Below are 50,929 nucleotides of genomic sequence, written 5' to 3' on the forward strand. Positions count from 1 at the left end.
ACATTTGAAGGATGTTGTGAGAAAAGAGAGGCATATTGATCATCTTTGCTTTCTTAAATACTTCCTCAGGTATGGATACAAAAAAGAGAAAACCTTTTGTTAATCCTTTGACCCAAGATGCACTGCTGAGAGTGAGAATGTAAAGTTAAGCAAGGCTCTATCACTTTCCCCAGCACTCAGGTCCCAAGACTACTACATTAATAAATCAAAAAATAAATAATAATAATAATAAAAATCACCATATGTAAGCTGCAGTGGGCCACTGCGTGAAAGGTTAACATTTCTAGCACTGGTGCCAAGCCTGCATGTCTTGGAAAACAAATTAAAGACAGACTCTGCGATGTCATATTCAGAAATGAAGTATAGTTACTCCAATGTTCAAAAGAGGGGCTGATGCAGTTTAAAGATGCACTATGCCAGTGGTTCTCAACGTGGGGTCCGGGGACCACCAGGGGTCCTTGAGGGGGTTCCAGGGGGTCCCCAGCATATTGATGAATTGTTAAACTTCACCATTATTTCATTTACAACAAGTTAACACAATTAGAGAATGTAGAAGAATGACTGTTTTGATCATAGTTTCTCTGTTATCTCTCTACCTACAATACAGATAGTCATGGAATTCTGGACAAAATCATCTAACAATACAAAAATTCTCAGATTTGGGTCAGAGAGACAAAATCTCATCAAATGGAGGTCCGTGGCCCTAATGTGTACTAAATTAGGGATCCTTGATATGAAAAAGGTTGAGAGTCACTGCACCATGCCACATCAATAATACTTCAAAAAGACTCTTAATTTGATATTCTATGTGAGAGCTATCTACCTTGTTTTTGAGAATGACATCAGAGTCTAGCTTTAGGCCTTATTAGGAACTCAGTACCCAGTACAAATTCCTACTCAAGTTGGCTTTTTTTATAGCTATTTTTATTTGTGTCAAGACTGTATAGTTTGTATATTTCTGGTGGTTCTGTGTTTTAACTTTTGCTGGATTTGGACTTTTGCTATTAGCACCTCACATGCACAAAGGGAGTGTCTACCCATGTTTGGCTTGGCTTCTCATGTGGCATGTTCACATTTGTTTACAATCAGCGAAGAAGATATTCTTGTATCCGGGCTTATACAAATCAATGAAGGAACTGTAGATTAAATTGTTGTTTCTGATTTTCAACACTGTTTTTTTGCAATCTGGTGCTGTAGATATTAACTTCTCAATAACGACTAATGGTTGTTAGATGTAGATATGCTTCAAGTACCTTCAGTATATATGTAAAAAGACATTTTTCTTTAGAATGTAAAGTGTAAACATTGTAGCAAAACAAAAAAATGTAAGGAATAAATAGGCCTATCACACAATTTCATATTACAGGAAAAACAATGAAATGTCCAGTTTTTTAATGTACTAAGGAAAAAACATCTAATCATTTGTTGACTGCATAGAAATATTGTTAAACAGAACTTAGGTCTTGGCTGCACATATTTCAGTTTTTACAATATCCAGGGCATTTCTTTGAATTATGAATTATAAACATGCAATAAAGTCTGCACTGTGTAATGGCTTCTGCAATATGTACCTTCTGCACAAATGCATTTCAGTTTCTTTAGCAAATTATTTCTGTACTGTTATTTTCAAAAATATAAGTTCTCTATATAAGACAGAAGGTATGCAAAAGCTATATAGGAAAGCTTTTTGTGTATAAACTACTCCTTTGGGTGGCATTTCCAAAATATTGAAACTATCTTTTTCTTTTCAGTGGAATTTGTCTTTCAATGCATCCCACATATCCCCTTAAAAATGGCACATGCCTTTAATTTTAGCCCTTTGTTCATGTATGAATGATGTAAGAAGATGTATTGTTTTATTTAATATATATGTCTTTTGGAATTTCAACTGAATTAAAGACAGATTTGCTATGCTTTTAATTGCAATTAATCAACCCAATTGGTTTATTCATATCCAGAACTTAATTAAGGTCAGATCATCTGTCTATTACACAGAAATGGTTTCTTCTTTTCTTCAAAATATCATTCTGTGTAGTAGATTCAAGCTAGATTTTGATGTTTTTGATACACCTTCACATCTAGGATATCTTTACCAGTCACAATAAAGTTCTTTGTGTGATCCAACATAACAGCTCCAAAAATAATAATATATACATATACTCTGTGATGTCATATTCAGAAATGAAGTATAGTTACTCCAATGTTCAAAAGAGGGGCTGATGCAGCTTAAAGATGCACTATGCCAGTGGTTCTCAACGTGGGTTCCGGGGACCACCGGGGGTCCTTGAAGGGCTTCCAGGGGGTCCCCAGCAAATTGATGAATTTCTAAATTTAACTTCTTGTGAATGAAATAATGGTTAACACAATTAGAGAATGTAGAAGAATGACTGTTTTGATCATAGTTTCACTGTTATCTCTCTACCTACAATACAGATAGTCATGGAATTCTGGACAAAATCATATCTGACAATACAAATATTCTCAGATTTGGGTCCGAGAGACAAAATCTCATCAAATGGGGGTCCATGGCTCTAATGCGGACTAAATTAGAGGTCCTTGATATGAAAAAGGTTGAGAATCACTGGTATAAGGAAGCAATAATACCTGATGAGGTGTACGTTAAACAATTTGAATCAATAATGTGGAGGCAGTGTCACAAGCACAAAGCAGTGCTTGTCCAGAGAGTCCATAAATAAATCCACAGACAGACAAAGCAACACAGCATCCTTCCACTTGGCGGAGAAGACACCTGTTGAAAGTGAATCGATGGAAACCAGTCAGTGATTGCATGTGATATTTAATTATGAGATATGCAAAAACGGGATAAAGAAAACGAAAACACGACAAAACAAAGCCAAAACAAAAACGTAAAAGTGCTCAATTGTATGAAAAAAGGATGATCACTTTTCTATAGGAAACATTCATGAGGGGTTAATAAGACAGAGAAGGATACCGGACGCCACTTGAATCAGTCAATGACACTCAAAGGACCTCAGCTGATATGTATCAATATATCCATGATGTCATAAATGCTCTGTTACAGTGCTATCATTGTAATCAAGTGTGTGCAACTTCAAAGAAATGCTAGCAAATGCCAATTTCCTACATCAATCATAGGAGAAGTCTAGTTTCTCTACAGGTGTGAATTCAATCTAAAAAGTCCTACAAGTATGAAGTAGTCCGTTTTTAAAGTGAGAGCAGTAGTGATTTATCATTTACATGAATACTCCCGGAAGACTAGATATAGATAATACTATACCAAGTTAATACTGACACGCTCTTATAATATCAATTCCTTGATATCAAATAAGTTCAGAAATGATTATCACAAATAAGTTAAAATGAACGATCATGACTTTATATTTCCGATCATCTTTGACAAAATATTTTTAATCTATGTTTAATCCTGGTCAAATGTGTTTCACTTTGTAAAAAAACAAAAAAACAAAAAGAAAACAACAGTGTACAACATACAATAAACTATAAAATTTGTGATTTCAGATTTTAGTTTTCATCATGGACGGAAATTTGTTCCAGAATTATCAAGCTTCTGTATTCATTATTTTTTAAACTCTTAGGCAGCGGCAACAGCATCAGGACAATTTTTGTTTGTTCCTGTGTACTCATAAAATGTTCATTTATGATCCAAAAAGTGAATTATCAGGCAAAAGCACAGACCAATTTTGATTCTGACAATATATTTGCTCATTTGTTAAAACATGTTACAGAAATGGTGATTCTTGTGGCAAGTAAATTTAATTCACCTAGGCTCACATACAACTTACATACAGTAAAATGACTGAGGGTCGGAATCCATCAACAGAAACAGACTCTTGAAACTTTTCCCTTGAAATGATTTGGCAGTCTCTTGCATTTAAAAGCGACTTAAGAGTCATCAATATATTCTATGCAGTTGAATAATAACAAATGTAAAAATTATTGAAATAAAAATGATATTGGCAAGGTAATTCATATTTCCTGCTTCGCTACACACAACACAGATTCAATTATGTGGATTCAATCAATGTCCTTAGGCATAGTCAACCTTTTGAATCAAGCTAACAGCTTATCTGTATTCCAAGCAGTAGCAGATGCAGTAGGCTACTAGTCACCATTCTTTAATCAGTCATACACCATACATAATGTCCTCTTTACACATAAAACAGCAACCAGACATGTGCTTGTCCTTAAAAGACACTTCAGCACTTTTCACAGCACTTTTAAGCAAATTAGGATTTTTTTTTTGGCATTCACCACACATTGGTCCCCCTAGATTGCCTACGAAGCAGTAAAGGCTAAATAGACCCGGTCGCCTTTTGCTTTAAAGTCATAGCAGCTGAAACAGAATCAAACCGGCAGCAATTGTGAAAACCATTATTTTCGCTCTCTATGCACACTGAAACACACACGGTGCAAGCGGCATGTAACTCAGTAGCTAATCACGGAAAATCACAGAAAAAAATACTTAAGGCAAAAATCAACAGGAGGCAATGGGTAGGGTGCGTTTCAACAGTAGAATTGGCAAAAAAAGGTAGGGATCCATGTTCCTCCCTCTAAAACAATGGAATATACAATCATAGGTTTTGAAGTCCCTGTATATTTAATGAGACAGAAATGTTTAAAAATTATTTCAGAGGGACACTGCAGTAACAACTATGACACTGCGGAGGAGAAGAGTCTGTTGTCGGATCACAAGCTTTCCTCAAGTCTTCCGTGTCAATGAATCCTGTAAAAACTTTTTTTTTTTTTTTGTTTTTTTTTTTAAACTGGAGGAGGCAACACATTTATCTGGCATCGATGAGACAAGTCGAAGATGAGATTTATCATTAGGGGCCAAACAAAACCAAAAAACACCACTCTGCATGAAGCTACCTAAGACATCGATAAGTGAACTAACTGCATGTTCGAGATGCACCACACTTCGTAGCTACCATTACGCCATTAAGCTGTTAATCAACGATAGCGGACGAGCTACTCTAATCATGAAGCCGGCATCGTTTTTACAGATGCTGCTGTGAGTTACTAGACTGTGACGTATCTCCTCTTACCCTTCGGGAAACGGTGCGTGGTATTTTGGAAGTCACGTACATCTACATTGAGCGCTAAGCTAATGACTACGTGGTGGCGTTAAAAGACAAGAGGTGACACGACAGGATACTGTGCAAATAATTGCGCTAGCGATTGGCGACGGGGCTGTGAACTGTTGGCGTTTGAACGTGCTGAAGAAGCAAGGCCAGGTATGCGTCCCATGTCCTGGTTTAAAACGAGAGAGAGAGAGAAAAAAAAGACACCAAAACTCAGACAATCCTTATATGGGGGAAACGGATGAGTTCGAGTGCCGTGGGGTGGGTGGGGGGAACTTAAGTCCAGACTCTCACTTTGTTCACCAGACACACACTCTTGTTCATCATTGGTCAGCAGCAAAGCTGGTGGTAGTAGAGGGAGGGAGGTGGGGTGGAGGGTGGGGTAGTGCACCCCAAGTGGATATTCACAGATTTTAGTCAAAAGTCTCCCACCTCCTCCGAAGGTCCTCCACCTTCTTTTTTGGGGGCGCAGCGGGCTTGGCCATAGTCAGCAGGTCCCCGAAGGGATCCTGAGTCTCCTGGGAGTCTCCCTCGGCATGAAGGGGCTTCTTCGCCGACGCGTTCGGGGCCGGGCTGGGGGCAGAGGGCGAGTCCACCAGGCTGGACAGAGCGTGATTGCTGGCGGAGGAGTGAGGCAGGGACGCGACGGAGGAGGGGAAGGACGACTGGAGCGGTCCGAAGCTCGGCGGCAGAGCGGAACCGCCTGGCGAATGCTGTCTGTAGAGCGGCGGTAGCGTGGATAGAGAATGCGGGTGGGGCGGAGTGTGGAAGTAGGAGCCCGCCGGAGGCCCGTAGACTGTACTGAAGGGATTCCCGGTTACAGTCGGTGAGTAGTGTGTTTGCGGGGAGGTGTAGTGGAGAGACTGCGTGAAGGGATTGAGCGATATGTGGGGATGGGGCGGGAACGGAGGCAAGCCCTGCGGATAGGGCCTGGGCGGTAGCGTGGGTTTGCAGGAAGAAGAGGGTCCACTGGTATCTGCTCCTTCGCTTACTGAAGCGGAACCGGTCTGTACTGAGCTGTTAAGGGGGTCGAGAAGACTTAGCAGATCTATATTGTCCTCGGAGACCTTGGTGGGTTTCAGCAGGTCCCCTTCTGTGCTCATCCCTAGCGCTTGCCTGAACTCCTGTCCCCCCGCTGTAGTCCTTCCGTCCCCGGACCCCGCCGGTTTAGAGCGGGGCTGGGCCGCGGGCGGCGCCAGGACCTTACCGGGTTCGGGCGTCTTCCTTCCGTGGGGACGCGGAATGGTGATGTTTCCCTGACCGGGGGTGGAAGGGTCCGGCGGGTCGGGGCCCGGGCCAAAGTTTTCGCGGCTCGGGGGCCGGGCTTCCTGGTGCACGGGAGGGTGGGCAGACAGAGGTCTATCCCAGATTGGAGGCACACAAACAGGCATGGCCATGTCATCCTGCCCTAGACTCCACAGCTTATTGTAAGGGTTGGAGAGCTTGAGGCCTGGAAGGGTGCGAGTGCGTTCGGCGATGCTCAGGTCCATACGCTGCAAACAGAGGAAACTATTTCAACTTCAAAACTTCAAAGCATGAAGAATTAAAGCCCATTCCATCCTAAACTAAATTATAGCATGCATAAAAACTGAAGTCATCACAAGTCTTAAAATTATTTCAGAGCCAAAATTAAAACTGATTTTTGTCGATAATAGACAAATCATGGAGACTTAGTATTTCACCAGTGTTGTTAAGAGTAATAGGATAGCCAGGTGTAAATAGAGATTCAGGCAGGCAATAAAGCCTCTTTGCACCCACCATGGTCATGCATATGTAAATTATATGTAAATTTACATATGCATGTAACATTTTTTCTAATCGAATACGCGTTCCAATTCCTTAGTGAATAATCGTGTAATCGTTTTCTAGGTGTTATTTTTGTATTTATTTATTTTTAATAATACAGTCCTTATGATCCATGAGGCTTACAAACTTCAGCACTGGACAGCGACTCGACCTGGAACAGATTCAGAGTCCCTCCCCTGATACAGTGTAAATCCTATATATTGGCCCCTAAATAAAAATCATAACCAATATCTTCATCTATCTGCTTCTGATTCTATTGTGTCAGATCCACAGAACTTGAATGGACAGAATAGTCTTTCACCTGTTTGCTATGGTAAATTGGCTGGTATACCATAAAATGGCGACTATGGCATTTTAAGGGTTAGTTGCTATGATGACAACACAAGTCTGGGCATTCAGGCCGTGAAGTGGAAAGCTGACGTTAGAGGTTAACGTCTCATTATCAAAGATTGTGCTTCTTTTGCTAGCTCTTCTCGTCAAAATCAGCATATTAGCATATTGTAAGCATCATCAACTTTAGCCCCTTAAATGCTATAAACTAACATAGCTTAAGCTACCTAAGGAAAGTTAGCATTCGCTAACTTCAAACAGCTAACGGACATCAGCTGAAACAGATTAACTCAGCACTTCCTCATAAACACTTCCACTAACTGCACAGATGTCAAAACTTTTGACTGACTTAAAAAGACAGCAGCAGCTTGTAAAAGAGCTCCACCTAGTGGTGGCATGAGTGACAACCAGGTTACAACTTAATTCAGCTGCAATGCCAGTTTTCCACTGCTTTGGTTCTTGCTGCAAAATGCCTCAGCAACTTGCTATAAGTTGATTCATACGGAAGCTATCCCAACGATACACATAAAAATGGCCGCCACTCCGATGGTCCAGGAACGTTGATTTTTAATGGGAAAGACCGTTCTATCCATTCAAGTTCTGTGGTCAGATCAAAGTAGCACCATATGCAACAGTTTATGCTTTATGACTGTATCAACACTACCTCTTCCCAGGGCACGGGGCTATGATCATCAGCTTGTTAACGTGTTACAGTGCTGATTTTATTTTTGAAAAGACGTTAGGCAGGTTAGCTTCTGAATTATAGCCAACAGCTTAATAACAACTGCCTACATTATATAAGGACACATAGCCTATAGGCTGGCTACCCAACAAATCGCACATTATGTTGAATCTATCAGTCCATAAATACAGACATAGAATCACCCGCTCAATACAGGTCAAAGTAGCGTCATGTGATACTTCTTGTACCGCTGTCAGCCATGGCTTTTTTGAGTCAGCCGGATCACACTAGCTTAGAATTTTGGACTTCGGTGTTTTGCTCAAGGACACTTTGGCAGGAATGGACATTGGACATTTGAAGAATCAAACCTGAATTCAAGCAAAAACTCTGATCACTGAATGGCCTACTACTACAACATTAAAACACGAATCCAAACATTAAAGCCACTCACTGCTTGTTTTCACTGTCCCTACTACCAGCCATCTCACCACTTTTGACTCAAGAGCATTTGGACCTCTGACCTGGTAGGTGAACTTGGCCTGCAGTTCCTCTGAGTCTTTGGGCGTCCTCAGGTCCTCTAGACTTTTGGCCAGGCTGATGGGCTGGCTGTCGGGCTCGTCCTGGCAGGTGAAGATGTCGCCCAGCAGGTTGACGTTGGAGAACTTCTCAGTGACCGGGCTGGGCGGGGCGGTGTGACGCTCTGCCCCGAAGCCAGGATCCTCCCCTTCCGTCAACTCAGCCTCTTTAAGGGAGCGGTAAGGCTGCGGCCTGCTGGGCACAGTGCGTGGCTGCTGGTTACTTCCATAGGTGTGACACAAACACACACACATACACACACACACACACACACACACACACACACACACACACACACACACACACACACACACACTTGTCTCCCTGTGAGGATCTTCACGGACTACATTCAACCCTAACCTTACAGGATAATTCCAGCTATTTTCAGCCTGGGCCTTATTTTCCTGGTTTTTGCCATCATACTGATTGATTCTGATCAAAATTTCTTAACTTACTTCACCGAAAAGCTTTACATACCCTTTCATATCATTTACAATAAATCTGATATGACATGAACACGCCGTTAGAGTACTTTTGCCAACTAGCTCACACACAAGTTAAAATAACATATCTAGTACATTCAGTATACTCAAGTTCCATGGATAATCAGAAAATTGGACATAGGCAGGTCTCATTGCAGTGTGTATGTTACTGTGTTGAAAAAGGAGTGTTTTAATCGTTTTTTGGTTTCGCTTGGACCTTTTGGACTGTATTGGAGAGCAGTGCTCCCTGCAATCTGAGCGGTATGTAGGTCTACAGTGAAGTAACTGCTGAACACATTTCGATCAGAATTGATCAGCATGATGGCAAAAGCAAGGAAAATAAGTCCCAGGTTGAAAATAACCGGAATTAGCCTTTAACCCTCATCATTACATGCCTAACTCTTAAATCTAACCCAACCCTAATCCTAATTCTAATCTTAATCTTAAACCCAAATCTTAACCCTAAACTAACCTTAACTTTAACTTTACCCTAACCTAAAGATAATCCCAATCTTAATCCTAATCTTAACCCTAAACCCTAAAAAATGACAAGAGCACGAACACACAAACCATACATACAAACCATTCAGTTAAAAATAGAGAGGAGCTGAGAAGACTTATTAACTACACAATCATGAAGCATCAATAGTAAAGTGCAAAGCTGATCAGAGAGGTGCGTACAGGGGGGACCATTCAAAGGGGACTGAGAAGAGAAAGTTGTCAGGAAAGCCAGAGATGGAGTCGTCGTCGTGCTGGAGCTCGTCTCCGGACGAATCCTCGGATAGAAAGACGGTGTAGTGACGAGTAGGACGGATAGAGCTACGGTGAGAATAAGGACGAGAAAAAGGAAATCCAGACCAGATAAGATTAGTAAGTAAAATAAGATTAGAGACAATCAACAGATGGGAAGAGGGAGGGAGAGGAACATTGAGAAAGAGCGGGTAGATGATTAGTTATCTCTAATTTTACAGAATTTATATTAATGTGCTATGCAGAAGTTGTTCAGTTAGTTGAGAAAAGAAGAAAGTGGACTACATTGACAAAGAATGAACAAAAATGGTTTTACTGCTGAAAGAATTCCAGTAGCCTCAAGTCATTCTGTCATCAACACAAATTCCTGTGTACAACTGCATTTGGAAATGAAAGTGATTCTGATTTAGATTTTGTTAATCACACTGTAGTTAACAAGTTACTATTCCATTAATGGTCTTGAGCTTTCAACAGTAGTGAAGTGTCCTGATACCCAGATTGTATGCTATGCTGCTCCAATTTAGGTTACTGTATATACAACTCCACATTATGAGCATAGGAGCATATAACACTGAATATAACTGACTTGCAAAAATGTCTTAATTCCATATTTATATTTGTTCAACAGTCATCAAACTGACATGACTAACATGACTTTTTGGAGAAAAAATGTTTTCCCCTGATATTAGCAAAGTATTGCCTTTGCGTTATATATCTTTTAAGCATGCGCAGATGGTGCATGCAATTCATGCAATTCATGTATAAGACTGTGAATGAAATTTTGTATTTGCATCATGGACAGTGGGATATATATAATGGAGGTAGGCTTACTGGTCAGGGCTGCTTTCCAGACCCACATTGCTGCACGGTCTCTTCACCAACAACGGCGGCCGAGCCTACGCAAGGGAAAAATATAAGAATGGCAACACAATCAATTCAATAGACCTACATTCTCACCCCGTAGGAATATTTCCATGCAAATATACGGTATATTTAGTAACGTTTAGAAGTTTTATTCTATCTACAGCCTGCTTTCTTAAACTTTGTGTCGCTTTTGTTGTTCTTTGAGGTAGAACATAGAGGTATACAAATTGAATATAATTCTATACAACCAATTATTCATTCAAGATTCATTGCGTATAGATAAGAATGGGCGATGACGCGGCAAAAAGGCCACGTCTACAAAGTGCGGTACAAGTGCAAAACCCGATTCAATTTCTATGAGCAAAACAATAAATCTTAACTTTCTGTGGTTGCTTTTTCTCTGTTCTAATAATTTATGTGAAATGTATGGTGTACATAATTTTACGTTACATTTTCACGGTTGTCAAACAACAGCATGATCATTAAAATGTTTTTTCTTGAAGTCTCAAAATGCTAACATGACTCCTCTCTTCAACGGAGGTTTGCACGGAAGTTTGCTAGCTTGTTAGCATTTTGTGACTTCCAGAAAAAAAACATTTTAATGATAATGCAGTTATTTGCCCTCTATCCACCCCCCCATTCCCCACCATATAGGTTGTTTTGCAGCTTCATTGATTACATCTGGTGTGCCTCAAGGCTCACTTCTTGGGTCGATACCGTTTTCTTTTTATACATCACTTCCTGGCCGTAGTATTCATGGGCAGAACATCTAATTGCTATGCTGATGATACCATTTCTACGTTAATTTCTAAGATTTGATTGTTGTTGATTTAAGTTAAGCCAAATTATCACAGTAAGTTGGTGACAGTACATGGTATTGATATTGAACACATCTCTAGTCAAAGTCAGTTGAATCACTCCTTAAAACATATTTTTATACACAGACTAAGATTTTTTTTTAATATTTGTTTTATTTCATTTGCTTCTATGTCTGGCATTTTTTGTTTGTGGTATTGACTTTTATTTATTATTTACTGTAAAGAACTTCATAACCGTTTGAGAAAGTGCTATACAAATTTTTTTTTTTTTTACTGTTATTCTAATCTAATGATTGCCTCATAATTACAGTACATATCAACAAATACTACACATATCAATTTTTGCTGCCACACAGAGGAACAAAGAACATATTTGATCTTTTCTTCCTCTGAAATACAACCTCAACAATAACACCAAACTCATTGCCTGACCACTAGAGGAAAAAGCACCATCAAAAGGAACAAGCAGCTTGCTTACCAGCCAATTATAGTACCAAGCCTCAAAAAAGGACATTAAGAAGCTGAGATAGTTTAAAAAAAAATAAAAATAAAGGTTCTTTCAATTTGACAGGGTGCAGAAAATGAAAAGCAAAGACGAAGAAAGGTTCCAGCCCATCAGGCTATCATCAGCGCTCTGGTTAAAGCTGTATAGGGCTTCTTCAAATAGACTAGAGGATATTTGCCAAGAGATTAAGTCAGTACATCAGCCTGTTGCAACAGCTGAATGTATGTTCGATCGTATGTTACGGTGCAGGGTAAGTCTCCACTAAACATTGCACTGAAACTAGTATAACACTAAAGCTGTGTCTTTTGTTTAGTTGCAAGATGGAAATTGAAGGTACATCGTCTTAACTTCTAGAGCATAAAGGGACCAATGACCAAAATATTGTCGCAGATAGTGACATTTTCACCTTTTGTGGCCAGTAATGCCATTTAATAGCCTTTTAAGAAGTTAATATTAGCTATTCGATGGCGAGAGACAAATTGGATAGCCAATTTATCATCAGCAAACGTCAACAAATATGCACATTAGCTAGTAAAAAGTATGATGATTAATTTGCAGTTTGCAAATGCAGTGCAACAGGCTGACATACAGACATACAGACATGACATACAGATCAACACAAAGAATTCGCAACAAGAAACAAATACCAAACTTACTTGAATATCGAGGATCGCGATATTTTGTGAATGTCGCGATATACTCGATATTCAAGTAAGTTTGATATTTGTTCATATTTGATAATATCGAATATCGGCCCAAGCCTAACACCGTCACATGCTTCGACCAATACATTCAAACCTACTGTATGTTGCAGCCATGTGAAAATTCCCATAAAACCCTATCTCTCTAAAGCCAGTCCCTTGTCCTCCTCATCACTCTGCTATCCTCACTCGTTTCTGCCCACCTGTCCGAAGTGCACAGTGATGGGCCTGTGGTCGTCCCAGGTTCGCAGTGGCCCCTCTTTCCTGACCGTGCTGGTGGAAGCGGGAAACCCTGCTGTGTTGTTGTCGTCGTCGATGACCGCCGTCCCCGCCGTGGAGTAGCCGTTTTCCGCCTGCTCCTGGAGAGGGGGAACACAGGGAGGTGGAGGTTGACGTGGGCGGAGGGAGTAATGGCAGTGCAATGGGAGGGGGAGGGAGAAAGCTCGGCGTGGCTGGGGTGGTTTAGGGTAGTTAAGGGGGCCACATATGTTATAGAAAGGCCAAAAACAGCCAGAAAGGAAACGGGTCAAGGTCAGATTTATGTCAGGGACCAGTTTGGTTGGGGAATTGTTTGTGGGGGAGAAACCAAGAACCATCACCGCCTTTGACATTGGCTGTAAACATCGAGTGATTTACAGAACAGTTAAAAAAAATAGCAAGAATGGTTTCTAGGTAGTGTAGAGTTCTATACCTTCTGCTTTAGCCGGCTCTTGACTTCCTTGATACCCATTTTAGCATGGTCTTTTGCCTGTGATGGAAAAAAAGACGCTAAGGCATTAGCATTCTCATTTTCAGCTAAAGATTAACGTATGGTTTATTTGCTAGTTCCTAATAGAAGCCAGTCATGTGCTTACAAACTTGTAAACGGTCTTCATGGCTGGGTTGGCCTTGGTCTTCACTGTGTTGAAGATAGCCCCACCCCCTTTCTGTCAGACAACACACACATTTATACACAATCAGATAATTATGGACACATAATTGAAACTCACAAACCTAACTGACTATGATTTATGTTATGTACTACATTAAATTATGAGGAGAGGAGGAGATATTACAGTTAGCTAAACTAAAATAAGCTATCTTAAGCAAGAGACCAAAGTTATATGTAATGTACACTGTAGATTAGCAAGCTGTGTCTCTAGATGAAACCCTGTGAACTATGCCTCACCTTGACAGTGAACAGCCACTGGTGGTAGGTCTTGTCACTGCCTGTGGAGAGAGTAAAGGTAACGTCATAAAGGGAAAAGGTCAATAGCCTCAGCTAACGGGCATCCTGGGTACTGGCTGAGGACGTGTGTTTTCAGTTTTTTTTCCCCAGGTTTTTTTGGGGGGGGGGATTTTATTTTATTCCAAATTACATCAAATTTCAAGGCTATAATAATAATTATTGTTATTAACAACCCAGAAATTTGATCTTACTATTCAAACATTGGAGGAAACATTGGCTATTTGATATAATTTGCTAATTCCTGCTATTTCCAGAAAAAAACAGCTGATTGTAGAAAAGGAAACCCACTTAATCAAAAAGACACATTTTTCACTTCAAATATGACTATTTTTGTTTTTTTTACTATCCTACCATATATTATACACTATATTCAATATCACAGGAAATATCACGATATTTCTTGAATATCGCAATATTTCGTGATATTCGATAATAACGAATATCGGCCCAAGCCTAGAAGGGAGTCAGGTATCTGATGCAAAACCACTGTGGTATGTAACCAATGTTCCCTCAAAGCCAATGGTGTCCAGTCCTGTACCATGACATAGTCTGTAGGTTCCCAACCAAACACTTTAGCAGCTCAATTCACTGATTAGTTCCTCCCTCTCTGGCTGAAAGCGCTAATCTACTCAATGAGAGGTGCTACTCATTATTGGCCCTTGCCACTGTTTTACATCCTGGACATCGCAGCATTATATACAAACCGGCATGGCCTCCTCCTGCAGCTGGCTAAGGAACTGCACACCAACTATGCGTCAGCCAGGGAAGCCACATACCTAAGACACTTCCTCTTTCCTTCAGGCACACCTGAGATAAGAGACCTCTTACTTGCATGCAGTGTTTCATTTGGTTTCATTTGGTTTAATGTGTAAGGCCAGCAAGCCACAAATAGCTTGCTGTCAATTTTCACCTTTTCTAGTGTTGAAGCATATTTTGGCAGGCTTTAGCATCATTTACTTTTTACCAGTTTTATCCTTGTAATATTGTTTTTGCCACTTTTATTTTTATGTAACCATTTCAATTTTGGTAGGATTTTCTTTTTTTTATGTCACTGGTTTCAACTTATCAATGCTCTATAATTTCTAAAGCATGTTGTAACACTTTTGAAAAGTGCCATATAAATGAAGTTTATTATTACATCAATTTAAGATTATAGGGATTGGGAATGAATGTAAGTCGATGACAAAATACTGCTTGTACACTGTTACCAACCAGTGTGTGGTTTTATGAGTGTCTACTGCTGACTCGCCTGCATATTCCCCCATGTTGATCTCCTCCTCAAAGATGTCGCTGAAGCCTTCTCCTGAGTTCAACAGGTCCAAACGGCCATCTATGAACTTCAGGTACAAAGAAATCATGTATGAGAGAGAGTGAGAGAGGGTGAAACACAGTAACGTTTGTGTGTGTGTGTGTGTGTGTGTGTGTACCTGTTTAAAGAGCTGCAGCTGAATGGCGTTCTGCAGGAACTGTCTCATGGCACTGGTGCGGTGGTTCACAAAGGTTTCCTCATTGAATGTTATTGGCTCTCCCTAAAAGTGCAGGAAAAACACATACTGACGGTCAATGAGAGAGTGACAATGATAATGATTATGATAATTATCCTCTTGCTGATTCTCTCGTTCTTGCATCTATATTGTGCCCATGGAGGTTTGTCTTTAAAACAAATGGAAAATATTAAGTCCTGAGATGCTTGAATGGCAGGAAACCTTTCTCTCACACACACACACACACACACACACACACACACACAAACTTGATTCCCTCTCCTCCTGTCTGACTCATCATTCTTCTTCTTTGTTTCCTTCATCCCTGTACTTCCCCGTCTATCTAACAGACTGACCGGTTCGATCTGCAGGGCGTTTCTGTAGCTCCCGAACAGAGCGGCTTGACTCTTCAGGAAGGCTCGGGCCACGCCGTCCCCCGTCGTCGTCGAAACCTTCTTCAAACGGTTCTTCAAAGATGAAACCTGGGAGAAATGAACTCGTTAGAACGCAAGTTTATGGTCGTTCATTTGTGAGTGGGAACGTTTTTCACCAGTTAACACAATTAGAGAATGTAGAAGAATGACTATTTTGATCATAGTTTCACTGTTATCTCCCTACCTACAAGTACAGATAGTCATGGAATTCTGAACAAAATCATATCTGACTATAAAAATATTCTCAGATTTGGGTCTGAGAGACAAAATCTCATCAAATGGGGGTCCGTGGCCCTAATGTGGACTAAAAAAACTAAAGGGAGGACAGAGGAAAACATCTAACTTTGGTGAGTCCAGTTTTCTCTGGACGGATTTTGCTGTTTGCTCATTTCAATTGGATGCTCTTCTCTACTGCAACTCAACTTTATGATTTAGGATTTTTAGTTAAAAATCTTGCATGGCTTTAAATGAAAAGCTATGAAGCATGACAAATAGTATTGTATCTGTGTGTGTGTGTGTGTGTGTGTGTCCTTGTATGTTACGTACCACATCATTGGGCAGGCTTTGGAGGTCATCAAAGGGGGTTTCCAGAGTGTTGGTGTCCACATTCAGGACCACCACATCATCCAGAGCCATCCCTCTCACTTTCTACAGGGCACAAACATAATACAACACATATGCACAGTCAGTGAAAGCCACTGAGAGTCACTGTTCACTTCAATACAATATGTAAAAAACTGTCCATTAACTGTCATTTTTCCCTCTTTACTTAAACTTGGTCTCTTCATACCTTATACCAGAGGTGTGACCAAGTCAACTTTGTTCGAGTCCCAAGTCAGTCTCAAGTCTTGAGGCACAAGACTCAAGTCAAGTCTCAAGTCTAAATGTAGAACAGCAAGTCAAGTCAGAACAAATCAAGAGTCCAGTATCAATTTAATATCTTACAGAAAACTAAATATCTAGGACTTTTAGTTAGTTAGTTAGTTTGTTTTATTTCGGTCATATTCAGTTCCAATAAATCAACATATTTCATATTTCATTGTGTTTGAAACAAAGAAACAAATACACTGTTAACAGCAACAAAAAATAAAATGAGAAAAAAAGAATCAAATGTAACATCTCAAACACAATGCTTTTCAATGCAATATGGTTTTAATAGGATAAAAACTTGGTAAGCGCATCATGAGTTTGATTTCTATAATCAGTTTCAACTTCAATAAATTCAATCATTCCATACAAATTCAGAAAACAGAATTTAAATTCAGTCGTCTGCTGGAACAAATCTCATCACTTTCAATCTAAGTCATTTACACAAACACAAGATCTCAAGTCAAGACTTTAGAAACCTTTTCAAGTCATCAAAGTACAAGTTAAAGTCGAGACCCAAGTCACCAGAACCCAAGTCAAGTCAAGTCTCAAGTCTTCTCTTCAAGCATCAAGTCAAGTCTCAAGCAATTAAAATTGTGACTCAAGTCTGACTCCAGTCCAAGTCATGTGACTTGAGTCCCCACCTCTGCCTTATACCCTACACAATCTAATCAGTTGATTCATCCACCAGTTTAATTTGAATCCAATCCTTTCAATCTTCCATCAATATGTCCTGTTGCTTTGAGGACAGAAAAGGAGCAAAAGTGTGGCACAATTTGGTTTCATATGTGCCAGTTATAGACACCTACCTCCATCAGGCTGGAATGTACTCCGATGAGGTAGGGCATTGGGGCACTGCAAAAGACACAGCCGTTATGACAGATATCACTGGGTTATGGGTATTTACTCTGAACTTGAATACAACATGAATGCACAATTGTAGTGATGTGTACAGTCAATTATCCTTAGTAGGTCTTGCTCTGTTCCTTGCACTTTACCTAATATTCTGTTCTGTACTGTGAAACTCTTAGGTGTCAATAAACAGTATCTCTGCACCAATGTCACCAAGACTAATTCTTGAACTTGTACTTGGCAATTTAAATGATTCTGTGATTCTGCACATCAAGACTAGAGAGGCCTGTTGATTTTGGTGGTCTGAGAAAACTCCAATAAGCTGTTCATTGAAGGGGGTTATTATAGTTAGTAATACTACTAGTAATACTACTATTAGTTTGTGGGATTTAGAAAATCTAACATTGGTTTGTACAGAAAGTAGGTCTAGGAAAAGTCATGGTATGTTTAGCTATAAAATTACATGACATTACATTTTATAAATTCTTGAGTCTGGATGATAGGCAGCATACTCACCAGCAGTAGTCTATGAGGTGCTGAGGCAAGACAGGAATGTAAACATGTTGCCAATACATTGGATATAGCATGGCTGCAGACCCATGGACACAAGCTGTTAACTGTTTGGGGAAGGGCAAAGTATACAGGACAAACATCACATACACAACACATAATGGCACATCGCTGTTTTGTCTAGTTATAAGGAAAACTGATGTAGATACTTCAGCAGATACTTCAACAATTACTTCAATTAAATAAACTGAATAAAATTGCAAAATCATAAATTCTGATTTATCTGAAAGATAATTATGTTCAAATCTCGTTAAAATTTGAATGTGTGCTTTGAATTTCACATGAAGATCCTCATCAATCAAACTTCTAGGCTCTGTAGTTAAAGTGTGCATTGACCATGATGATAAACAAGGAGCTTTTATTCAGCATACAAGAACTGGGCGTATGATTATTTGTGAAATGCAATTTATGTGCAAAAGGATGCCATTTACAGTGGATAACTCTACACACCCTTTCATATTTTCCTGTTTTTATTACCTGAAATGAAAACCTATTAAATCAGACTATTTTCACTTTCATTTGGAACTAGTGAAATCAAGGTAAAAACAAAAGGCTACTCATTTCTGACAATGTGTTAAAAAGTTGTGGTAAACAAGTTGTTTATGCAGTAGTGCATGATGTTGGATGCTAATGATTTGTCTGTTTGACAAGGGATCTTAATAATAATTATAGATATAACTATAAATTAATTGAATGACTTCACAACAGCAAAGTTGATGTCATATTATACAGACTCTGCTAACAATGTGGGAAAACGTCTGAAAATCAATGATAGAACACAACAATATCAAAAGCTTTATGTGTGAGCCTATTATGTGTGGGAAATTAACTATCTGCAGTAGGTTACAGAATGTGCTTTTATTCTCTGCAATGGTGAAGGGATACAGAGAAGACAGGAAAACCTGCAATTTTGCATAATTTTCCGCACTGACTATGAAAATAGAAAACATTGTAGACAATAGACAGAATGCTCATACTGTATCTTTGGGACACAATATAAGCATTCCATGTGAGCTCTTTGGTTAAAAGAATGATCATAAATCGTGATGGAAACGTATTCGTCAAATACATATTGATGTAGACTTTGCATGATCAGTCGAACAAATGGTTCATTCTCATTGCACTGCAGATCAAAAGTGGCCTTGGACTTTCTGAAATGTCTGTAAAATATCTGTCCACCAGGACTTCCCAGAAATGTCAAACATTGTTATAACTATTTTTTCTAAAAGGAACATGGGGAAAACAACTTGTGAGAGAAGCTATAAATGATACATCCTTACAATAGAGGAAAAACAGAGCAGAGAACTCCACAATCCCCAATTGCTGCAAATCAAATTGTGGATTTTAAAAGACCTTATCGTTATTGAAAGGGTGGAAAGAGAGAGGAAGATGGACAGAGTTGTAGGAGAGGAGAAACAGGAAGTGGATTCTACTTACAGTGCTTAGTTTGCTACAGCAGATGAGGATTCGACGTTCATAAAGCATACTAGCGTACAGATGGAGCATGTTATTGACATCTACTGCTACAAAGTACTCTGTTAGGTTTCTCTGCAAGGGCAAAACACAATAAGAAAAAAAATACAAAGAGGAGAGTTAGTTGTGAAGGCAAAGGCCGGTAGACCATGATTAAGTATGAATGGTACAAGATGTCATAAAACTCAATATACTGCACATATAGTATAGCTATTTCAAGTGACAAGTGTAACATAGCAATATATCTTTCTAGACTCGAGTTTGTGAGATAATAGGGGCAACAATCTGTTACACAGTTTTGCAGGTTACAAACAAACAAATCGCAGATTTATGTGAAAATCGTGTCAAGGTTCGTCATGCAGGTTTTTCATCGATCTATCTCTTCGTGGTACATCCTTTAGCATCATTTCTAAACCTCTCCTGCAAAGTGAAGGATTAAATACCCCATGGACCGCATTCACATCTCCATCATATGAATCATAGGTGACTGATTTGATATATTGGTGGTATTACATATTGGTGGTGTTTTGATCACCCTTTCTTTCTAATGAGTGCTATAACTGATTTCTATTTTCATTTGAGTAATAACATTACACTAAAAAATCATGACTCATTACTCCTGTAATCATTCCTCATACTGTAAATATCAGATCCCTATCCGTTCAGACACGACCCATCTCTAAAGGTTTTCAAGCACTTTGTACATGAGGACCAGCCCAATCCATTTGTCTTGGGTTCACCCATATTTAACAAGCTGCAGCTGATGCATTGGCCTGCATCCATTGTGCCACAATAGGGGAGACACTGTGGAAGAAACAACTTGTTTTCTGCAAGTGGAACCCACCATCACCAGGCTTCATGTCTATGTGCCTAGAATGGTTATTGGATCCAACACCTCCTGGGCAGAGCAGGTAGAAGAGTCCTCCTATTTGATCACTGAACCTTCTGGGTTAAGAGAGCCAGCATACTGTAGCAGTCCTGCTTTACCACAACAGTCCCATATATATTTGGCTAAGGAAGAAAGACTGCTTGCTTCAGACTCCAAGGCTTTCAGCGTTAAAGGAGATTGTGCTTCAGATGTTTTTGACACTTACTTAATTTTACTTGTTGTCTGGATGTAGTATAGCCTGCTGCCCCACTGGCAAAAAAGCAAACAAGACCAGTTAGGGCCTTCTTCAAACTGTCCCCCCTTATTCAGTGACTTTCCTGAGTAATTGAGGTACTCAATGGCAGGTGTTACTGTACAGCCATGACTTACTTTTCCTTTGCTGCAGCAGGGGTTGTCTTCTACCACTCTAGGAAGCAACTCCTCTGCCATCTGCTTCAAATTATCTTTTTTTAATTTAACGGTCTATTTCTATAGCAACTGTCCAATTTTGCCAGGACAGTGCTTCCCCCCCAACATTGCTATTAAACATCAGGTTTCTTGTTGGCTCCATGGACGATAATTGTCCATTTCTAATATTAAATTAAAGCAGAGGCCATGGTGATGATGTTTCTAACCACAGCAATGATATTTCTGCCACTGGTGATGACGTTTCTACCATTGGTTACGATGTTTCTACCATTGGTGATGACGTTTCTACCCTTGGTGATGACGTTTCTACCATTGGTGATGACATGGTGATAACGTTTCTACCATTGGTGATGACATTTCTACCATTGGTGATTACATTTCTACCCTTGATGATGGCGTTTCTGCCATTGGTGATGACGTTTCTACCATTGATGATTACGTTTCTACCCTTGGTCATGACATTTCTATCCTTGGTGATGACATTTTTGCCATTGGTGATGACGTTTCTACCATTTGTGATGATGTTTCTACCCTTGGTGATGACGTTTCTACCATTGGTGATGACGTTTCTACCATTGGTGATGACGTTTCTACCCTTGGTGATAATGTTTCTACCATTGGTGATGACGTTTCTACCATTGGTGATGACGTTTCTACCATTTGTGATGATGTTTCTACCCTTGGTGATGACGTTTCTACCATTGGTGATAATGTTTCTACCACTGGTGATGATATTGCTACCCTTGATGATGACGTTTCTACCATTGGTGATGGTATACATTTCTCCCGTTTTAAAAAGAATAAATCTTTTGACACATTCTCAAGTTCAACGACCTCATTTTAAGTGAATCGTTTCAATTTATTCACATAATTTTTATAGAAACTGAGATAGCATTATGAATTACTAAACTACTGTAGTCAATGTGGATACTGCTATTTAGCTTAGCAACTAAGCTGCAACCCTCTTAGGCAAGTAAAGTTAAAGCTTTTAGCCTGTTTTTCAAATCACTGGCCAAAACACTAGCCATGACTAAACCAAATGTCATCCCACTCACATGTGCATTGGTGTTGTTGTACAGGGCAGGTTTCTTACCTGTACTATTCCAGTCTTACAGACTATAATGCTGCCGCATATAATAGATACATTTCTACAATATTTGCTGAGACAGGTTGAGACGTGAGAAAGAAACAATCAAAGGTACAACCAAATTTTGTTTTAAATATCTACTGTGGCTTTATAAGTTTCAAATGATAAATGGTTGGATGACCTAGCTGACAGAAAAGAGCTCTGACAGACAAATGGCCTGCCGTGAAAATCTACTACTGATAATCTACTGTAATTCTTTAAAGATACAGATCATTTTTTATTAAAGTGAAATTCTCTCCGGGCAAATTTTATGGGTGTTTTAATTTAGATTTAGAGATGATATAAAATGACTGGTGTCAGTGGGTCAGAAAGTGATAAAGCAGGAAGTACAAAAAAAATAGTATCTATCAAAGCACACAGCAAAGGGCAGCACTCACATTTTCAGGTATGCTGGGGAGTTCCCTTGTGTCAGGCACAGTGAAGTAGGAATGCTGGAGATGACAAAATATAGGGAGGGTCAATGTTCATTAAAAAAAAAAGACATTTTAAGGCATCACCTGTGAGGTAGGAGGGACATGAAAGGCAATACAAAATAGGATACATTCATAAACATGAATGGTAATGCAATAACAGCCATATTAACATAATCATCTGTGGCTGATAGTGTAATAATATTGTTAACGTAATAAATTTCCCATTAATGTAATAAAGGTTTACATAATAATTACTATATTACTGGGTACATGAAATGGGTATATAAAATACTTAAAAAGCACTCTGATTGGCAATGTAAGATATTTTTTTAAAGATGGCCAAAAACCCCTTCAAAACATATTTAGTCCCTGTGAATGGATGACAGATGTGCATTACATTTTGTCTGATATCAGTTCAGTTATTATATTTTGAAAACTAAAGATTTTAACCTTTCCATTAATGCAATGAAAACTAAATTTAATTTAATTTAATTTAATTACATGTATTATGCTGACAGCAAAACCAGCTAACTATTATTACATTGATGTGAAATTTATTACATCAACAGGATTACTACACTATTAGCTGCAAATTAGCTGCAGACTTACCACGCTGAGATGAACAGGAACTCCAGGATCAGGGATCGGGAGGGTATGCAGTGAAACCAGGAGCTCTTGCCATTGGCTGTCCTGAAACATTTATACAATCCAAAACCCATGCAATGGCCATGTAAGAAACGTCTCATCGCACAAGCAATATAAACATAACTCTAATTAAATAATGCAAAACACTCCAAATAAATTAGGCTTCATAAGGTGACAGAATGGCTAAAAATGAACCAAAAAGCTCTTTGATGTGTACTCCTCAGACAATAGTCTGACTGATTATGCCGCTATGCTCAGTTTATCTCTCAGGCGTAAAACTTTGTGTGATTGGTAAGAACAAGAGTAAACAAGAGACTTTCAGGGGATTGGGGGATAAAACAGCTGTTCCAGTCCAAAATGGTCTGAACGTGGGACATCAAATACCTCATTGCCTGTTGATTATTACCAAATGATTGCTGGCATTACACTTTAACTCACAATGGAAATACTATAGTCAGTTTTTATAGTGAGTTTACTACTATAAAATTACTTTTATAGTTTAGCTTACTACAAAATAGCATTTTCTTTTACAGAATGTAGTGATCTTCATGTTAAAATATTAAGCAATAAACATCAGGTAACATTTTCTCAATTGATAGAAAGCATGATGGGATGAATCTCAGTGTATTTTGTGCAAAATTAGTCATCAGTACTGAACAACATCATGCTTTATCAGTATTATAATGTAATTGATTAGTCAGTAGAGAAGTTCTGGTAGCCATTTCTGTGGTTCTCCAGCGTTAGAACCAAGGTCATGACAAATCAGGGCAAAAACTGGAGACTGGAGACTTTGAAAGTGAGCTCTGTGGCAATGTACTGTTAACACACAATGTACGACTACCACACAAGGTACAACAGATCAAGGCAAGTCACTGAGACAGCCAACACTTACCTGGCCTTTGATTGTGTAATCTGCAAGAATGTTGAGCAGCTTGTAGAAGACTTCGAACCAGGGCAGGTAGCTGGGAGAACAAAAACAGTTTTTTGAATGTTTTTTTGGTCTTCGAAAGCTGAGCATGACACTGTATAGTTTGGGGCTAACAATTTTGAATATCTTAAGCATAGTGCTGTTCTAACATTTCAAAATTATTCACTGCTTTTGCCCCATGGTGCACAACAACAAATACCACAGCACCCTTAACAATTCAAAGTTACATGCTAACTGTATTTACACAGAACATTCACTGAAATTCCTCCCATTACCATTTAGGACATTTATCTGTCATACATTGTACATCTGTTTTTCTAAGTTGAGGTACATACTGCTTCAAACACAGAATTACAATGCAGTGCTCCCGCCGACTTGGACGTGTGTAAAGCTCCACAGTGAAGTAAGTGGAGAAATTTTGGACACAATCATCATGATTGCAAAAAATAGGAAAATAAGGCCCAGGTTGAAAATAACCAGATTGTTTCATAACTGACCGACAGACTTGAATTTGGCTCCTGAGGCCCACGTCAGACATGGATATCTTTTGTTAGCTGCTCAGTAAGTGGGGCATGTATTTCATTGATACTGACACCTATTGATCATTGAGATTTGAAAGGGACAACAAACATGAACAGGCCAAGACCATAGATAATCAACTTGTGTGCTCCCATGGTCAGAGAAAGTATCTCAATTTGTCGCTAGTCACTTTTGAGAAATAACGTTGCTGTCAGAAAAGCCACTAAATATAGCGACAAAGTCACCTTGTTGGCAGCAGTTTTTGCCACAGTGGGAAGTCCTGCCTACAAAACCAAATGAGACGTCTGCTGCTGTTTCTCCTGCTTTTGCGAAATACCGCGTTGTGTTATTAGCAGACGCCACCTGCTGGTCAGATGCATTGCACCAAAAGTTAAATGATTTGAAGTGGTGTTACTTCCCAGTTTGTGTTTTCAGTTCATCATTTTCAGGGCTTTGGTGGCTTTGTTGGCCATTTTGTATTTTTCCACCTGTCTAGATGCCTGATACTGGGCTAGGGTTAGGGTTGCAGAGGCAAAAACTCCACAAACACACACACACACACACACACACACTCACACAGACACACACACACACACTCCTCACCTGAGGATGCAGTAGCAGCTATGGGCGCCTGAGGAGAGGCGACAGAAGCCAAACCTCTGTTTGCTCTCGATATCGGTCAAAACAAATGTGAAGTTCTGCCCGACCTGATTCACTGTCAGGCTGGAGGGAGATGGGGGGAGAGCGAGAGAGGCAGACAGACACAGGGAGAGAGAGAGAAAGGATAGCGAGTTGAGGGGGGGGAGGCAGAAAACAAATCATTAATAACGACCATACAGATGTACCTACAGATGACAGGCGGGAGTCTTTGTGGGACACCAACATTTTTTTACCTTTTTACTCCCATCTGCTTATATGTACATGACGGTAATAATACTGTACATTAAGTCTTAACCTTCTTCCCCACTCTCTAATCTCTCTAATTGATTATACTGCTTACCGTCATGTGTGTGCACGTGTGTACATTAGCGTATGTGGGTTGGTATCTACCTATGTGTATATCTAAATGAGTGTATATATTTGAGTGTTAATGTGTATATAAGGCAGTTAGTCAGGGATTTTAACCTGATATGTTTTGCATATTGGAAGAGAGACAGCTTAGAGGACATTTCAAATGACATCTGAATGTGCAATGACGGAAGAATATATATATGTCCAAATAGCAATTTCATTAACTCTCACACTATGCAGTACTTCATTGGGTCTGTGGAAACACCTTTACAGTCCAATGCCCCCGGCGTCCAAAGTGCATATTGCATCAAAATCTACATTAAAATTGAGGTTATGATAGAATCATTATTTTGTACCATGATGGAATTGTACACAATAACTATATACTATCATGCTTAAATTGTGAAAGATAAAAGAGTGCACCAATATGCCCGCATGTGACCCACATGTCCCTGAAGATATATATATTATATATATATGTACATATATGTATATATATATATATATATATATATATATATACAAATATATATTTGAATATGTTCTGTATCTATAGTTGCATCAATATCTTGGTGATTATGAGTTCTATATGTTCAAATCTGATATTTAATTGCTTTATTGCTTCAAATACACTCAGAGTTTTGCCCCCAAAAATGGTGTTCATTTTGGAGCCCATTTGGACTCCTTTATCTTTAAAACTATGCAGGATATTATCACCAGAGTTCATCTTTATTCAACTGAATACACAAGGATTGTGTGGAAACAATATAAGGAAATGAGACTGTAAAACGCCCAATTTATGTCTGATTTCAGATGGAATGACTCAGTAATTATTATGCTCCCTTCTTTCCCTTTCCATTTAAAGCTATATTCCTAATTACTTAATCCCTTTATTAAGAAAGGTAGAAAATGCAATAGCTACTGTGCCAGAATGAGCTCTAACAGTTGTGGAAATACTAAATTGCGTTAATTATGAAATATTATGTCTGTGTGTACTGGTGCACAGTGGCTGCTTTTAACATTTAACATCTTATCAAGACTTTTTTTTTTTTACTGAGAGATTAAACAGGTCAAACAGTCCTATGTGAAGGTGTGTGTGTGTGCGCGTGTGTGTGTGTGTAAAACAGGCTTTTAGTGTGTATGTCAGTGTTAGAGTGGACTGTATATGGGTGGGCTGTACCTGTCCATGCTGAAGGGGAAACAGAACCTGGGCACAGTATGAAGAGTTTCCTGTGGGAGAGATATGAAGGACAATATAAATGATGAAGTATTAACTATATACTTTATACAATATAATTCATTATGAAGTATTAGAAGAAGGGCAGAGGGGCTGATTGGACGGTATTTGATGTGAAGGTATTGATGTATGAGGGAGAGAGAGAAAGAGCAAGGTAGAAATGGGCAAAATATCCAAAGAGAAGCACTAGATGGAAGGCAGAGCATGGAAAATGGAAATGGAAATAAATGACAGTGGGTGAGCTGTGAGGGTGTACAGAGTGTTAATGGTATACTGTGTATAACTTTAATATCAATACATAACTACGTGATACAGGTTCACATGAAAAATTGTTGCATCAGTAAATACAAACATATATGCAAGTCCAAATCTACACATACAATCAAATACCTACATGTATAGAAACTGACATACATGCTGTTATACCTAAAATTACACACACACACACACACACACACACACACACAGATATGTAAACTGTAAAACTGAAAACACAAATTAACAAGAAAGGAATCATTAAGTGACACTGAAGACAATGACCTCATTGGAAGTTTTGTAAGAATTACTGGAGACTGGATTATCGATTATCGAATATCGCGATATTTCGTGAATATCTCAATAATTCCCGCAATATCAAATATCACAATTGTACAAGCTTTTAAACTTATAAACCTATAATCTACTAGTGGTAGGAGAGTTAAAAAAAACAAAAATGTTCATACTTGAAGTGAAAGATTTGTCTTTTTAATTCAATTTTGATTCTACAACTTACAGTTCAAAAGTTATAGGTCAAAACATAACGTTGTTATAGCGCCACCATGAGGCCAATTGACGTGTTTTTTGTCGCCTGAGACTTTGGACCTATCTGCCAAGTTTGGTTGCTGTAGATCTTACGGTTTATGAGATCCAGATACTTTTAGGGCACAAGAAGAAGAAGAAGAAAAAGAAGAAGAAGAAGAAGAAGAAGAAGAAGAAGAAGAAGAAGAAGAAGAAGAAGACTAATAATACACAAGCAGCTGTTATTCAATTAAGAGACACTAGCACAGGCTGTTAAGCAAGCGTCATAGAAACTGCACAGCAATTATCTGCTTTCAGGCTGCACACACAACAGCAGCAGATTTCTCACTCAGGTGAATGAAGGGTGAACTCCTGATTCAGGACGAGAATGAAATATAAGAAGATCTGGGATCAGCTAGCTTTTGTTGAATCCAAGCATTCATGTTGTGGAGGAACAAAACAAAAAACTGAACATGTGTTACATCTAAGGAAACACAAATTTGATTCATTTCATGTGGATTTGAATCTTTTCAGGTTTTGGTACAGCGTGTTGGTCATGCATTGTGGAGTGACTGTGTGACGGTTTCTTTTGTAGTCCACTCACTGTGCGATCGCTGGCTTCAGGAGACTTGGATTATGCTGCAAGAGCTGTATGGAGTCATTTTATGGACATTTTTTGTTCTTTTTCTGCTCTTTTCGGAACTCTAAAGATCGGTCCCCAAAGAAAAGCTGGAAAGCTCCGGGTGTGTTGTATGGACTAACAAACTTCACCTGTGTTTCAACTGGCATGAGGTTGATAATGACTGAATTTTCATTTTTGGGTGAACTATTCCTTTAAGACTGCTCAAAAGCTCACAGGCTCACATCTTCCCTCAATTGAGGAAATATACACCAGCCATTGTCACAGGAAAGCTGTAAGTATCATTAGAGACCCCTCCCACCCTGCACACAGTCTGTTTTCACTCCTGCCATCAGACAACATCTGGACTAGAATCACACATTTCAAGGATAGTTTCTTTCCTCAGGCCATCCATATGCTTAACAGCACTGACAGTATGCACATTAATATCACACACTTGCTCTATTTTTGCACTGGTACCTGCTGCTGACTTTTAGTAACTGTTGTTGTTGCTATTGCTGTCGTTATAGTTAGTTCAATACACCACTGATTTAAAGAAGAAGAATTTGGCGCAAAATATAGACTCAAAGAGCTCAAAAGGCCAGGTTACACCAAGCAAATAAAATGAGAGGACACTTGCATTTCAAAATACAATTTACTATGACTATATCAAAGCTGTGCAATTAATTAAAGATATAGTTTTCACGATTAATAACTGTCATTTTTGTAATTTTGTAATTCTGTAATTTTGTGATATTAAGATATTATGTGTGTTTTACATGAATTACATTTAGATTATATCAAGCACCAGAAACTGAAGCAGAGGTTTCTCCCTCACTTTAAAACTTTTTCTCACTGTCCCCAGATGTCATTTCCACCATTAATCTCTCATATTTCAGAGCAATTCTCATGACAACAGTTTTCAGCATCAGTCACTTGTATTGGTGAGTATCACATATGTTCTGGGTTCCAATAAACTCCTATTATCGCAGGAATTATTATGAACTGACAAAATGTGTATAAAGATATTTCCAGGATAGATCCACTGATTATAGAGAGGGGAAACCTGCCATCTGAGTCTGAACGCAGAATTGCTGAATAGATCAAAAAAATTGATTAACATATGTCATCTAGAAATATTATATATTTTGGTTAAAAGACTATGCCAAACAAGGTGAACACTGCAAACTTTGCCTAGAGATTTTTGCCCCTGTTCAAAACGTAATGGACAATTCATCATCAGGAATATTACAAAATCCAGTATAATCTGGTCCTTAAAATCACGTGTTCAGTTTCATACATGGTGTCAGTGGTGGACAATATAGCCTGAATTTTATATCACAATATTTTGTAAAATGTCATTTGGAAAATGTTAAGTACAAGAACCCTGTGTTTCAACACTGCAATTGCTTTAACATTTAGTGAATTTAACAGCAGGTATCACTCTGAAATTTTTTTTAATTTGGAACACTCACGTACATTTTCAGTTGTAGTTCTAGTTGTAGTTAGCTGTAGTTATCTGTTTTTATAGCCTATGTCTACATGATGGAGGATACCCCCCCTTTTCAGACAATCTCTTCATCATTGTTCTGTTGGCTTTCACTTGGTTAGAGATTTGGAGGTGCGCTCGTTTTACTTTACAAACACACGTGGGTGCTACTTATAAAGCAGCCCTACCCACATGTTTTCAGCAATTTTGCAAATAATGACAAAATGCTTTGACATCGAGTCTGTGGACCGTAAAGAAATCTGCATGGCAAAAAAATGACCAAAAGACTGTTTGTCTCGAGCCTTTCTGGCTCATCCGGTAGAAACGGCATATGCAAACACAGAGATAAGAGGCCCCAAACATGCAAACCTCCTCCCATTTCCATAAATAGCTGACTCGCAATGGCAAGCAATTAAAAGTGACCTGAACAACACACAGAAAAAACACAAAAGAAGCAAAATACAGCATAGGACACCAGGAAAATAGAAAGGGGTAAAGAGGGGAGGTGCAGAGATGCACAAAAGAAAGGTGGGAATGAATGGCTGTGGAGGGGTTGAAGGGGAGGGGGCGAAAGAGAGAGAGAGAGAAAGCAAAAGGAAGTATATTATGCATTTCGAACCTGGTCAACGTAGTCCTCAGGGAATCGCCTTCTCACCTCCGGCTCTGTAAATAATGGACAGATAATATTCATTGGCTCTGGATTACTGAGCAGGCCCAAATTGAATATAGTAATATTGGATCAGAACATGATAGGAGGAGAAATCCCTCCTCAGATTCTCTTACATTGTTAGATATCATCAATCTGTGATGTTCAGTGTATTCCAGCCGTTATTTTGTGATGAAGTGTTGTAATTAACTTTTTTGGTGAACCCACTTTAGCTCAACCCGCCTCGTTTACTTCTACTTCAGTTAACGAATTGCTACGTTGTCCCAGAATGCCTAAAATAAGTCTGTGTTGACACCGAGCATGTTTGGAGCAGTGTATTTAAACTCTGGAGTGTTTACTCTTTTAGTTCAGTTCATTTGAGCAGGTGACAATAATGCCATTAGAACTCTGGTGGCACCAAATAACCGCACCGAGACCAAGCCCCCAGTAAGTTGGCTGACTTCTGATGCCAGTGCCTACATCATTCTGGTAAGGTAGTTGCAGTATCGCGGCCAGCCACTAGCTAATGGTGCAGTAAGGCCACTTTCCCCATAGAGAATTACTTTACATTTGCCACAGTTATAGCTTCAACAACCGCAACACAGGTGACAGAAACCGCAACACATTCGTAAATAACACATAGCAAAGCCACTGCACTATGGAGGCTTACTAAGGACAAAAAGCACCGTGCATAAAGGTTTACCTAAGCTAACCGTACCTATGGAGAAGTGTCTCCGGTTACCAGTCTCGCTTTGCTAGATCTTTCAATCTTTCACAATGAAATTTCATTATGACCGACAGCACAGCATATGACAGACGTTTGAACTGGCCCTTGGTAAGTTATTTAATAAAATAATAATATTGGGCACTTTCTCTCACTAACTGTGAAAGTCAAACTGGGAGTCAGTATGGCAGCATCAACAGAACAGTGACATCACTACAAATTATGGACAGGAATGATAATGGAGAGCAATCCTGCTGATGATGGTGTTGTACATGATGGAGATAAAGATGATACTGATGCTGCCAAACATGGCAATAGCAATAACAGCAATGAAATTATGAAACAGAAGCTACAACTTGGCAGAAAGAGAGTCCTGTTTACTCTTAAGTTCCTGTCATGTTGCTCCAAGTGGTCAAAACTTGATCATCATAGTAAACATAGTATACTACATTTATTTCTGTACTCACTGCTTAATATATAAAATAATGAATAAAAATGAAACAAGGGTATAAGCATGAGACTATTAAACAAAAGTGCTCTTCATGGACTGTCCATAACTATCTCTAGAAAAGCCTATTAAAGTATGATGGACAGGATTTCCTATAAAATTTTATAGTCACAGTGCGCCACCTTAACAAATTAGTACCCCCACCTTCACTGGGAGATCCTCCAAAAATCCAAAAATACAGTACATAATTTATGCATTTATTTTCATTGAGACCAAAGCAGTGTTGAATACAGTGTCCAATCACGTCATCTGCTGGCCAAAAGCAATATTGCTGCAATGAGGAGAATGTATTGGGAGCATCACATCACATCTGAGCAAATGAAAACTCTTACAACTTTGTAAACAACTTTACCCTGTGTAAAATTTTGGTAGGTCGCTCTATTACCAAGATAACAAGATAAATACCTCAAATTATTTTTTCATGTCTTTTTCCTAAATTTTCCATCATCCCACTTCCTTTTCTCTAACCTCAGAAATTCAAAGTAATCCATCTGACAACTTAACTTCCTAAAAAAAAGGCAGAGACAGAGAGATAGAGGATTTCAACTGTTAATCATTTTTTGCATTTATAAATGATGTTCAATTAACTTAAATGTTGAGGAAACTACTCTGAACATGTGGTTTACCAAACTACTACAGGATTACAATGGAAAAAGTTAAACATTTTATCAATCCCACAGGGATGTCAATCAAACTATCACTACACTGAAAAATATGTTGAAAAATTATAATAGCTATGTATGGAATTTTGTACAGGTATTGTACAAAGAAATATGAATATGAAGTCTGGTATCCATTGACCTTATGGTCCTGGCCTGCTACCTAAACTCTGAAAGCTTAAGGTCTAGGTGGACACTGAAACATTACCTTAAAAATGTGGAAAGCCTCATTGGCTGTGTTTATTGCTTATAATCAATGTGATAGGAAAGATGCACTATAGTCCAAGATCAACTGGCCTTACCGGTGCCTTGTGTTCCTGGATGGGTGACCTCCAGATAGACCTCAAATGTGGACTCGGGGCTCTCCCTGAAACAGAGGATGATGGTCAGCTTAAGATTCAGTTGGACCTCTGCATGTTATAGAAAAATGATTGGCAAAATAAGCAAATGCTGTTTTTTATCTCATTTTATTTCAGAATTCTTACGTTTGACAAATCACAGGCAACAGCAATTATACTAAAAAGCTAACTCTGATGCATTCCTCCAAACAAACAATGCTGCCATAATAGTCTTTGAATATTCAGAAATGATGGATGTAAGCGTATTCCTAAATCACCAAAACCTCACACATGTTCATATTATGTTTCCCACTGAAAAAAAAAAAAAAAAACATTGCATTTTATTTTTGATATCGGAAAACCATATAACAGCACACAAAAAATGGTGAAGTGAGTTTTGGAACCATGTCCCATCCATAAGGATAACTGGCACCACAAACGGAGTCAGTTCTACACAAACGACTGCACCTCAGGAGACCCATCTGTTAAACTCCTGTAGTTTGCAGACGACACAGCGGTCATCGGCCTCATCCGAGACGGTGACGAGTCTGCATACAGACGGGAGGTTGAACAGCTGGCCCTCTGGTGTGGTCATAACAACCTGGAGCTGAACAAGCTCAAAACTGTGGAGATGACAGTGGACTTCAGGAGGAGCCCCCCAACACTGCCCCCCCCCCTCACCATAATCAACAGCACTGTGTCTGCTGTGGAAGACTTCAGGTTTCTGGGATCCACAATCTCCCAGGACCTAAAGTGGGCGTCCAACATAGACACACTCATCAAAAAGGCCCAGCAGAGGATGTACTTCCTACGCCAGCTCAGGAAGTTCAACCTGCCTCAGGAGCTGCTGATCCAGTTCTACTCTGCAATAATCCAGTCTGTTCTCTGCACATCCATCACAGTCTGGTTTGGATCGGCCACCAAACAGGACAGGAACAGACTACAAAGGACAGTCAGGACTGCAGGAAAAATCATTGGTGCCAACCTGCCCTCCATTCAGGACTTATACATCTTCAGAGTCAGGAAACGGGCAGGAAAGATCACTGCAGACCCATCACACCCTGGACACAACCTGTTCCAACTCACAGGCCATCACTCTGATGAACACTTAAATCAGTCATACAGTGACAGAAACTATCCCTGTGCAATAAACCTGCAACACCTACCTCATGTATATAATTACCCCCCCCCCGCCTCCCATGTATGTAATGTGTAATACCTCATGTATATAATGTAACCTGTTACACCAACAACTCCATATTTATTCCAGCATCTTTGCACTCTTTGCATTGCACTATTGTCCTTTGCTTACAAAGGATATTTGTACATAGTAGTTAAATGTTAAATGTTTAGGTTTACCTCTGTTCATCTTGTTGTCCTTGTTTTTAGCTGTATATCTATTCTGTGTAAGTATATTGAGAGCAACAAAAAACCGGAGTCAAATTCCTTGTATGTGTACATACTTGGCCAATAAAGCTGATTCTGATTCTGAGTTAACAAAGTCAGTTAAAGTGACCAATTTCACAGACATTCTGTCTTTAGAGAAATCACTGCATCCTGTGTCAGATCTCCGTTACAACTGCTGACAAAAGTACTTCTGGATCTATCCCACAACGACATTTAACAAGCCGCGTGAAACAAAAAAATGAAACCTCTAAAAAGGAGAAATGGTGCAAAGGACAAAAATACTGGCAAATGCCTCTGTCCTCAACCCCAGAAACAGGGTTAATGGTGATACTGAGCAGGAAGACATAAGAGATGAGCTCATGGAGGAGATGCTGGAAAGGCAGGTCCAGTACATCTTGACTCTGAACATGACCCATTCAAAACCTTGGAGGTAATCTTGACCACATACCACGCGGCAAGAAGCAGTTGGTCAAAGATAGTCTGACACTATGGCTTCCTCAGGGAGTACAAAACAGATAGATGTGAAAAACAGGCACTCAAATGTTTGGTTTTATTGTTAAAATCCACTCTGAATGTCTCAGAAATCCAAAACTCCATGTCCACCATTCCTCCTAAAGGTCCATGCAGCGGCCAGTGCTGCCTCTAGCATACCAAGACCAAATTTCAAAATAAGAGCGATACGCAGACCCAACATGCAAATCCTAATATTCAAGGCCACAATGTATCATGCAAAGCTATTTAATGGGTTTATCCTGTTCTGTTTGATTAGGTTGGTTTTTTGGGATAGGTTAATGGTGTTGTCTTGAGGCTGTTTGGGCTAATGTGCAGATGGAGACAATGAACATTATGAGAAAAAAGCACCTCCTTGGACAAAAGACAAGGGTAAACCACTCCCATCCCAAAGGGTATATGCAGACAAAGAACCCACAGGATATTTGGCAGAGGAATCCATTCATGATGAGAATTCACTTGTTTGGAACTAGGACAAAGGTCTCAAGCTGACAGAAAATACATTTTGACTTGCAGCACAAGCACCTGTGAGTATGTACTCAATGTGGCCCCCCTCTTGTAACACAATATATGAAAACTAAAAACTACATAGCCCAGCCTAAACAGGAGGACTGGCTTTTTCCATTAAAAATCTGACGGATATTGCTTGTGTAATATAACATAGCTTAAACATTTATTACTACAGTTTTTATGCCTCAAGCTGTCCTACACGAGAAGAAAGTCAATCTGACAGTTAGGGTTAGGTTAAGGGTTGGGAGTGGGGTGGGGGGTGTGGACTAGGCCTGGTTGCTATGCCAGCAAATAGTTGGGCCTAATTAGTCATGTATTTGGGTGAACCACCAAATTTAGATAAAGTAAAGAAAGCAAAATTCCTCAAACTGAGATATTGGAATACAAAAAGACCATGTTTATCCTACATCCGACCAGCAAAATACCATGTGATAAGGTGGAACACTGCAAACAGTGCAAAAGATGCATTAAATCACACATGGGCCACAGCAGCAGTAGACAATCACCATAAGAAATGTAAGACATGAATAGTCCAATGACCATGCATGGATTGGGGTGCATCAATACTATTTTTTCGAGACAGAGTAAAGTACAATAAGTACAATTTATTGAGTACTTGCTGATACGAGTGCTTCACATTATACCAAATACCTGCACAAACTACCTTTTAAAAAAACAATAGGCTACCTATGGTTCTCATCAAATAAAACGCATTTATTTGCACTTTTCCATCTTCGTTCAGGGGAAAACGTTCCCAGATCACTGACATTTTGGTATTTTAAAACAGCTGAAAGGCACGCAGGAGTGAGCGCAACTTATGGTATTGGATCTCCTGGTACTTACATTTTAGGCAGCGGCCAGACAAAAACGGATGAAATGTATGAACTCTGTACATGGATTTGTAACTCTGTTCTTTGTCCAACTGGAGGGCAGAATGGAGGCGTGGTGTTTTAAAAAAGGCAGGTGGACAATCTGTAAACGCAGCAACATGAATCTCGACAAGCACAAGCTCCTTGCTATTGCCGTTCTCCTATGGCTAAGCTAGCTAGCCAACTAAAACATCAATATCAGGATTGACAAGTTGAACACCGTGTTTCTATACAACCAGCCTGGAAGATCAATCGCTGCACTATGCCAGGGCATACTAGTTCTGTTCCTGTCATAACTTGGTAGGCTGCTCTTACACAACTCTGGGAAGCTGTGTACAAGTGAAATTTGAGAAATTCGAGAGAAAAGACGAGCGTCACCTTCGTCACCTCTGATAGGTTACTAAACAGTTAAAGGATAATTGTGGTCTGAAAGTTTTTTGACATACAAAAAAATCCATCTAGTACATGTGTAAGTAAAAACACATATAGTATCATAAACATGCATGTAATATCAAATGTTTTGCACTGTTTGCATTGTTTCACCTCAGCACATGGTATTTTCCACATAGCTAGCCACTTAGCGAGCAAGCTAGAGTAAAGCATTATTAGCCTAGGTTACTACAGCGTCAGCAGATGTACATAGATAGTCCTGGTTACTCATAACTCTGTGCTCTTTGCTGTAATTTACCTCCTCTGGCGTTCATACTGGTTACTACCACATGAAGAAATAGCTGAATATGAGCATCAGTCCAGACTGGTTTGACCGCGCTTCATTTTGTTATGCTAGGCTTTCCAAGCATGAGGAACTGCTGGCCATCAGATCAAACAACAGCCGTCACCTTATACCCATAATACCTTGTGTTTTGGGGTCGTTTCCTGTAGTTGGGTCGGATTACGCGGTTATTTAGTGCCAGCAAAGGAGTAAACACTCCAGAGTTTAAATAAACCGACCTAAACATGCTTGGTGTGAATGCACATCTTAGTGATAGCGAAGAAAGACAGATCCCGTCAGCCACAACTCTTAGCACCAACGATAAAGACATCATTGTCATTCAGCTTCAGAAGTGTGGAAATATTTTATCTAGAACTATCTTTCATCAGACAAGTAAGAGAGAAATGTTCATTGTGTCAAAGACAGGTATTACTATGAACTCAGTTCATCACCTGACACAGCATCATCATGTGGAGCTGCCGGTAGTGGACCCCCAAGAACCAGTGAACTACATTGTAACATTACTTCTCAGCAGCAAACTACAGCATCAGCACTGTAGCAGAGATCCTGTGCAGACCCACGGCACGTGTGTTTAATTCTATGCACTGAACTGCGACATGGTTAAATTACCTAATTCCACTAACGTTACCTACATTAAAGTTTGTAGGGCAGTTGAAGATGAGTTACTGTTGACAAATCCTGTTACCAACATAGGCGAGTTTGGAGCAAATTATGGAATGTTAAGTTTCACTTTGTTTTCACACCAGAAGGCTCTGTGGACTGAGTACAATGCTGCTGGTCTGCGCATCTCCAAATGACAAACGTGATGTGTGATGTGATGTGCATCAGAGATCGATTTAGATCAATACACAGACTAACTTTTGATTTTGTGCTTCTGTATGGGAAACACTGCAAGTCGCAGTCAAAGACACCCTCTAGAGGCCATCTGACGAAGCACGGCATCTCACTTAGCCTCATCTGACTGACTGACTGACTGACTGACTGACTGACTGACTGACTGACTGACCTGAATTTGCCTCATGATGCCCTCAGCTGCGCCGTGGGAAAAAAGAACAGCCACAAACATAACAAATCCCACAGCCTTAGATATGCTGCCAAATAGCCCAATCAACAATGGACTGCTGTTTGGAAAGAAGACCAATGTTTGTTTTGACAATTAAGAATAGTCAACTCAGACAACCTTCTGGTTTCTAGTAGCCTTCAAACAAGGGGAATGATGATTTGCTAATTATTGTGATAGCCTAATTATTTTATTGTGATAACATTTTTGGCTATATTACCCAGCCCTAAGAGTAAGCGACATGTTTGTTAGTATAGTGCAACACACTAAAAGGTAACATAGACCATGTTTACTATGTAAACAGTCAAAATCAGATTTAAAGAGCCTAAAGAGCCCAGATTGATCTTGGCCAAGATCTTTGACCCACCATTGGCTGGTAAATTAGAACAGAGGTTCCAAAATGTGTTCATGTTAAGAACCCCTAGACCACCGACTCTCATTTGATAAGACTGTGTGCCAGGGAACTTCAACTAAGAACATTTTTGTGGTTAGATATGATTATTACAGAAGCAGGTAACTGTCTACAGTGTAGATGGGCAGGGCCAGTGAAACCTATAATCAAAACAGCCATCCTTACACATTCTCTCATTGTGCAAAACTCTAGTGACTGGAATTACGGTGAAATTAAGCTATTCCTCATTTTGCTGGAGACTCCCTGGAATCCCTTCAAGGACCCTGGCAGTCCCCAGACCCTACTTTGGGAACCGCTGAAATAGAGTATATCTATGCTCACTGTGTATATTATACCCCAAATCATCTGAACTTTGAGCTCCTCTGCTTTACACCATGCATGGGTGTATTTTCATGGGAAACTTCCCTGGAGAACAGCTCATTTTGACATTTTATTTTTGGAACAAAAAAGAGTCAGTGTTTTGAACCATATAGGACTCTAGAAAGAACATTTATTTGTTAATTCTACCTAGATGCAACAGTAGTTTCATGGAAATGACCTCCCTCGACAACAAAAGCAATGAAAGGAAAGCACTACAGGCCAAATGATGGGCCCCTATGATAGGCCAATATTACCAAAACCCCTGCAACAGTGGTAAAAATCTAACTTCCTCACTACTAAGTTTTAGGTCTCGATTAGTGGGAAGTCAAATAGAGTTGTTGTAATGTTACAAGCAGCACTTCAATCCTGAATTGAGGCTGAATTTGAAAATAAATCTGTAATTATGGATCTGGTTACTTAGCTAATTAATATGATCAGCAAATAAGACCTTGCTTTGTTCACTTGATTGAATATTTGTCTTGTAAACACGGTTAAATCCGATTATCTAGTTACATTTGTCCTGTTGCCAATATTTACATTATGTGTGTCAAGCTTCAGGTGACAGGAGCTATGAAACCACAAGGCTGTGCGTCCAAACCCAGTGTTTCTGTACATAATGTCCACATAATGTCACTGTCTTCTATTCTCCTATGGAACAAACTTGCACCAGGTTAAGGAAGAAGATCTAAGAAACTGACACATTTACCAAATGTACAATAACTACAGTAGGCTACAAAGAAGCATGTTCTTCACTCACTGCTGGTCATCTTTCCCTCAAGTTGTGTCTGGATATGTTACGAGATGTATTATCAGTTTGTGGATGATCCTTAGTCGTATGTTTGCTTACAAAAAGTGCATAGGAGCGCTTTAGAAGGCACTATTTCTTATTTTTCCCAATATAGTGGCATACCAGGAGTCTGTTTAGCTTCTGACAAGTCGTTATGTGTCGCAACAAGTCGGGGCCTTGCACTATACTCTATCTTCCCCAATGACTCACTAGAACAAAGCAGCAGGCTTGCTTCAGCCGTGTAAATAGAGGATAAATATCTTACTTGATGCGGGACCCCATCCTTATTTCTCATCTACCCGTCGCAGGCAGGATATTACAGTGCGCAGACGCGTTTCTCCGGAGGTGTTTTTGTGATAACCTGTCAGACAGACCTGGGCAACGCCATGGTCGACACACGTAGATCACGCTCCACCCCGCGCTGAACTCTGGGACTTGTAGTTCTGCGTTAGGAAGAGACGTCAAACGACGAGATGTCAAACAGAGGCTTCGACGTTATGCACACTACAGCTCCCACAATGCATGGCGGTGGCTACGTATGAGTCGCATGATGAGAGATATGGGCCGTTCGAATAACTGTTCAACTAGATATAGGCTGTATGATATTATATATACACATTTTTATAGGATATGAAGGATGATACCCATACCAATATTTCTGGAATGAAGTTGCCGATAGATTATATTTTGTGCCTAGCATTCAGTATTTTTAAATTGACCATTGTTATGCCCAAAATAAATAATTAAATAAATAAAATACAAGTATTTCCCCAGAATTGTATTCTTGTGAGGGTGGAAAAGCCTCTGAAACCAGACCATGGGACACTAAAACTCTCTATTGAAACCTAGGATAAAATAATATCAATAGTAATAGTCTAATAATAATCATAATAGCAATAACAACAACAATAATGATTATAATTACAATAATTACAAAGCATATGCTATGGAAGCCCGTTTCCGCCACCTGTTAAAAAAAAAAATCATCAAGTGAGATTTTTTTCTCAATAGATGACTTAGCATCTCATAATTATGAGATGCTAAGTCATATTTATGAGATACTATCTGATAATTATGAGATACTAAGTCATATTTATGAGATACTATCTGATAATTATGAGATACTAAGTCATATTTATGAGATACTATCTGATAATTATGAGATACTAAGTCATATTTATGAGATACCATTTCATAATAATGACTTAGTATCTCATAATTCTGAGATAGTCATAATTATGAGATAGTAAGTCATAATTATGTCATACTAAGTCATACTATTGGGAAAAAATATCTCACTTGATGATGAAAAAAAACAAAAAATGTGCCGGATTTTTTTTAACAGGTGGCTTCCATAATATGCACTATCATAGATGAAGAAGTAAATTCTGGCACCATGGCACTCCACCCCACCCACTCTCAGCGCTCATCAGACCTTTACTCACCTACAAAACCCCAAATACACTAATGTAAACATACTACCACACTGCAACTATATAATTATGCTTCCATAGCATCTCAGTTACAGTAATAAACCTTGCCATCAACCTTGGTAACAACAAGGTAAAAGTATGGCTTACTTGAAACACTCCACTTAGTAGCCTATTCCAATATCTAATCCTTGATGCCTCCCCATTCCATATTACCTTCCAACTAAGCTTCATCCACTCTATACTTTCCCAGTTCTAATATTGTCTCTGCTTGAGGGGAGTTCCAAGGGGAAAGGAAGTGGTCCTCACAATTGCCAGTAATGTTAAGTAGCCCACTATCACATATAGATGACAAAGATGTCGTATTAATTGTGGGAAAACAGGAAGTTATGACAGCTTCAGCAGGAACAGGCAGACATAACATTGGCATGAATGGGGAGTCTCCCTGTTTGATGTCTGCCTTCCCTGTCCTTCCAGTCACATCCTTCCCCCTTGCTTTTATCTATTGTACACCCTGCCATGATATCAATAAATTCTAATGAAGCTTGCTCGTATATCTTAGAAAAAGGCTTTAACCAGATTTTGTATGACACCTGGTATTCTAAAGAAATTCAATGCTACTCTCAGAAGGCTGCATGATACAAAAGTCAATTTTCAAGGTCTAGAATACAGCATGGAGATCTCTCTTCTGCTGTTACCTATACCAAAGAGGTTATGTTTTCACCCATTTGTTTGTTTGTTTGTTTGTTTGTCTGTCAGCAGGATATCTAAAAAAGTTATGAGCAGATTTCCATGGAATTTGGTGGACAGATGGGCCAAGACACAATTTATTAGATTTTCCTGGGGATCTGGATCTGGGATTTTCACCATTAGACAATTATATTTTTTTGTCAGAACTATGAAATGTAAGGTTATGGATATAATCACTGTTCCCTGAATTAGCAAAACGAGGTACAACACAGATATGGGGATTGCATCTTGCAAGACCCACCATGAAAAACCTTTCAATCATTCAGACAGCGATTAAAGAGGTCCTAGCATACACTGGTGGAAGATTGTCACTGTACACAGGTCTTCCACAAAGGCCTTCAGAAGTTATTTTCTGACCGATGCTAATAAAGAAAATTTTCAACATTGGCTGATACAGATATGGTCACCGATGTATTGTGCATCCCTAGGGGGAGTAGAACATACATTTATATGTATACATAATACAATATGTTTTTGAAGATGTTTTCCCACAGATTGAAAAGACTTGGTTAATTCTCAACCAAAACATCCCAAATTGAAGTATTGTTTGGATGGTAGAGCAATGAAAAACTAGAATAATGGGGATACAAGGAGAGCAGGAGTATGGGAAGGAAATCTTGTATGTTTTTTAATATGGATTTTTTGTACAAACCTCAGTTATATTCTAATTAGAAATTTAAGGGGTTTTATTGCATTTAGGCAAATATCTGATGGATTAGCGGAATTAATGGCTCCTGCACATAAATGGACCAATGGATTTCCAAATAAACCATAACTCTACACTTGTGTATCCAGACCTGCAGTTTTCCCACAGGAAAAGAAAGCAGAGTATCACTTCAGCAACTCTGCATATACCCTAAGACACAAATAGATAAGCTGTAGAAACCATAAGGCAAGTGTAAACAATTCTATGTCACAGAATTGCACTTGGTAACATTAAAGCATGACATGTTTGGCACACACCATGTTTTTTTAGTATTTCCATGCCATTTTGCAACTCAGTAATCACCTAGAGATTTCATTTACCAATCAAATTTCTGGATCTGGTAAACTATGAGGCCTTTTTTGATCTGGTCATCTATAATGCCAAGTGACTCGTGCTAGTCGGCAAGCTAACTTCAGTGGACAGAATGTTATCTTTGATTGGACAATCAACATATCATATCATAACAATAGACTTGTTATGATATGCCTAACTACTTGTGGTGCAACCAAATTTATAGACTTACAAACAATAGTTCTGTATGGTAACTCTAGTTCTATGATCACAGGTGGAGCCTAGGGCTGTGACGTTGACCAAAAACTAACAATTCGAATATTTAAATATGAAATACACATAAAATCGATAATTATCGATATTTTATTATATATTTTGTTCAATCAATAACGTTAATATATTTCTAGTGTTATACTGGGTATGTCCACTAGAGGGCAATTGACAGAAAGACTGAGAATGGCAGTTCATTTAATAAGATTTATTAACAAAACAAACAGAAACAGTGCATTTAGCTTACTTATGGCAACTTTTCTTGACCTTAACAAAACTTAAATAAGTTGAAAAAAACGGCTACTAACACTCGTCCCGCAGCTGCAGGAGCACGAGATGAAAAAATTATTAGCACACCAAAGAATCTTGCCATTGAAGCCTAGGCCGCGGCCACACTGATCTGTTGTGTCTGTCCGTCTCCATTCATTTCAATTCATTTGCAACGAGAGCTGTCCGTGCTGTTACGGTTGAAATGTGCTTCGTAAATGCCGGGAATCGAACCCCCGGCCTCCGGCGTGGAAGGCAAACGCATACGCCCGTCCGCCACGCTGCTTCAATGTGACGCTACTTCCCGTTTACAGTCGCGTGTTCTTCACAGAACTGTTTGCTGCTGGGAAAACCTCAATTTCACACTTTGTGTTCCACCGGCACGTAATTTGCTGTTGACAAGTCGTGTTCATTTCATGATCAATAAAGAGCATCTTTCTTGGAGGGTCAATCTGATCTAGGTAAGGTCCAACTGAATACCAGTATTAAGAATTTCCTTTTCTAAATGGCAATGCCCAGTGACATACCTTTGTAGCAATAGCTAAGTTGTTTACCGTTAGCTATTCCTGCATAGCGTTAGCTCATCCAATCAGAGCCTAACTTGCTGAACATCATTCAATGGTGTTGGCTTAACATCTTTGGCTGGCTCTGATTGGACAGGCTAACATTATGCACGAAGAGTTGAATATAACAAAAGACAAATTCGAATGGCTTAATTTTTGCCAAACATCCACAAAATTTTCACAAGGGTGAATTACCTATGCCTAGCAGGGCTGCAGACTGTGACCACTTGGTCGCATTTTGCGATCATTTTTCTTGGCAGTGACACCAGAAAATATAACTGGTCGCACCAGTGCAGGTGGTAAAATGTGCCAGATAACTACTAACCATTGCAAACTTTTACTTTCTTTAGGAGAATCCTAAAGTGCGTTCAAATTCACTTTTGGTCATGACTGTTTGCAAAACTTTGCAAAATCGTTTCTGTTTGGAATGTGCTCGCCGCAAACAGTCAAGGTAGTTGCAGCCTAATATGACAAAACTGACAGTAATCTTAATGCAAACTTCCACGTTTCAGTTCTGGCTGCTGTACTGGCATGAACCCAGCCATCGCCGCTAGCGGTTATATTTAATTAGTTAAATTTATTATTGAGTGTTAAAAAAATAGTTAAGGTACATACCCTTTATTATTGGGGAGACAATCCCTAGAGGATTATATCCATTCATTTTGGAGTGTTTAGGAGTAATAATAATATAATTAACTTTAGATTAGCCCAGAAGGAACATTTTTATTATTTGGCGAAATAAAAATAGTTGGGACATACAACCAATATAATTGGGAAGATTAACCCTGGAGTCTTACTGTGTGATTATTGAATGGCTTTTTATTACATTTGACTTAATGGGGCCTTCGAGGATTGGGGAATTTCGGGGATATACCCTTGCTGTCGACCCCCGACAGCATCCTAATTTGATTTTGAGCTTTTTAATCTGTTATGTGTCTAAAAGTAAAAAGTGAGAAAAATGGCGAGAAACATTCCACAACATTCCATTTTCTCCAGTGGCGTTCCACCAAGTTAGTGTACAGGAGAGTGTAAGGAAAAAACACACCACAGCACTGAAAATAAATCCAATATGATTTGTTTTCCTCAACAACATACTTGGTCACTTCCTTATAGCAATCTGAAATCATAGGATTGTCTTAAGTGTGTGTCTGTGGATGTGCTTTACACCTATCGGACACTTGTCTATCTTTGCTTTAGTGGTGAGAAGGTAAACAGGAAGAAGGAAAAATGGAAGAATGGAGTAACAAGTGCGGCTATCTACACTGTAAATAATTGCTGTGTTTTTACAACAAAATCTACCAGTAAATTGCTGTATACGTGTTTAGTTAGTGAATTAATGTACATTGCAATGCTCAGGGTCCACGCGTGTTTTTTAAATTATGACTTCTGTATACTGCACTGTATGGTATTTATGCAAGGTGTTTTGTTCAATTTGACATACTGTCGAGGCTGAAAATGAGTTGCTGGCACTGAATTATACAAGGCATGTGGCATTATGTTGGATATTTGACTTTATTCTTTGATATTGAGTTATGAGATGTGATCGGCAAATATTCATTTTTACAGGGTTTTTTTTTCAATATTTGGCTGAATTCTTATGCCATTGGGCTGGTTTTGAACAATTATTGGTCTGGAAAGGCTGGAAACTGACAATCCAGATGTAACCCCCTGGGTTATTTTGTTCACAAACCCTAGGATATTTTCCCTGTTTTCTGTGTGTGTAATATAGTGTTTAAATGTCTGTAACCATTTACATGGGGAGTAGTGTAATTTACTGATAACAGTGAATGCAGCATACGAAGTTCGGTTGAAAGGTACAGTTGGTTACATGTGGGGAAGTGTTACAAACTAGCCTGCTTATTCTAATTTCACATCTTATAATGCTGTTTGTTGTATTCTACCTCTTATTGATCAGTCATGAGGCAACGTCAAGTTCCTTAGCTACCATTGGCTGGGGGGCGGGAGAACAACAACAGAGGGTGAAGCAAGGGTGTGTGAGAGGAGTTCGTCGTTTAGTTTTCGCTGGCCTGCCGTCTCTCGGTGTGAGGGCAGAGAGAAGCTCCAGAAATTCAGTGGGCCTCATTCACGAAACTTTTCTTAAATTGTTCTTACTTTTGTTCTTAAGAAACATGCCTACGCAAAACCAACGTGGGATTCATGAAGCATGCGCAGAGTCTCGATTTTTACGTATTCCAGGTGTATCTGATGATGAATGCCACTTGTTCCTTAATTGGATGCGCGTGCCTGTTGATGCTGATTAGCATAGGTAGACGCCCTGGCAACTCCATAAAAGGCCTGCTGTCTGAAGGGTCGTGCGCAAATGGAAAGCATTACTGGAGTGGTGGAGAATGGCAAACAGACCCAAGAAGAAAAATTCAAACTCTGAAATAGAAGTGTTGTTGTCGGGAGTGAACTTTTTAAAAGTGTAAGCGGTGGAGTGACAGCAACTGAGAAAAAAAGACCATCGCAAGAAATTACTGATGCTGTCAATGCTGCAACATCAGAAACACACACCTTGAATTAAATGAAAAAGAAACGGTTTGACTTAAGTCAGGTTAGGGTTAGTCTAACTCCAAATAGATGCAGTTTATTAGCTCCAGGCGGACGGCAGGGCGCTGTCAAAAGGATTGGGGAAATAATATGGAGACTGTGCTGTCAGGTGTCCAGTCGTCAGCGGAGTTGGACACTGGTTTAATTCAAGCAGCATCTCCATCTGATGGTAAGCTCAGACTTTAGGCTTTATAATAATATTGCTGGTTTTGACTGTAGTTCTTGACAGGAGCTTTCTTCCTGCGGTGTCCAAACTCATCACAGCCTTCCAGCTCAGTATGCTGCGCTCTGTGGCGGAGCGAGTGCGCATATGATAATTATATGATCTCTGCTGAGGGTTCTGAAGGTTTATCAGTTGTGGCTTTAGCAATGTGGTCAAGGCAGAACCTCTATCACCTAGAGAAAAACTAGTCTTGAGAGTCTGGTTAATTTAACTTCCTTTCAGTCCAATATGCACCGTGCGTCTCCAGCAGCACCTGCTGCTGGAGACGCACGACACCCTGCTGTTCTGCAGCACCAACGAGTCGTGGATCCCTCCTGGACAGCTGGAAACCACATGTAGGAGGTTTAGGTTGGCGTCACAAATTAATTGAATGTTTATGGTGTGTTATTGTTTGTGATTTAAATAGGGAAAGCGTTTGGAGACGGTGCTTTGATGTGCACAGTCTATTGCTCCTGTGGTAAGATAAGATAGAACTTTATTGATCAATACATAATATAATATGATAATATATATACGATACTAATTAATCACTTTAATCACTCATGTTTCCAATTGAATAGAATTGCCTATGAATTTGTTCATATCGGCCTAGCTTTGTTAATATGGTTATTATCAGTAGGCTTACAAATGGAAACACATTTTGTTGTTAATATGAGGTCTGGGACTGCTTTAATAGATTTCCCTTAAAGAATAAGGCATTTTAAGCAGAAACCACTTCATGCGTAATGCCCCACGCATGTTTCCAAACACATGTAGATTTTGATCGTACCAAAGAACAAATTCAGGTAAGAAAAAAAATGATGAATGCCGAAATGTTCGTGGAAACGTTCGTAAGTACACTTTAAGATCAAATCTGATCGTACGCACGTTTTGTGAATGAGGCCCAATGTGTATACCTGAATGTTATTGCTGTCAATGCGCTTTAATAAGTGTAATATTGAAGTTGTGAAACACAGTGAGTTGCAGTCGCAGCTATGTTAAGTCAATGCAGTGTGTTCAGTGTCGAAGTTTAGTTTGAGTTTTTGACTAAGCTAACAGCTAAGCTAACAGCACGCTATCACTAAGCTAGCGCACGTGGACTTTGGACTTCATTGGCTTTGGTGCTAACCTTCAGCTAGCACCCTAGTGGATATCATCAGCCCGACAACGGGCGAGGGGAAACCCGATCGCACGCTGGGTGACCAGGCAAAGCCCAGCAGCACCTCTGGCGCCAAGGGAGGAGAGACTTTCCTCATCGATTGTCAAGGAACTGGTGAGAGGGGAGCCGCCGTTCAGTTGCTAAAAGACTGAGGTAAACCGGACTCCTGGTGGGTGAGTAACCCTGTTTTCATGGATGGTCACATTCAGCGGCCGTCATCGTATGTGTGGCCCAACGCACCAGCCATGATCAGGCCTGCATCGGGGGGTTTAATTTCAGGACTTCGCCGGCTTTTTGTTTGTTTTAGAGTATGGGCCCACCAATATAGTATGTGCATTTCTATATTGTTGAATCCCTTTGGGTAAGGTAATTGAAGGTGCAAGTGTTTAAAGTGTCCTTAACATACATTTGCTGTATTTCTACTATTGTTTAAGTGAAGTTGAGTAGAATACTTCCCAACAGAAGGGAAAAGAGTGAAACCCTCAACTGGTGAATTTGTTTGCTTTTATTTTGTGAGATTTGCCTGTAACAGGTAGCTACTTGGGCAGTTATAATATTTTACTTGGGCAGTTATAATATTTTATTTGGGTAGTTATATTTTATTTTTTCACCATTCAGGCCTAATTTCGGTTTAATAAATATTTTAATTTTGAGGCTTAAAACTGTTTAATGTGATTCATTTTTGTTAATGTGAATTATTCAGAGAGGGTTAAAGGTGCATCATAATTGAGACCACACACATAGTTTAAGGGTCTTTATTCTTTTATAAAGTAGACAGTCACCCACTCAATACACATCAGAAGTATACAGCACAGGTAGTATTACTATTGAGTGTAAGTAAACAAATCTAGGCGCTGTTCATAAGGCCAGTAGAGCAGAACAGTGTTACACAAACGTTTGGGAAAAGTTTGCTTGGTGGATTTTCGCAGACTGCTTTCACGGTAAGTGACTGTTTTGTGTTTTACAATTCAGATTCTATTCACCCATGGTCATCGAGCTCCACGAACCAGTAGTGTTTTGTATTTTAGCTGTGTGACCGCAAATTTACCGTAGGCTATGGCTATGCTACCCTAATGCTGCGTGTGTGTCACGAAGCGTCATCGCTACGTTACAAGCAGCTGTCAGACAGTAACGACCACCAGAGAGAGAGAGGCTGTCTTGGGAGGCTGTCAGATATAGTTTAGGCTGCTGCTGCCGCAGGTTGCGTTTTATAAATTTGCCTCAAATCTCAGTTTATTGGAATATTCTAGTTAATTCTAGGCTACTTGTAACGATTATGATAGAAATATTAGCTAGTCTGCTCAAGAAATCTGTGAAATCTGACTTTTATATGTATGTATGTTATTTGATGTGAGGTTTCCTGTTGTATCTATCTTGAGTTTTCAGGGGAAACACTGATGAAGTTAAGTAGGTGGCTTCTGTCGGTGGAGGGCCGAGTGGTGATGGGGCCATGGGAGAACATCACAGCTGGTGCAACTGTGCTGCTCTCAACATTCTACAGTTTAAACCTGCAGTACCCGGAGGAGGCGTCCTGCACTTTGGAATTCATTCAAAGATACAATAAATAATTTTAAATTGTGAAAAATATTGTAAAAAAGAGTGATCTTAAAGGTCCCATATCGTGTAAAACAGGATTCCATCAATCACCAAACAATTTCTTTTGTTTTTACAGAGGATTTGCCAGCATCAACCCCTCTGAGGGATCCAAGGCCAAGAGGAGGCAGGCCATGAACGCACAAGTGTTCACACTGATGGACTTTGAGTGGCAAGTCATGAGAGTGCAAATTAGCATTGTTAGTTTACACTACCAGTCAAAAGTTTTGACACACCTGATTAAATGCATTATTTTTCATGTTCTTAATGTGTTTAATGTTTTTCATTATTTCTTAAAGCCATTGTGATCTAAAGGCTTATGCTTGAATGCTTGATTTGTTTCTTAGACAAATATAAATAGAGAAATTGATGTGTATGAATTTCTTCCCAAAGCCTTTGCCTTTCCATCAAGGCAAAGGGCGGCTACTTTAGCGGCTACTTGTAAATGCAGCACTATATTTATGCATTAAATGTTGAACTTCAGTGAGCAGTTTTCTGTCTTTTGTTGTATTGGTGCATAGCTTTGTAAGGTTTACGGTAATGTGCAGTATAGTCATGTTCATATTGCAAAATTCTGAATTTACAGCACAGTACTTACTGTCTCACAGTGATGACCATGCACATTTACATTTAAGTACTAGCAGATCATTTACAGTAATTTACTGGCAAAGAAGTTGCAAACAAGCTACTGTGATTTCACAAGAAGGTACTGGAATTATTTACAGTAATAATCATGTATAATTACAGTTAAGTACTGGTATAAATTTACAGTAATTTACTGGCAATAAAGTTGCCAACAAGGTACTGTAATTTAACAAGACAGTACTTGAATTATTTACAGTAGTAATCATGCAAATGTACAGTTAGATACAGGCATGCAAACTGGTTAGGGGTGAAAAAGGTGAGAAGGATGTGTGAGCAGAGAAAAACACAGACCCACTAGGGGGGTCCGGGGGTATGCTCCCCCGGAGATTTTCGTTTTAGAAAAATAAACTACTAAATGCTCATTTCTGATGACTTTTAGGATTACTCTGGTGCTGGTCACAAGCTAACAGAATTACAAGATTGAGCAAAATAAAGTACAAAGTATTAATTTATTAAGTGCAAATGTACCTTTACATATGATATGCTCACATTTACAAAGAAAATTAACAAAGGGCAGCCCCACCAGGTACACAACTAATTACAATTATTTTCAAAATTATTACTCTCCATATCCGCTCTGTGCCAGAAACCATGTTAAAATGTGAAAAGAAAAATTACAAATGTGAATATGAAAGAGTATCCTATGCTTTAGGACTGGTGGGGGGGGGGGACAGGGCTAGAGGGGTCTGTCATTGCTCTCCTGAGCACTGCCAGATGGTTCGCAGCCATACTTGCTCTGCTGCTGTCGCTTTTCTAGGAGACTCTGCTGCCGTTGGCATTTGTCAGTGGTTCCTGCTGACCGGATGTTCTTACAGAGTGTGCGGTCCACCTCCCCGTACCTGACATCCTCCCTTTTGAAGAGCTCGACAGCCATCTTCTCCCTGGACTGGAGGGTGTATTTGACTGTTTGGATGGCATTGAATGTTGAGATGTGCATGTTTCCACTTCTGGGGTCGATGATCTCATTCATCAGGCTGAAAGATGACTCGACACTGGGTCCATGAAAGATGGAGAGGGCACATTTGACCATTGCACTGAGGGCTGGGTACTTATCACTTTGTCAAAGACATGACCCCACCACTCCACCATGCTCTCTCCCTCCTTGAACCTGGCCAGGCACAGATCAACGTTGTACCGTATGATCTCTTGGTGGATGTCATTGCCAGCTGGTAAGAGATGGCCCAGCATTCCACTGAACCTCTTCAGCTGGATGGTTGCCTGTGAGTGGCCTCTCAGAAGTGGGTCCAGAGCAGACAGGGCCCTCAGTGTCTGGCCGGCCAAGGGGAGCTTCTTCTGCATATAGCCAGTAGTAGTGGTGTAGGCTTTTCTCACCTTTTCCATGAATGGCTTCAGCAGCTGAAATATAGTACACCACAAAACTGACAATTACTA

The 50,929-nt window shown here is 39.5% G+C and overlaps 1 protein-coding gene across 1 annotated transcript; it reads right to left on the reverse strand.

The window, feature by feature from the left end:
* Positions 1–3,175: 3,175 nt before the first annotated feature.
* dennd1a (DENN/MADD domain containing 1A) lies at positions 3,176–39,516 on the reverse strand. The gene is made up of 22 exons (XM_071917556.2): positions 39,377–39,516; positions 32,428–32,492; positions 30,208–30,251; positions 26,647–26,696; positions 25,059–25,178; positions 23,901–23,970; positions 22,973–23,053; positions 22,328–22,381; positions 19,471–19,581; positions 17,980–18,080; positions 17,421–17,466; positions 16,291–16,392; positions 15,667–15,792; positions 15,254–15,355; positions 15,076–15,163; positions 13,767–13,807; positions 13,453–13,524; positions 13,290–13,346; positions 12,802–12,957; positions 10,542–10,606; positions 8,424–8,670; positions 3,176–6,577 (listed from the first exon to the last, which is right to left on the reverse strand). The coding sequence occupies exons 1-22, from the start codon at positions 39,391–39,393 to the stop codon at positions 5,498–5,500; spliced, it is 2,895 nt and encodes a 964-aa protein (XP_071773657.2). The 5' UTR covers positions 39,394–39,516; the 3' UTR covers positions 3,176–5,497.
* Between the last annotated feature and the right edge of the window lie 11,413 nt (positions 39,517–50,929).

Source organism: Centroberyx gerrardi, chromosome 2 (assembly GCF_048128805.1).
Source record: "Centroberyx gerrardi isolate f3 chromosome 2, fCenGer3.hap1.cur.20231027, whole genome shotgun sequence".
In the NCBI taxonomy this organism is placed as follows: Eukaryota; Metazoa; Chordata; class Actinopteri; order Beryciformes; family Berycidae; genus Centroberyx; species Centroberyx gerrardi.

Coding starts and splice junctions, on each gene's coding strand:
- dennd1a (XM_071917556.2), bottom strand. Junction 18,081..19,470: donor GCTGTAGCAAACTAAGCACT/GTAAGTAGAATC, acceptor TTCCCCAAACAG/TTAACAGCTTGTGTCCATGG. Junction 8,671..10,541: donor CTGGAAAGCAGCCCTGACCA/GTAAGCCTACCT, acceptor TGTGCCCAGCAG/GCCGCAGCCTTACCGCTCCC.